The sequence below is a fragment of the Carassius gibelio genome, chromosome A7 (genome assembly GCF_023724105.1).
Source record: "Carassius gibelio isolate Cgi1373 ecotype wild population from Czech Republic chromosome A7, carGib1.2-hapl.c, whole genome shotgun sequence".
NCBI classification, from domain to species: Eukaryota; Metazoa; Chordata; class Actinopteri; order Cypriniformes; family Cyprinidae; genus Carassius; species Carassius gibelio.
Genome location: NC_068377.1, coordinates 24,925,531 through 24,985,934, shown reverse-complemented (window position 1 = coordinate 24,985,934; position 60,404 = coordinate 24,925,531). Strand labels below are relative to the sequence as shown.

Genomic DNA, 60,404 nt, shown 5'->3' with positions numbered 1-60,404 from the left:
TTTATTATAAAATAACATAAATAAATAACATTAACCTAGATTAATAAAATCCTGTAAAAATTGTGGTCACTGATACCTAGCTACTTATGTTATAATCTAGAACCATATTGTAAAGTTTTACCAAGTGAGCACTGCATATTATTGCTGATGGGATGATGACACATTTAACTTGGGCTTAATTGTTTTTTCTTTTTGGTTTTTTACAGCTTTTCTCTCACTCACTTTCAAACATTAAAATTCATGGAATCAGCTCTGGATGCCAAAGAACCAATCAGGTTTGTGTGGCCTGCTTCTTTCTTGTTCCCCGCTGCCATCATCTTGTTCGGTGTTGGGCGTGCACAAAGAAATTCTTGTATGCACACCAGATTTGAATGGCAAGGACAATATTAGAATGCTTAATGAATTAATTTCTGGTCTGATTTTCAAACAAAGTAAGCATATGACTTTTATCATACAACTTATATAAACTAAAGTTCAATATTTACAATAATCATCTCTCATCTTTTGTGTTTCATGGATAAAAGGGTTACAGATATGTTTCACGGATTAAAAGAAAAGGCATGGAACGTGATGATTACAGAATTTCTGTTTTGGACATTTTTTATGTTTCCTGCAAAGCAGCATTACTTATATAATATATACTAATATATATATATATTATATATATATATATATATATATATATATATATATATATATATATATATATATATATATATATATATATATATATATATATATATATATATATAGGATGGGACATATATATGTATATTTATATATATACAGGTATATACTGGAGAATGAGACTGAACAGTCCATGTTGAAATATTTGTGGAACAAACACTGATCACTAATACATTTTTTACTCTTTTGCATGCACTAAGCACTAAACATGCAGGAATCCTGCATTCAGCATTATTGCTGTACTTCTAAAAAAAATGTTGCAGTGTTTTTAAACTGCTATTGTATTCTATTTTTTTGGTTTCGCCACCATCCAAGCTGTCCAAACCACAGAGCGTACTGTAGGCCTGCTGCGACACACAGCTGCCTGTACAGCCGGCCTAAACTGATTACTTTCACAGTTTTCTTTATATATTAATACACACTGCGCATGTGTCACAGTCTATTTTCTCCAACGTTATTTTAAGAGGTGCACACAAATGTTTAAATGCATATATGAACTTTTCTTTTCTTTTTTTAATGAAAGCAATGCAATCTTTTCCAATTTTATATTCACAGCACCACACATGTTTTCTTCTGAAGTGATTTGTACAAATTTCGGTATGACCAGGCTTTGGTTTTTCCACAAATATTTCAACATGGACTGATCTGTCTCATTCTCCAATTTGCTGCTGGCTCTTCATTAGTGCTTGAGGTATATGACTGCTTAGTTCTAGTGGAACATTCCACCCACACTGTGTGTCCTCATCCACTCAGTGTCAGCTCCTTTAGCTCTTGCTTCATTCTCCTTACCAGTCTTTAGCATGGCGCAACTGTGGGATAGCTGTGAATGTGCAATGAGACCAGGCTGGAATGTGTTTCTTAAAGCTGTACATCCTTCCCAGCATAGTGTAACCGACTATTTAAAAGATTGTTGCTGGTTTAAAAATGCCAGCAAAGGCTAACATGACCAGTGTGTTTGTGTGTAATAGTATTTGGGTTTACCCAGAAATGAAAATTCACCTTCACATTGTTCAAAACCTGCATGACTTTCTTTCTTCTGATGACCTTTTTTTTTTTAGCCAGTGTTGTTTTGGACCTCATTTATTTCATTTGTATAAGCAAAACCATTGAAAAGGTTTCAAAATATCTTATTTTGTGTTCCACAGAAGAAAGCAAGCCATACAGGTTTGTAATAATGTGAAGGTGAGAAAATAATGAAAGATAATTCAGGTTTGTGGGAACTGTTCATATCTCATGGAGTGCATTTGCAGCCTATTATTTTGGCTGGAAACATGCTTATGTAAGGCCCTATTATATTCTTGATTGAAAAAAGCAGGTAGAAAGTGAGACAAATTTCACTTCTCAATTTCAGTGATCTGAATTTTTTTTATCCTTCTCAGTCATGGATGTAGACTATGACCTATAAAACAATAAAATTAATTTGTGTTTATACCACTAGACATCATGTGTGAAGCTGTTACAGAAATATCCAGGCAAGTCCCTTCAGTTAACCTCAGATATGATAGAATGGAGAACTGCAGACAGTTTCAGAGACAGCAAAAGGAGCACAGAGTTATCAGAGGTCGATTATCAGTCCATTCTTATGAGTGATAACCTCACCGTTTGTTCAAGTTTCTTGTTGGTCTGTAAAGGTCTTGCATGTCTTGACTTCCAGCAAACCTGTTGTTTTAAAACAACACCCTCACACAGAGCCACACAAATAAAGCAACCCACTCTGGGTATCAGAGAGAAAAGCAGAAGTAGGAGGCTTCTGTCAGATTCAGTTCCTGTAAAATGCAAGTGAATGGCTTGATGAAATCTTTAGAGGCCTTAACAAAGTCAATGAGTTAAGCGGATGTCTACACTGAAAATATAACCACCTCACAAAGTTACGGTATTTGCATATGCAAAATGTACAATGTAGTCTTAAGAGGGGAATGAACTCTTGATCTCAGAAGTTTTCAATTCTATGGAAATCGTTCTGCACCGTTCTAAACGTAGGCCTGCCAAAAATCACATGCTTGTCAGCAGTATTCAGAAAATGCTGAAATCATTCTTAAGTTCATAAGCATATTAAACACCCACACACACACACACATATATATATATATATATCCTCAATGTCAAACAAGGAGGTAGACCAGTCTTGTTGTGGGGGTTCTTTGCTGTTGTAGGAAGTGGACATCATGAATTCTTCAAAGTATCAGGCTATTTTGGCAAATACTGGTATGATTACCCTGCTGGAGAATCCAATGATCATCAAGCTTCTGTCAGGGGCCTGTTCGGTCTTTAGATTCAAATCTCATTAAAATATTTGTTGTTGAAATTCGTGTGTGTGTGTGTGTGTGTGTGTGTGTTTGTGTAAGGCATGATAATAAAGACAGACACAGTAGTGCAGGAAATACTGCGCAGTCATTTCTTGTGTGCAGCACACATACTGCACCATGGGGTGTTAATAACACATTATTCACACATCTGTCTGCCATACATTTACACTTGTGTCATATTTTTGTACATTTCAGCAGCTAACCACATGAACATTTAGTAAGCTCAAAGAGGTTTAGTTTGACACTATACCAATTTTCTAACCAGTGTTTTGGTTGATTGACTAACACTGCAAGTTAAAACTCTGCTGCAGCAGACAGGCCATTGTGATTGTACACAAAACAAATCAATTACAATATCTTACTTAATATTGAGTCTTCTAGGGCAATACACAGGATAAAGGTGTTGGCCTAAGACTCATCTGTAAAATGAGGTTCCTGGATAAGGTTTTCCCTAGCTGTGCATGTGTTGAGACAGCTGTGCTACAGAATATGGTGTCCATCCAGTGAATCACTCATAGCACAATGAAATGAGACTTTAAAATGTGTAGATTGTAGTAAATCATTCTGTCCTGAAACACAAGCAATGATGCATTTTTATGATGTAATACATCCAAGCCTTATGTTTTGTTTTATAACACAATTTATATCACAATTTTGACTAGGTGACAAAATGCTTCAACATAAAATATGTTCAATAGGACAGACCAGTTCAGCTTGGTCTGTTCTTATGGCCACACCGTATATTAAGAAAAACAGGAAGCCGTGTGGGAGATTGCAAAAGTGCATGTTGTCAAATAATGACCTGCCTTAGCTGAAGTTTCACCAGATTGATGTCCACACGCTCATGTTGACATCAAGAAGCTGTATCAAAATCCGTTGTGAGATCGCCACCTTAACCATACAGTACACTTCACAACTTGTTAATTTTAGTTCAGTAATAATATGATGAGGTGTTATAATGTCCAACACCTTGTTTTTTTTTTTGGTTTTTTTTTTTTTGTTGTTGTTTTACTGCCTACATAAATGATGAGCAGCATTTAAGAAATTATATAAAAAATTCATGAGAGTGAAATGTTACTTTCAAATAAACTTACTGAAACTTCAGTTTCGAATTAAGGTCATATGGTGTGTTGTGTTATTGATGAATCAAAATCTGAACAATGACAAGAATCAACAATATATGATATTAATATCATAAATAAAGATGATTTATTGAACAAAAAGTTAAAACCATGAAAAATATTAACAGAAACAAAGCCTCAGAGTAACAGAGAGTAGGCAATACTGGTAAAGTGTATACAACTATAGCACTTCAGATAACAGCTTCTGACAAAATATTTTTCACTTAGTGTATTATTGTGCCCTGGTGGTAATAAGGGAAAACACTTCCTCTATTCTCCTCCTTTCAATGTAAAATGTAAAAGACATTATTAGTACAGTGTTGTGGGCAATAGGTAAGGACTTTCAAATGTCCAAATACTAAGGGTCATGACATTTATTTTTGGCTATTTTATTATTTATTTAGGCATGATTGCATAGAAATTTAAAGGAAAGTCTATTAAATCACTGAATTCTTTGGGGAACTTGAAACTTCTCTAATTCATCATACAGTCTAGCACTTTGAGGTTCATCTCCAGATTTTTCTCAGCCATTTTCTTTTCTATTTCATTAAATGAGCTTTCAATTTCTAAGGGTGTTTGTTTTTTGGGCCCAGCCTCACTGAAATCACAGAACTGAAAGCAGGCATATCAAAATGCTTGTGTCATACAGGGTCAAATTGATTTATGTGTTGTGGGTATGGATGCCTAGGAACACAAATTCTCAGATCTCTAAAAACATTCTCGTAAAGGGAGCACCTGTTGGGAATGTAAAAGTTTTCTAACACCATGCATTGGACCTGCCACAGAGTAGCCTTCATTTCCTGTCTGCAAGTAAGAGGAGGTTTTGGTGGCCTCCTCGTCTTTCACAATGACACAAACCAGGCCTTGGACCAAGCCAGCAGGGGAACATCCAACCCTCTCACTTCTTATTCCCAATTCCTCATTTTCCTCTTAACTCTGACTGCAGAACGAACAATCCACCAGAAGATTACGGTTAAATAACTATTTATAGATACATATAGACTCACATTTATAGTAAACCATTATTGTACAGTTCTGCTCTATAGTGCATGAATTAAGACTGATACGAATCGAATCACAGGACTAAATAAATGTTCAAATGCTATCTATAAAAAAACAATCTATATGCTTTAAAGAGGAGAATCTGAATACCATTTAGTTCAACCTTTTAAGCAAGTATTATCTTAATGGTGACTATGCTCAATCAAAAAATAGTTCAACTAACAATAAATATGACTAAACGGGAACTTTTATTGTACATTTGGGATACACTATATGGCCAAAAGTAATGGGGCACACCCCTTAATTACTGAATAGAGGGGATTCTAATTAGACCCATTCCCACTAGGTGCGTCCCAAATCGTGTACTTATGCACTTTTTCTATAATGTTTTTTAGTATGAATAGTACGAGAAGTGCGTTCACACTGGAAATTTCAAAATGAAAAAGTCCACTTTAAACACCTGGATGATGATGCACTTAAATAACCAGGAAAAACAAAGTGTGGAATGCTCCGATTATTCAGACTCCGATTAATGACAAAATAACCTTATATAATTCATACACTACATAATAGTTTATAAATACATAGTGTATGAGTGAATTTGGGACGCAGCGACTAAAATCAAGCACCTAGCCATGCAGTCTAAAAGTCATGCAATAAAATCTACTAGCAGCAGAGGGGTTCGAACACAGTGGATATACAAAATTCTCTGTGGTTTTGTTGTGAAATATTAACCACATCAAACAGTAAGGTGTGTTTGAATTTGTGTCCATGTACTTGTTGTGGAGGAGCAGTTGACCTGAGAGTGGCTTCATGTTTTTATCTTAACAAAACAGACTTCCTGTAAGGTTCAATTCTTCCTCCCAGGGTCCAGCTCAAGTGGTCACACCTGCACTAACAGACACATAGACCAACACACTAGCTATTGGCCACAGAAGCATATGAAAAAAAATCTTTAGAATACACTGTAGAAATTGAGAGTACTGTACAAACCAGGAATAACGTTGTTAATTACCACATAAGCACCATAAGACTATATGGCATTGATACATGTAGAGTGAAATGGGAAAGGTGCATGGAAACTAGAAAAGCGGCTGACTTGGTTTTAATTAAGTGATGGTAGAAGAGTTTTTTTGAAAACTGCTTTGCACAAATACAAAACATTCTGACGGGAAATGAAAAGCTTTGCTCCATCTTGAAAAAGGCAAGTCATGCCCTGCTAGCAACAGCAAATGTAAAGTTTGTGGGAATACCAGATATTGCATGACAGTGAATAAAGTAAATGTGTCAGAGATGACAAGACTGTTTCTTCTTTAAAAAATTATATACTTTTAGAGGTCTTTAACAGTCCAGTCTGAGCTTTTTGGGCTAGGCATCCACTCCTAGATGTACACCTAGTGGTTGCAGCTAGCCTTTTAAAAGGAAACAATCATACAGACAACCTACAGACAGCCAAATGATCTACAAGGTCTTCCTTTTTTGAGGAAAGCCACTTGGTAACCGAGATGAATCCCACACCACCTCTGTGACACACGGAGAGCAATTTAGGATCATAGACTTTGTAAGACTTCATGTCATTAAAACTGACCCCATTTACTGTCCTTTTTGGCTGATGTCACCCATCCCCCATTCCATTCTTCTTTCTGAACACCATCATTAAAAGTTATGAAAGATATGAATGTGATGTCATTTTGACATCCAACTAACCACACTGATCTGAGAGCACTGGAAAGATTCGTTAAAACCATAACTCTACAACTCCAGTTACACTGTTGGATGTAGTTCACAGAAAACAAACATGCATGAAGCTACACTTTCAAGATTTATCAGTGTCATTTTATATGAGATCTTCGTATGATAAAGGAGAGCTCAAATTCACTCAGGCAAAAGCTATACTGAAAAAGACGAGCCCAAATACTTACTTGTCTAATGAGGAAAGCCATTATGCTTGATGTCTTGCTGCATTGTTTGAGCTGACCTTATAAACTGATGCTAACATGGTATCAGGATGTAAGTGGTCAGTATTCATTTACATTTAGATTTATGCATTTAGCAGATGCTTTTATCCAAAGCGACTTACGTAGTATATTGTCATCATATGGATCATTTTACTCAGTTCCTCTGATTAGTCTCTTAAGGGATTAAATATTTAACACAATATCATAAAGCACTTTGAGTTGGCTAACACAAAACTAACTGACCTATGTTTATTTACTGACATTAAGTCATATGTCTTGTCATATGATACAATATTATGATGGTGTCTCATGCTAGATATCTGGGTTTCCCATCCACATGTTCATCATGTGATACATCCTCACATTAGATTTGCTGACTTTTATTTGGGGTGAACATATACAGTCTGCCTGTCTGCATGAATAATGATCAGGATTACTACACCCGAAGCTTAGATATGTTGACCTGTGGATGACTAAGATTCTCATGCACTTACGGCTGAATTCTTACAGTTTCTGCAGTGTACGAGTGTATTTTTGTTCTGTATGAGTGAATGACCAATGACCAATGACAATGTAAAAACACACAATTACATTGAGGTGATTGCAAATGTTAATATGAATGGACAGAGAAACATATACACACACACTCTAAAAAACGCTGGGTTGTTTTTTCAACCCAACTGCTGGGTTGAGGCCGTTGGATAGGACTTTGGGATGTTTTAACCCAAGTTTGGGTTGAAAATAAGGTTTAAAAAAAAAATTTTTTAACCCAGCGGGTCTGGGTTGAGGACGCGGACGTGAAGGAGAGCACGCACGTCACGTCAAGATCGTACGTCTCCAGTGCGAGCAGCCGCCATTTTCTCAGCGTGATAGAAGCGAGAAGCGAGTGAAAGACTATGGTAAGTAAATATTCAAAATGTAAAGTTATATTTTATTGTTTACGCGGTTGTATGAAAGGCAGAAGGTTTTATGAAAGGCGGAAACAAAGGAGCTTAACGTTATATATATATATTAAAAAAAAAACGGACGCGGTTTTCGCCTCAGACACGGAGGTCTTAACTGCCTCATGTAACGGTACTGAACGGAGGATGTACTTTTAATATAACGTCTGTGAATGTATTTTGTCATATTTACATAAGATTTTACATTATCTGTACTTTTTGAGGCGTTAACAGACGGTTATGGTCACGGTTACGCTCATGTGAATTTGTCTTTTTTTTCGCGGTTAAACTGAATGTATGTTTGTCTCCTAAAGGAAACGGCATTGTGTAGTAAAGACTAGCATAATTATTTTGAGGCTGTTGAAGTGGTAGCTGTTAAAAGTATGTTTTACATGTAATATTTCAGACTTGTCAAGCTTGTGTCTTCATTGTCCTTGCGCTGAGAGTTAAAGACACAGAAGCTGTTTGTGTGAGGAGTCACAGACCTGTGTGAGGATGAGGAGGAGGTGTTCTTCTGAAGAGAGGGACAGACGGTTTAAGGAGAGTAAACTTCAGAATAACATCAAGTTATCTTTATTTTTACTAAGACTAAAATAATGTTGTTGTTTTTTTAGATGTTGCAATCCAGAGACAAGATAACTTCATTCTTTTGAGACTGATGTAAGTTAAGTTATTATTACTTTTTTTTTTTTTGAAAATTAATGTTTATGTTGTGTCCTGCCTGTTAACTTCACATTTTGATGCAAAAACAGTGTGATTTTATATATATATATATATATATATATATATATATATATATATATATATATATATATATATATGTCTGTATGTGTGTATATATATGTATGTCTGTATGTATGTATATATATGTATGTATATGTTAATATTTTATTGAAACCATTGATGTCCCTCTTTGCAGAACTCAAACTAACTGGAGTTAAGGACACACAAGTCTGCTTGTGTGAGGAGGAGGTTTTCTCAGCTTCTTTGGAAGAGAGGGAAAGATCGTTTAAGGCAAGTAAACTTCATAATTTCATGTTATCAGTTGTTGTTGTGTTTTACTAAGAGTAAAATAATATTTGTTTTTGTAGATGTTAAAAGCAAGAGACATGGGAGAGCATCATTCCTTTGAGATTTTATGTAAGTTATTTTTAGAAAATAAATTTTTCTGTTGTCTCCTGCCGGTTTACTTCACATTTTGATGCAACAACAGTGTGATTACGTGCTCATTTCATTAAGACCATTGATGTCTGTGTTTTTTATTGCAGAAATCAAACCAAGTTTGGAGTTGCTGATTTGGAGAGTCATTATTCTTGGTCTTCGCTCTTAGAGGTAAAGTTCACACAAAAAATAATTTACTTGCCCTCAAGTCATTCCAAACCTATAAGACTTTTGTCTGTATTTACAACATAAATTAATATATTTTTAGTTTTCTCATAATATTTGTTAATCCATTTATAGTTTAGATAATCAGTATTTTCAAGCTTCATAAATATAGAGTTATTGTAGAATTAAATTCTGATATTTATATATGAATACATCTTAAATTATATGATAGCAAACATGTATGTTCAAAATAAAATAGTGGTCTCCCAGACCAGCAATGGAGGACACAAAAAGAGAATATTAAATATATTGGTATGCTTTCCAAAAAATGAGCAGAGTTTGTATGAGTCTGGAAAAACATGGGGAGAGTAAATTATGAACATTTTAATTATTTGGTGAACTAACGGTTTGAAGAGCAGCCCTCCACGTACATGAACATTTGTGAGGTATGTGAATGTCATGTCTGTTTTAATGTTTCAGTAAAGAAGCTTTCTGAAAGCAATATTTATTCAAACAATATCGCATGTCCTCACACTAGTGCTGCCATTATAGACTTCATGAGAGCTGTGATAGACAGACATTAAACAACCGCACAAAGTGTTGATACTTTAACACCGATTATTTACCTATCCTTACGGATGTGAATACACCTCTACCTGAAAATGGATAGTTTAATTAAATGTTTAATTTTTTCTAATGTGTTTCTCTTAGGCCACTGATGAAGAACAGGCGGTGACTGGGATGAATGCTGGTCAGAGAGGAGAATCTTCTTTCCCCTAAACAGCAGTGGTTTTAAAGGAGGACGCTGCCCTGGATGATGTAGAAGATGTCACATGCTGTGCAGATGGGGCTTCTTCATGACTACATCAGTTATGCTAAAGAGATCATGAAAATTGACCGTGATGCATGATCTGTATTCATGGACTATGAAACAAACTGTAAGTGTATAATTTGTAAAAAAAAAAAAAAAAGTTAAATGCTTTTTCTGTGTTGTTTAGTAGAAGAGTTTACACTCTGTCATTCATACACCTGCTCACATTCTTTCACACACACACACACACACACACACATGCGTCTGTTAAATGTTATAATATCAAAGTTAATGTTGTGATTTATTTGTGTACTGTCATGCCAGAATAGTTGGAAAAAAACCTAACTAATTGCAAATTTATTGTATGTGTTTTCGTATATTTTTATACAATATATACAATTGAACAAAGTCCAATTTGATCTTAAGTTATATTCATCAAATGTTCAATGCTTTGTTTATGAACTCTGTAGCTGTTAATGCCATCCTTTTCTGCATTTCTTCTAACATGTTACTTTTTGACTTTTCTCTTGTTTTTAATAAATATTTTCCTTTTGATAATTATTATTTGTGTGTAAAAGGGATATTTAAAATGAACAACATTTGTAGGTTTAATGTCTAGCTCAATTTGGGTTAATTTTAACGTAGAAATGCATTGTTTCACCACATGGCTGCACTCTGCGAGTTTATTTTCTGCCAGCAGGAGGCGCTAAGAGCGGGAGAGGTAGGTTTCCGCAGAGCGGTGCTGAGCTCACAAACGCTGCCTTATCAAGCACATGCGAAATGATATCGAACATTTTCTAAATACAGTAGTTTTCCTAATGAAATACAGTGATAAAAAAACACCCGCTCTGGTTTTTGAAACCCTGCAATATAGTCATTTTAAACCATAAAAAAGGCAACCCAGCAGGCTGGGTTAAATATGATAACCCAACTGGTTGGGTTAAAATAACCCAGCGCTGGGTTCGTCCCTTTTTGACCCAGCGCTGGGTTGTCAAAATAACCCAAATTGGGTTGTTTTCAACCCAGCAGTTTTTAGAGTGCAGGTACAGACAAGTGTCCCCATAATTTTAGTTCTGTGGGCCCCAATGCTCCAAAACTGTTCCTCTTTCTAAATGTATTGCTCAAGTCAAGCCAGGATGACTCAGACACCGCATATCAACTGGAGCATGGCGTCTTAACCCCCTCTTAGCCATAACAAAATCATAATACTATGACACTCATGGAAAAAAGGACTTATATAGCAATGTTTTAATGAAGGATATACTCTGAATGATTAACTGCAGTGAGTTCTGGCATGAGTCAGTGTAGATATTCCCTATCTCTGCGTATGCTGTTTCACTGAGTCAAAGAGATGGTGATATTGTTGATGCTTTTTGAATGTTATGTGATTTAGCAATGACTGATTATTTGACAACTTCAGTGGGTGTTAAATTTGCTTGTCTGAAATTGAATTATTAGATTTTTCCTACAACTGAACTTTCATCATCTAAAGCCCCATTCCTCAAATCTTGCCCTGGAGGTCCAATGCGCTGCAGAGTTTAGCTCCAACCCTGGTCAAAGTCACCTGCCTGTGATTTTCTAATGATCCCAAAGACATTCATTGGCATTGATTAGCATGCTCAGGTGTGTTTGATTAGAGTTAGATCTAAACTCTGCAGGAAAGTGGATCTCGAGGTCCAGATTTGAGGAACCCAGATCTAAAGCAATGGTTCTCAATCCTGTCCTGGAGTAATCCCTGCCCTGTACATTTCTATCTCCCTCATCAATCAGACCTGATTCAACTCATCAGCTCATTAGTGAAGACTGCAAGGCCTGAAGTGAGTGTGTCAGATATACTGTAGGGAGACATACAAAATGTGCAGTGCCGGGGGTACTATATGGAGAGGTTTCAGAACCACATATTTAATGTACTACAGGTGTAGTTAAGCTTACATGTTTTTAGAAAAAGCATGGGGATACGGTCTTGTAATTGTTCTGCATTCCAGAGTTTACACATCAATCAACCGCGCCATCTTGTGGTCAGGAGCGGCATAAATGACCAAATATCATAGGGATATTCACAAAAATGAAAGTTCTGTCATTTATTCAGGCTTTTCTTCCTGTTCATTACAGATGCTAAAAACTATAAACACCGTATAACTTGGGGTTAAATTTTGCTTCCCTGTTACAAACTACCGTAGGCTAATTACTTAGTAGTCCATAGTAAGACAGACATCTGGAAAGACAATACCCCCAGATGACCTAGAAAAGACACTTTGGAAAGGCCTTGTCTTAAGGTTTAAAATAAAATAAAAAGTAGGTTGGAGGTTATTATTGAGTTTCAATACTAACCATTTGAACAGAGACATGATTAAACTGAACACTTGAAAGACTGAAAAAAAAAGGTGTTAAGTTTTGTTGATAATGAATGCATGGCGGTTGCTTATATTCCATGTGACTGCAAGGGGTTGATGATAGATAGATAGATCTTCCATCACCAGATCATCTTCTTCCAGCACGTTCTCAACTTATTTGGCTCCTAGCGCTCGCTCGGCTGAGTTCGTCCCTCTCTGCGCAGTCTGGAAATGCACTTCCGGTCGGTGAGACGTGGCTGACCGTGGAAAATCTTTCTTGAGGGAAAACGTGAGAGTGTTTGCTGTTGGCTACTCCTGCTCGCAGACAGCAGTGCCTGGATGGCAGGGTCAAGACGGAGTAAAAACTGTAGGAATTTCAGCCGGGTAAGACAAAACGTTTATGTATCTCTGCTAATTTTTTTTTTCCCAAGGCATGCAACTTTGTATCGAGGTAGTTTGCGTACACCGTTGCTTTTATTAGAAACATTGCAGCAAAATTGTGTTTTGCGAATTACCAGGCTACTCAACGTCCTTCAGTAAAACATACAACAGCTGTTTTTGCCTTTGGGCCTGCTTGCTGTTTTAATTAGTTAGTTTAGCAGCCAAACGCTGAAAGCTGGCAAACTTTGGAGTGTTTTAAAGCCCAGCGGGCTGGAATTCTTCTGGAATCTCGCCGCTCCTCCTTAATCTCCTGCACGTTCACAGACCGTCCAAGCATGCTGCTCCTGTGTCCACTCGTACCGAGCATTATTAGTGACAATCACAACTATTAAAACAAAATTATTTTTTACATGTATATTCTTTACATATTTGTGCAATAAAGACCATTTAAACTCATATGCCATGTTTCAATATCGTAAAAAAAAGATCAGTTGCTGAAGACTGCTGAACTCATTTATTCTCATTATTATGGATGAGTCTAATGCTTTATATGATATCATGTTTTCATCTCTATATACATTATTTTCCTGTGTTGACTAACTATCTAGGTGTGGTGTTTTGTTTAGATTGTGACTCACATTGCCTTGGTCTTTTTGGGGGGGAGTGGAGTGGAAGCGCTTAGTCAGTCACCACATCTAAACCTTTCAATTTGTAGGCCAAGCCAGATGGCTAATTCATCATGGAGTTTCAAATATGTTTTTAAAATCTATATATTTCTTGATTTATAAATAAATCTTTGGGTATCATTAATTTTGAAGGTGTTATTAACAAGTTGCTATATAAGAACTAGAACAGCTATTCAATTTGGAAAGCAAAATAACTCGTATCCTTGTGGTAGTTGCTGTGAAAACAAATATTTCAAATAATGGTTGAAAAAAAAATAGTGTGATCAGAATTTCTGTGCATCCAATAATACAGTTTCACAGATGTAACTGTAAAGAAAAAAAACAAAAACACAACTGGTTAAAAGTTTGGGCAATGCAAGGTTTTTTCTTTCTTTCTCACTCTCTCTAATATGCTGATTTTGGGGCTCAGATCATATTTAATATTATTGTCAATATTGAAAACAATGCTGCTTAATATTTCTGTGGAAATTGTAATTTAGTTTTTGTAGACTATTTATGACTTTTGATTGGTAGTCTATAAAGAATATAATTATAAATTCTGATTTGCGGAAACTCTAGTTAAGTTGCTTCTTAAAAGGGTTCAAACATTTGGTGCCGCTAACATGATGCAAACTTTTTATTTTCATCCGAGTCTAAGAAACCCTGGAGATTATTGAAACTCAACTAATCTTTCCACTTCATGAAATTTTGTTTGAAGGCTCCTCTCTGCCTTACAGTACCCTACATGTTTCTTCCAAGTGTTTTGCGGAGGTCTGGGCTGATGAGCGCAGCACCTGAGAAGCCTGTTTGGGCATTTACAATGCTGCTGCTTGGCGCCGCCCTACTGGCGTCATCCTTCGGTGGTAAGATGATGGCTCAGACTGCTGTGGCCCAAGCAAAGACGGCACCTGCAGGACCAGGACCATGGTGCATTAAGGACCTTATAGACCTGGATGAGCTGTTCTCCATAGATAACCTTGATGTTTGGTTCTACTCCCTTGTGGGATCGATTGCCATCGGACTCAGTGGCATCTTCCCACTCTTGGTGATACCCATTGAAGCTGGAACAGCTTTAAAAACTGAGGGTAAGTCAAACTTATGCTTAAGGGGGCATTTGTGATCTAGGTCTGTGTGTATAAAAAGTAGACTATGATAACTAATCTAGGATCAGGTTACACGCTAACCAGATCGGGTAGAGGTAGCTACCTGATTGTGTTACAGTCGGAGCTGGGTATTTTGTGTCTTATCTTTGTTCCTTCTATTAGAAGTGGAGTCTTTTCTGGCCCTGTGCAGAGTATCTATAGTTTCCAAGCAGAAAGGAAAAAATGAGTTGGTCACACATCAGACCTAGTGTGACAAATAGACAAGTGTTTGTTATTAATACAACTGGTTTGTAAATTGTTTTAGGTCTTCACACAGTCATGAGCTCCTTTCACTGTAAACTCATGTTCTCTGTGGGATTTTTTTCCCTTTGCTGTTTATGCCTGGTTCCACATTTAGTTTTTTTGTACCATGTTAAAGTAATTTCCCAGCCACAGAATAAGCCACAGCTATAATATTATAAGTAATTCATCATTAAAACATTTTTAAAAGGTGTCAGGTCCAATCCAAAATCCAAGCTTGCTTGGTTTTTTTGAGAATCTTCCCCAAACTGTTATAAAGTATCTTAAAGAGATGATATCCAAACACTTGGAAAAATGTGTTGTGTGAGCATGCTTGACCGAAATAATTTGTCGAGCAATCCCTTTTTCAGCTACACCTGTCACAGCTTGTCTAAATATTTCATGGTGTAGTGGACGTTCAAGAGAAGAACCAACAGAACCATAATAGGATGCAAAAAATTTTGAAGTAACAATATATGGTTGACAGGTCGCACTCTAAAGGCCTTTGCAGAGGGCAGTGTTGCTCGGTGAGGCTTTTGTCTATGATGATGATATCAGTCATGCAGAAATAGATCAGAGTCAGGCAATGGATCTCAGTCAGGAAGTAGACCGGCTTAAGATCTGTCCGCTGATGCTCTTGTACTGTTTGCAGCTGGGTGTCAGAAGCTGAAGAAGCTGCTGAGTTTTGCCATTGGTGGTCTCCTAGGCGATGTGTTTCTCCACCTCCTTCCTGAAGCGTGGGCTCACACTTCCAGTCCTGGTGAGGATTCTCACATTATATATAACACTTCCTGGTGTTCATGCATTAATCGTCATCGTAATGTGTGCTTCTGTCTCTTTGTGTTCTGTTTTTTTAGTAACCTTCTCTGTGACTCCCAGTAGTCATAAGTATGTGTGGTTTTGTTATTCATCTATACTTTGATGTGGTTGTCAAGATTTTCTTTCTTCTAATGTAAGGGAATGCCTTAAATTGTTTTGCAGGAAACTATGTTTTTTTGTGTAACATTTTAACATCAAGAGTGTGTACTAATTGACCTTTTGTTAAACCCTCTCCTCTTAGTAACTCTACCTCAGTTTTTCATTCACTGCGGTACTGAAATCGATAAGGAAGGACACTTAGTAACATTTACTTTCAAGCAAATGTTAGTCCCCTTAATGATCTTAGGTATTCATTTTTGGGATTCAAGGCTCACACGGTGTTATAAATTTTTTTTTTTATGTTATTTGGTATTACAAGACCAAAAGTATACAAGCATATAATTTAATCATATTTAAAATTATTAACTTTCATGGTTTTAATTTAATTTTACTAATTGTTGCATTTTATCATGTTATTGTTTTTTTTTATATTTATATATATATTTCATTTTAATTTAGCAATTTTAGATTGTTGTATTTCAGTTGGCTTCAAAGGCAACATTTCCTTTTATACATTTTAATTAAGCTTTTTCATTTAATTAAATGCTATTAAATAGTTTTAGTTAACAACAGTAGCACTGGACAGAGCTTAGTGAATATTTTTTATTTTAAATTTTATTTTAAATTTTATTGAAAAATTAAAATGCTGTCCCCACCCCCTTTTTTGTGTTTGCATATGCTGGACAGATGGTTCCCAAAGCCACTATCATACGCAGGGTCTGTGGGTGATAGGAGGTCTGCTGTCCTTTCTGATTTTGGAAAAGGTGTTCCCTGATTTTGACAGTGACCCAGAGAGCAAAGCTGCCGGCCAAAGAACTAAAGTAAGTTACATCAGCTTTTAGTTCATATTCCAGCATTTTAAATCTGTTCAATTGAATTGTGTTCACACTGGAACAATGCGATTCTGAACCTCATGGGGGAGCCAAAGGACAATGGTGAGTTGTGCACTCTACAGACATTCATTATTCATCCACATGAACCATCTGGTAGAATACAGTAACAGACCAATTGTTTTTCTTTTCTTTTTTTCTATTTAACTACAAAATAGTTACAAGTGTTATGAAATATTCTTTACTGGCACATTTTCCTTTCGAGTACTGGTTGATGGAATAATAGTTTGTGGTTTCACTGGAATTTTAAACAAGCGTTCTTCTTATTTTGTAAACAGTTACCCAAGTGTTGTAAATATTTGTGAAACAAAGTTATTTTGTCATTGGTGTTGAGTCTCTAGAAAAAGTTCAGCAGGCTTAAATGTTCTAAACCTCTGTCTGGCTTATTGCAGTGTCTAATGACCCCTGCCACTTATGTATATGTGTGTGTGTGTGTGTGTATATATATATATATATATATATATATATATATATATATATAATATAAATAATAATAATAATAATATAAAATGTGTTTTACATTTTATTTTATTTTTTTTATTTTTCATACGAAAGTCACATTACAATGTTTTTTTGTCATTTAAAAGTGCAGTGAAAACTAAAAAGTATGTTGACAACGTACAGTACAAGCTAATCCGTTATTACTCATGCACAAAAACTACATGGTTTGTGCATAATGCGGAGCTAACAACCGTTTAACATAAGCAGTTACCAAAAGTGTACATTGGATTTTTTTTTTTCTTTGGTCTTTAATGACTAGTCCCACAATGTTCTGTAATGATCTAGAAAGCTCTGGAATATTACAGAATGTTACAGAAATGTATAGAATGTTTCCATCCTTGCAAAAGCTAAATATCTTTTTAAAAAAACATGCAAAATTGGTACAAAAACTTCTCTGTACTAAGCCAGTGTTTCATAGAAAAACATGTTTTTCTTTTTTTTTATCCTGTCTTAAATATTTAATAAAATATTGACACTATATGAAACTAAAAAATCCTGTAATAATTAGCACCATAGAATTACAGAAGAACCACAAAAGATATAAGTGTGTTCTTGTTTAAACTTGTTGATTTAAAGGTTAAGGCACACAGAGAGAGGGAATAGTCCCGATTGAATAATTGATGCTATAGAAATGTTGTGAAGCCACGAATCACGAATGACTGTTTGTGTCGAACGGATATTTAAAACATTACAACTCATGTCCCATACAAATACCCACAGGACTGTTCCCGGCGTTCACGAAGAACCCCAAACCCCTTTTATTCTGGTCTATTTCAGTGTATTGCATCACCGAATTGCATCAGTAATTTAAACACACACGCACACCTATCACTTTTCGGGCTCCACCCTGATGGATATATCTGCTTAAAGCCTTGAAATATTTGCTAAAAAGTTTGTTCTGCCTTCCTTTCTAGTGTAGACATGACATCAGCTCTGACACATTGTTTAATTGAGTCTTGAGTGCCTTGGACACTCTAATCACAAAACACAGGGGCTTGCAGTGCCTGTGAGGTAGACGTCCAATTTCCCCTCTCCTCTTCCTTCTCTTCTAATTATAACTGTTAATTTGACTTGGTCTATCACTTGAATCTTTTTGTGAATGCTGAGTCTTCTTCCCTGCTTACGGGAGACCTGGAAGTTTGACTGATGGCCTCTGCTCTGTTTGGGTAGTTATAAATAGCATCTAGCAGGAAGCAGCTGCCACCAGCATTCCATCAGCAGACAGACGGGCCACAGAAGTCAGCCACGGTGCACAGAAACCACAGCTGAGAGGCCTTACAGACTGTGGGCTGGAACAGGGAGGAAGCGTCTAGTTCTGTTACTACAATCGAAAATGCCAGCTGCTGTAAAGAACAATTCTCTTCTCACAGTCAGCTTTTGTCAGCCATTTCTGTCTCGACAAACTATGGAAAGAATTTTGTGAATTTAGAGGCAGAAATGTTTTTTAATGACCCACAAGCTTACATTTTTGGACTTTTAGTGTGAGCTGTAGACATGGAGCTAAACTGAGTGTTATTAGTCTGCTGAAGAGTTTAAAAGTTGGGGGTCGGTAAGATTTTGATATTTGAAGTATATTATGTTCACCAAAGCTGCGTTTATTTGCTCAAAAAATACAGTAAAAACAGTAATATTGTGAAAATGTTCATGTTTAAAGTAACCGAATATGTATTGATGATATATGAATAAGTCTTCGTTTTCATGATCCTTCAGAACACTCTGATCTGATTTTGTGCTCAAGATACTTTAAAAACAGTTTTTGCTTAATATTTTCTGTGGAAAGTGTGATGCACTTTTCAGTATTATTTGAATAGAAAATAGAAAAAGCTGGTTAATTTTTCTTGGTATCTGGTTTCATCTGAAGATTTAATTATGGCTACAATTGTCTATTTGCTCTGAAATGAGACCCAGATTCGCTAGACTTATTGTGGTGTTCTCTCTCTTTCCATACTAGTCGTCTTCAACAGATCGGAGCAGCGAGGTCTCTGTGTCCCCAAAAACAAATGGCACCTGCTCGAACAACAACGCCGACTCCAAGCCAAAACCTGACATCAGCCTTTACACAAAGCCAAAGAAAATAAAGGTAAGATGCACACAAAAATCATGCCTTAAGATTATTAAAGATAAGTACATTTTAATCTTGCTGTTTCCTTGGAACAGCATTTGTAAATTGTCCCTTACCTGTAATCTTTTCTCTTAGATCTATTGTATTTGCATTTTTCCTTAATTTTTTCAGACAAGTGGTTATCTAAACCTTCTTGCTAACTGCATTGATAACTTCACTCACGGGCTGGCAGTGGCAGGAAGCTTCTTAGTAAGCCGAAAGGTAAGAGCAAACAGAGACCAATTCCATATGAACAGGATTCAGGGTTTGAACTCTGTAAAGTTATGCTAAAGTAAGACTGATTGCTGCTAAAACAGACTACTATAGAGTGCACTATTAATGTAACTTAATGCAAATAATTCTGTGTAGAGCAATGATTTAGTGTGCTTTATAAATAGATTCAGAATTCTTCTATAAATATAATATGATTTAACCACTTTAAAATCTTAAACTGATAGCTTCTGCCATAGTTCTTCTGGTCTGTGTAGATCATTGCAAACAGTGAGATAGAGATGTTTGCGATGTGTGGGAATATTTATAGTGCAGCAGTATTTATATGGCTTTGTGGAGTTGAAGTCCAGGTGGAGAAGCATAAGGCTCCCAGCATGCGTGGGGAGGGAGTTTCAGAGGAAATGGACTTGGTGCAACAGAAACCACTATACTTGCACAGAAAAACACACTTTTACACATTTGCTCACTTGACTGGACATACAAATTTGGCTGCAGAAATGCAAGGGAGAGTATTGATAGAGAACTGTGCCATGTTACTGTTTTTCCCTACCTCCCCCATAGCTTCTGTTGACATTCAGTTAAACATATGTGCCAAATAAACATTGTGTGGATTATAAAACATGGTTTTACTGCCCTACCATGATTAAATGAGAAAACAAGAGTGCACTGCAATATGTTTATAATGCCTTATTTTACCTGTTCTTACAGGTTGGTTTCTTAACAACATTCGCTATTCTGCTTCATGAGATCCCTCATGAGGTACATATCTAAATTTTTCTCTATCTTTCTCTGTTTCTTGAGTTTCTGCCTGGTAATTGTTACTCAGAAACTATGCATTTAATTTTTAGCTGATTGATAGCAGTTTATTACTACTGACTTGGAATGAGTTGTTCAAGAGTTACTTTTCGTGAAATGTCTCATATAGGGCTCAGTACTTACAGATTTCTTTTGCTGTGCACACATTTCTGTCTTTATGAAAAGGTGGGAGATTTTGCCATTTTGCTGCGAGCGGGATTTGACCGTTGGAAAGCTGCCCGCATGCAGCTCTCTACAGCGTTAGGAGGAGTCCTGGGGGCATGTTTTGCTCTTTGCTCCCAATCACAGAATGGGGCAGGTGAGACACCACAGTCATCAGACATCTCAGATTATATACTACAGTTCAAAAGTTTGGGGTCAGTAAGATTCTTTTAAGGAATTAATACTTTTATTCCATAAAAATGCATTAATCATAACTGTTGTTGTGTATCTTTGAGTTTTTTTCATGTTTTTTTTTTTTCCTGATGCACTGTTATTCTTCCTTATTTATGACTTGATGTAGGAATCCCATGCCTAACATGACTTTTAGCTGCTACTGATGCTTTATAAATAAATGAGTGTTTTGTTTTTTTATTATTTGGGTTTTCCACAAAAACATAATCTATTGCTGGACTGTATTTGAGAATCAGTGTGCTCATTTAAGCACCTTATCAAATGTATTCTTCAGTGTTGGTTCTGCTCGCATGTATTTCTAGAGAATGCCACTGCCTGGATCCTGCCCTTCACCTCAGGTGGCTTTCTCTACATAGCTTTGGTCAATGTGGTACCTGATCTGCTACAGGAGACCAACCCTAGGTAAAGTGTCCACTTCCCTGAGAATGGGGTCTTTTGGGTCTGTTTGTCTCCTACAGTGTTGCATGTAAAATCCTGCCAGATATCACAGTTTAAATAAATGACCATATCCCCTGTTCCCACAGGAACTCCTTTGTTCAAATTCTGCTGCTGTTTTGTGGGATAGCAGTCATGGCTCTTCTCTCAGTCATCATGGAATAGCCACAGGCAAGCACTTCTTTTATCAAGGGACATTTAGAGTGCTAACTAGCATGCTGAGGGACTTATGGACAATTCACTCCACTGGTTATGCTTTAATTTAGAGATTTTTGTCACCCTCAAAGACCACGTGAGGAAATACTAATGAAAGAAACAGCTTTGACAATCAGGTGTTTGAATCTGTGTGCATGTGATTTTAGCCTTATCCTACACCCCTGTGTGCGGATTAAATTGAAACTTAACTCACAAAATGCCTTATACGCACCAGCTGAAACTGACGGGGAATACAGGTTTGTGCAAATGGTGCTCTGAAATAACAGTGGTTGTTTTGGCTGAAACATGCCAAAACATTTGCTACTATTATGCATTCTTGTTCATGTTTCTGCTGGGTGTCATTATACATTTCACTTTTTGTCAAACACATTTCCAATGTCAGCTGGTTACATCAATGTGATTTGCTTTAATTGTAGCATACTGTACATGCAGGTTTCACAAGTCTTTTAAGAGAGGCACATACGCTTGCATAATCAGATTTTTGATGTTCATCATAATTGAGTTCCCTTAAAATTAATACTGCTTCACTTTCTAAGTTCATTTCACACTTCTTTTACTCAAGTTAAGACATATCCTCACTTTGAATGACTACAGTACATATTCCTAATTGCACGTTCATTAATGAACACACCTTTTTTCAAACACTTTTGTAATGCTTAACAGGCCTTATTTTCTCATGTTTCAACTGTGCTGTTTTTGTTTTACCTTACAGTATTTAGTCTTATTGATTGTGTCCTGAAAGCCACTACACTGCTGCATTTTAGCTTTAATTTTGATGGACTGGTCTTCTGTCCTGGCATTGCAATACACCGGTTTCAGTGATTTAGTCTTGAGGATTCATAAGCAGACAGTTATTTTACTTAACTGACTTGATGCCATTTCATACATTTGAATAACATTTTTAAAAAGACAAAAATATTTGATAAATGGATTGTCTGTTTGGGAGTTTTGTATATGGAATGTTACTGAAAAGAATGTTCTGAATGCATCACATGGAAGGTCAGAACGGTCTTTCCCAGATTGTAAATATTTGAAAAGAGATTATATATTTATTCTTTTAAGACCGTATGTTGTTGAAAGAAACTTAAGTCTTCCCATTGTTATAGTTGAAATAAAGAGATGTTACTGTTTGATTTAAAACTGTTGTTGCGTCTTGTTTTTAAGTGTGCAGATTTTACTTGTAGGAGTGCAACTGCTCCCAACACTGTAGGAAATTCCTTGAATAAATGTATTAATCAGTTCAGCCAACAGTTTCTCATCTGAATCATATGTTAACCTCCTAACAAAGTGTCTGTTCTCTTTACTGCTTAAAAGCTGTTTGGCTTAAAGTGAGAGTTCATCCATAAATGAAAATGCTGTCATTTACTCAACTCGTTCCTAAATATGTACATTTCTTTGGTTTTATACTATATTCTAAAGTGTCCTTGTTACAGTGTAATTATACATATAAGTACGGAGTAAAAACAATTATATGTACTTATTATATGCGTAGGGTTAAGATTTGGGTTTGGCTTCGTGGTACTTGTGTGTAATTATGCATAATTCATTGTTATTATAAGTAGGTGTAACAAAGACAAATTAAAATAAAGTGTTACTGTTTCTTCTGTCAAACACAAAAGATGATATATTGACGAATGTTGGTAGCCAACAACATGAGTGAATTATAACGCTTTTTTTTGGGGGGGGGGGGTGAAGTATCTCTAAATTTATTAAATTGCTAACGCATATTAGTGATTTTTTACTTTTCACTTTTTTTTTTTTTTTTTTTTTTTTTGCTGCATAACCATTAGCTTCAGTAGATTGCTTGTGACACTGAAGCAATGCAAAACCTCTCTTTTCTATTGAATTAGAGTTAATGGACTCAAATGACATAATTAACAGTTCTGGTTTTCATGTCAGAATGACACTGCATATACAGTAGCTTTCTGAAGTAGGAAAATGCAATTTAATAATGAGGATGCAATGTTTCCAGCATAAGCTGCACATGACCTACTAAATGACCACCTATTCCTTTGCTCTTACATGTCCCTGCTGAGGAACCGTTATGGCAAATGACTCTCATGAGATTGCTGCCTCAACCATTATGAACTCCCCATCATGTTTAACTGTTAGCAACCTAGACTGTGCTTTTGTGACATGTCCACGAGCTTTGGCTTTCCATGCTGATGCAGTTTGCTTGGTTTAACAACTGTGTGGGGTGCACATCTTAGGTCTCAGTCTGCAAGGTCTTTGCATTTTTTAATACGATGTCATACTCAAATGTATGCTTGTATTGCCTTCCGCTCAAGGCCCGTATGTGTTCAAAGTACCTTTCTGCAACGGTGTCGGCTATGCCAAGATGCGTGCCACAAGCACATTTTCACTGCACAGTCTGGGTCTGAAATGTCATATGGGAATCAGGGGGTGGTACTGATTTTGTGTTCACACTTGTCCTATTTCAACGCAGTCTGTTTGGCAAGGGACCGTTGCCATAACAACTAGCCTGTGGGTTGTCTTCCTTTGTCATCTGCCCTGACTGAGCCCACTGTGTGTGGGAAACCAGACTATGATATGCCGCTTTTTATATTTGAAAGCATTTATGTCTTGTCCTTCAAAACCACTTTTAATGGGCACCTAAAACGTGGCTGCTTGTACTAACATGATTTATTCTCCTGTATCTTGACCTGAACATCCCACGCTCCTGAAACTCTTCTCAGTGCTTCTCTCCCTCTCTGTGGGCTACATCCATGGATGGCAGGTAGCAAGTTAGTGCTGCTACAGCTCTCGCAAGTATATTAATAAAAGAGTTGAGTGAGTTGATCATGGGGAAATGGTGAGAAAGATATAGAGAGGAGCAGTGAAGGAAGATAATGCTGAAATAACAAGAATGTGTGGAAATAAAAGATGCCTCAGAGTTTTTGATTTCGCCCACTGGAATGGAAAATGTATATAACATTTTATTTCAGTCTAAAGGAATGTTGTATTACAGTACAGTAATAAGTACTTTCTCAACACTTATAATATGGGTTAGATTTGTTTTATTATTTCAGCTGGAATATATTGGCAGGACTGCTGTCTTCTGGGAGTTTCCTTTGAGCAATTGTCCGTTCAGTTTTAAATACTTTTCTAAAAGTGCATTGTAAAAAAATAACTGCCTGCAAAGCATCTTTTAGTTTACTCCACTTCAGTGGATGAAGTTGTGCAAAATCATATGAAAGTTCACTAAAACTATACTGGTTTAAGCTGAGTGAACAACCAGTCAAACTAAAAAAAATTCCTAAAGTTCAGTAAAATCTGCTTTGCAGCCAATTGCTTTAATATTTTAAGTTGACTCTACTTCCCCCCCCCCCCCCCAATAAAATGTATAACTATAAATCTTACATCAAGATTCTCAGCAAATTCTTGCCTGCTCCTCACATCATTTAAGTATACAAATGCATGGAGTACAAACCTGTAAATATATCACAAACAAGATTTTGTCATGATTGGAGAAAGTATTGTCATTCTGCAAACTGGCACATTTGGTATGTGATGCAGTTTTACTCCATTCAATATCAGGATTAAAAATAAAAACTCTCTACATTTACTATATTATAATGGACATGCAACATTTACAGCAGAAATGCTCTTAAGGTAGGGGTCAACAGTGGAATTACAGATGTAACTACAGAAACTCAATTCCAGCTGTAACTACGTGCAGGTATTTGTAAATGTAAGTATAATGTAAAAACATGTTTCTATACTATAAGTGAACTGTATGTAATTAAATCTAAGTACAGGGTAGTTGACACGTTATATGAAGTATAGGGCAAAAGATTTTAGGGGATTTTCCTTAATGTAATTTTTTGTATTATTTTTACAGTAAACAACTGATGGATATACGTGGGTAAAGAGTCACTTGTATACAGTAAGAAAAATAATTAGTAATATACTGCATGTTTAAACCCTTTTTTAAAAATCGACTTATATCACATTTTCTAAAAAGAAAAAGTCATCCATCTCTTGAAATGCTCACCAATTAATAATGAAAGCTGTTTAAATGTCAAGGAGAGCAAGAGAGCTAATAGGATACATTATAGTCTGGAAGAAATATTTGAACAGCCGGTTGGATCTATGATGCTGTACTGGAGTTTGTGATCAATAAATGACCCTCTCATGTTTATCACCTATTCCTCATGTTCCCGAGGCACCTAATTGGTCTCTTCTCAGTTCGCCGAGGCCCAAGAGGAAATAGAGAGCACTGCACTCTCTCGAAGCACCACTCACTCAGTCCTGATCCTCGCATCACATCGCATCGCCTCTCCTCTTCCCATCTCTCCAACTCTCCTCAACTCAAAAGCAGAACAGATGGTGGGAAAGCAGCACATCTGCCCGGGCGCCCTGCAACAATAGATCGCTTCGAGCTGGAGTCGAGCCTGGTCATGTCAGCTTCCGAGAGCTGCTAAGGATTCGGTTTATTTTCCCCTTTCACAAAGGCTGCCGAGGGAGGACCGCGCGTCTGTCTGGGCTCTCCAACGAGCGGAGAAGATGGCGGCCATTAAGATTTTAACCAGCGCGGGGCTTTTCTTGGCGTTTTGCGCAATGGTCTTGTTGGTTATGGCCATCTGCACCGATTACTGGTACGAGACGGATGCTCGGAGGCATCGCGAGCGCTGTAAGAACTACGCAAACAAGCGTAACGACCCCGGATACATTTACATCTCAAATCACAACTTGCCTCTCCAGATGCCTCCAAAGGGCTATGAGAGGAAAGCGACAGAGACGCGCGGGAAGCGGCACGCTCCGGCCTCGGCGACGGCCATGGAGTCTCACTGCAGCCGCCAGTTCAATTCAACGATCTCCGGTCTGTGGAGAAAGTGTCATCGCGAGGGTTTTGACCTGGAGACCGAGGATCTCATTTACAAAGGTGAGCTGTATTCTGTTTTGAGGTGCACTAGAGCCTCAGTCCAGGCCGTTTTGTTTGAAGGGAACGGATGTGGACGTTCATCCAGGGGTAAATTTCCCACGATCTTTTTTATTTGACTATTATCACTGCACTTGGCCAATGGGTTGGATTGGTTCTTCCTGTTTACCTACATGGCATTAAACTCCACTTGGTTTCATTTCCTTTATTAAATCATGTTGTTGAGTTTAGTTGGAAAGCGATGTCAATAGTAAATGGGAAATGTGGAAGGCCTGAATCAGATCGGTGTCGCTATCCGAGGTGCTGAATTCAGTCTACCTGTGTCATGTGTAAACAAGGAGATCGTTGCTTATACCACGAAAAGGTGCACTTACACACCATTTAATTCTGCATTGCTGTCTAAATGCATAAATTGATCAGTGACAAATATGTCTGGGATGATAAAAAATAATTTAATTTTTTTTAATAATATAGAAATAATATTTTTAAATAAAACTATTTAAAAGTAAATAAATAGGTGATTATGCCAAACTACATAACCTCCTTTTCCTTCTTCAAGACTTTAATTCTTTTTTTCTTTTTTCTTTTTTACATCGTCTAGATGTTTTTGACTTTAAGCGGCACAAAAAAATAAAAATAAATATAAACGAAAATTGAAGTAATTTTTTGTATTATTTGCATTTGAATGTATTGAACGATGGTACTGAAAAAAAGAAAGTTTGCAGACCTTTATTTGTTCTCTCTTTTAAAATCTTTTCTATTGTTAAATAGCCAGTTGAATAAAGACATTTCTTATTTACACAACAAAAGCAGCACCAAATGTTTTATGTAATGTATGCATTCTCATGTAATTGAAATGTAATCTCATGTAATTGACGGAAACAAAACAAAATGAGCAGTCTTTACAGGAGGACGGACAGTGTCACTGCAGATGTCATGATTGATGAAGTAGTGATGGTGAATTTGGCTGTAAACCAGCACCCAGGAATACAGAGATTTAAGGTCCAGTTTATCCACCAACCCTTCATTATTAACACAGTAATCTATGTGTTCACATAAAGCAGCCAGAACATTGTTCTTCATTGTCAGTAATACTCTTTGTTAACAAACATATTTGGTCCTAAATGTAAAAACAGTAAAAAATAGATGGTTACTTGTCTTAATGGTAAAAAAAAAAAAACATTACATTACCAAGCACTGTAAATCCACCAAACTAAAGTAGAAATGATCCTTACGAAACTGGAACTGTTCAGACTTAATCCAGTGATTACAGTACACAATGTGTCTTCTCATCTAAATTTAAAATGTTTTAAATAGTTGAATAAGACTAAATGTCACGTCAAGTATCTTTAAGGAGTAATTTTCAGTAGCATTTCATAATAGAAACATTAACATCAATAAAATGTGCTGTGTAAATTTTCAATTTTCTGATCTGCATGGTATTCTCTTTTTCCATCTGTTGTAACTCTTAAGTGTTGCCAGACGTACAATAATTATCGTATTTGTACGATAATTTTTACCTCTGTACGATGTACGATCAATAATGAAAAAATTCCCATAATGTACGATAATTTCAGAATTTTATGAAAATTGAAATGATGGTAGTTGCAGTCATAGGGCTTCTTTTCTCATACACAAAATCTGCTCATTACAGTCACTCTAAATGCGTTCGTGTGCACCTCAGGGTGTGTTAAGAATGCAGGAGAGTGCCCTGCTTTAAAGCCAACGAGCATTAGTTGCGGTCCATGACAGCAAGAACCCCTTCAACATCTGGCAACACGCAGGATTCTGATGACAGCGGCTCAGATGTGGAATTAACTGCACCACGCAGCAACAGCTTAATTCCTTCTTCACTGGACACGACAAAGCAAGTGTTAAAAATCATTTTAATATGTTTTAAATATGCGCCGCGACAGACAGTCACTGAAAATAAAGAGATAGTATTTTGTCTCACTGCTTCCATCCAACAATAAGCCTTAATTGTTGTCTATTGTGGTAATTTGCAGGTCCTGTCAAAATGTTGTTGGTTTAGAATAGATAAATAACTCTTTTGCCTCATGTACGAAAATTTTCTTCCAAATACAATAATTTTGAACTTCTGGTACGATACTTGGACATTTCCAATCTGGCAACACTGTAACTCTTGTCCACCAATTAATTTGAAGTCTCTTTGTAGTTTCCATCACAGATTTTCTTTTTTTTTTTTTTTTCATTGTTTACACGAATTATATATACACTTTCTTCAGCAGAGGATGTGCAAAATGTCTTTGTGACAGCTTCACGGTATTTGCCGTGTCTGTGATAATGATATAAAACAAGCTGTCACAAATATATTGCACACATAGATATGAGAAACATGACACAAGTGCTCAGCTCATGCACAAGGTCTGTACCAATCATTTCACCGCAGATCTTAAAGCAAAAAACAATGCATTTTGTGCCTTTGTCTTTCTAGAAAATACCTGAATGATTTAAACAGTCCAGTTTCTGTAAATTCAATTATTAAATGGTGGTACATCCTTTTCTTTATCCTTGACCTCTCTTCTCCTCTCTTGTTTTGTCTGATCCACAATCTCAGCAGAATCCAGTTTTACACACTCAAGTGCAGCATTTGTGCTTTATATTTTGTGGTGAATAAATCATGTTTAAACTAGGTGTTTTGATGTAGCAGGATGTGGTCATGCTCCATTGGGCTATGAGAACCAATTTGTTGTGTGCTTTAGTCATTCAGTTGACTTATTCTGCCAGTTTCTGCATCTATCATTGCTCTTAGTGAAGTGTAAGCAGGTGATTAATATCATCCTAGATTCCTAATATTCTTCTGGTTTAACATATACAGTGTTTACTGGAGTCTGGAGATCTATCAAGACCACATTCATGTGGATCCTTTTGACTTAATTGTTTAAGTGGATTTTTATTATTATGATGCCATCACTTTTTTTTTTTTTTTTTTTTTGGGGGGGTGGGGGGGGGGGGTGTTTGTTTTTACTTCTATTATTAGTATTATTATTATTATTATTATTATTATTAGTTGTGGCCTAGTGGTTAGAGAGTATGACTCCTAACCCTAGGGTTGTGGGTCTGAGTCCCGGGACGGCGATACCATGACTTAGGTGCCCTCGAGCAAGGCACTGAACCCCCAACTGCACCTGGGCTCTGAGCATGAATTCTGAGTATGGGGTCACTCTCATTATTATTATTTTATTATTCCATAGCAGAAAAGGGGTTTTCATAGGAATCTAAAAGAAAGTTTCACTCTAACCAAAGAGGTAATCACAGCTATATACTGCAAAATGGCTAAAACATCAAGAGATGTAGAGGCATACAAAAAAAAAAACACTTCATATCTTTCATCACCATCACCTAGACTAACAACTGGAAGAGTGTCAAACCATACCACGCGTGTTGCAAAACTTATGAATAGAACATGAATGCCTGCCCGGATTTATGCAAATCAATCCCAGACCAAATCATCAGCTGCATGAAAGCTAAAAATAATGTTGATGTGGAGAAAAAGAAGTACCTCGAAAAACCCTGCATAGCCTGTGGTGACTGAAATGTGTTTGTTATGCAAGTCATTGCAACATGCTATCTGATTTAAATTTGAGGTTTCTCTGATGAAGATTTGAATTTCTATCCGATTAAGCCTGTTTTATGTCCAGAAGGAGGAAACCTTATGAAAGAAAATGACTGTAGACTGTTTCCGGCTTCATGAAGTGCAAGTTAATTATTCTGAGGTTTATACGTGCCTGTTCAGGATTCATAAGGTTCTCAAGAGTGAGGAAGGCAATCGGTAATACACACACACACACACACACACAACACACTCACACTTTTGTCATATGTCAATGAGGCAAAATCTTACATTGCCAACCAAATACTTGTCTTTAATTTAAATAGTATGTAATGTTATACTGTTTAGGGATTACTATCCTAACTTTATACTGCTTGCATGTTAGTTTTTATTTACTTATGACATGGCATGTTTGGCATTTTTTAGTAACATTTTATTTATTTTTGGGTAAACATACATAACTCTAGAATCATATGCTCTATTTCAGTGACAATAGTGATTGTTTCTGCAGTTCAAGTATTCTTTAATACTGAGGCATATATAAACAGTATTAAATGTTTAAATGAAGAATGCTTCTTTTTAAACCCTGGTTCTCTCATTTTACATGAGATTAAAATCAACATGGAGGATAAGTTATGACATTTATGACCCTGTGCATTTAATCATGTGTGCCTAATTGCTCTCCAGGAAATCGTTTAATTAAATTAAATTCAAGCATGTGCTCAACAGACCTGCTGTTCCTCTTCTGTACAATGTTTGATTCATTGTTTTGTTCAAATAGGGTTGATTCAGAGATGCACCCCTGTGAAGTATCATTACACCTCTTCAATCCTGCCTCGAAATCTTCCTGTCAACATCACCAAGACCATCCGGCAAGATGAGTGGCATGCCCTGCGTGAGTCACTTTACATGTGTCAGATTGAAGAAATGTATGCCTTGGGGTTTGAGCAATTTATTATTGCAATAGTGCAATAGATTTTTGAAAGATTAATTCATCTTTTCCTAGTTGTAGGAATATTTTGGTAAACCATGACTCCCTACAGAAGATAAAGGTTTGAAGGATGGATTGATGATACTTTTGTAACCCTCCTTATACTAGACATCTTACACACACCTTCAGCCACTGCCTTATGGAGCTTCTGTACTTTTAAAAAGATTCATTAACGTCTTGCCTGGCAGCCTGAATATTTCCCTCCTCTTGTTTTGATTCGATAATTTACTTCTATCTTTTTTATTTATTTATTTATTTTTTAAGAAATTATTACTTTTATTATCAAGGATACATTAAATGATTCAATGTTTAAAGTGACAGTAAAACCATTTATAGTTACGGAAGATTTCCTTTTTTGTGTTATTGTTTAAACTTCCTGTTCATCCAGAATCCTTTAAAATGTCTCAGATTTTCCACACATTTTCCATTTAATCAGAACAAATGTTTTCAACACTGTTAACAAGAAATTGTAGTTTTGAATGGTAGTGAATAGACAAAATTATTTTCAATATAAGGTAAAATAATAATATGTACAGAAGTGATATGCACAAAAAACCCACACATTTTTGAAAATGATGTGCTTTGAAATGTGCTTTTTATAATAATAGTACAGTTGTAATAAGTTGCTTTGTTGGCAAGATTTTTGCTGTGTTTGCTTCATTACTTCATTTGTAGTATTGTGAAATAATAATAATAAAAAAAGACCTTGACGAATGAGAATGCAAAAGTAAATATTTAACATACAACAGAAGTCATCACTAGATGCTCTCAAGACCTGAATCTAACAAAAGAGGCTTAATGTTGGTGTTTTGTACTGCAGACCTCCGGAGGATGACAGCAGGTTTTGTGGGCATGGCTGTCTCTATCATCCTTTTTGGCTGGGGCATCGGAGTTCTTGGATGCTGTCAGCAACATGATCTCATGCAGTATGTAGCTGGACTACTCTTCCTCATGGGCGGTAAGAGACAGAGTGTGTAGAACTCGACTGCTCAATTCTGTCGCCATCTAGTGGCTTTTTTTCATACAAGAAGGTTCTTTGAAATTAGATCAAAAGCTTTGCATCCAATATTTGTGATCTAAAAGAAAGGGTGTTTCATAAATTTTTGATGATACATCTTAAGTATTTTCCCCTCTGACAGGAACCTGCTGTATTATCTCCCTTTGTACGTGTGTGGCGGGCATTAACTTTGAGTTGTCGCGTTATCCACGTTACCTGTACGGACTTCCAGAGGACATCAGTCATGGGTATGGCTGGTCCATGTTCTGTGCCTGGGGTGGACTGGGTCTCACCCTGCTGGCTGGTTTCTTATGCACGCTGGCCCCTTCTTTAAGCAGCCCCTTGGCCCGCACCACTGTCCACAAGTCCAGGCACGAAAATGGAACTGTGTGATCAGAGACTTCTGGAGCAGCATTGCAGCAACGTTTTCACAACATGTATTCAGCGTTTACGTGAGGACAAAGCATCTGGCCTCTTCCTCATCATGCAGTATCCTGACTGGATCATTCCTCATTCCATGTTCATATGACTCTTGTTGATCGCAGTTTTCAACACGACTCGTGTACACCGTCTATTTGTTTGAAAGGTGAAAGTCTGTAAATGACCTGAACACGGAGACACAAGCACAGACCACCAAGCATCTTCCACATTCTCACATGTCTCACTCTGGTCCTTTGTGGCACAAAAAAACCCATTGAAAATTTTCGGAGAGGCGGCTGTCTTCTCTCCAGGCAGATTAATAATGAAATGGTGCTCTCTTTTCAAAATCACACAACTGCACAGGAATCTTTTCAAAGACATCAAGAGGACAAAATAAATTCACGTTTTTTTCTTACAGCTGACTGACGATGTGGAGGATTTTGAGCCCAGAGTGAAGAGAGGAGCAACGAAAAGGAGAGATAAAATGATTTTGGTCGTTCAAGCTTTGAGAAGCACATTTCCCATGGCCTCAGAGAGTCTGTATGCGTAAAAAATGGTTTTGTCTAGATTCCAGGTCTACATTTGTATGAAATTATGCTTGGGATACAAATGGAGGCTTTTCAGTCACGATTGGTGACGTGGCTTGGTCGGTGGTAGCTGTTTTGAGGAATCTGACCAAATGTATTACTAAATGGCATGTGGATTACCAACTTAATGAACTTGTTTGTTGGGAAGGCTCATGAAGACTTATTGCTGTTATGAATATATATGAGAGTTACATGAGAGCTCAGCACCACTACTGAATGTTGCTGAATAGTCAAAATACATATAAAGCTCTGGCTGCACATGCAAGTTGAAGATTTTGAAGAAAACTCAATGTTGTTTTGCGGCAAAAAGTGAAGTGAGGTCTAAATACAGAACGCATAATGTACATAATTTAAATCAGGACGACGGATTGCAGGTAGAGTGTTGAATATGGCACAATACATGACACGCAGCAAGTTATAATGTTTACATTATGTAATGTTTGTTTTTAGATAACGCCAACCAAACAATATAAAAAAAAAAACAAATAGCCTGGAGGCTTTAATCTAGTAATAATCTTGTTTTTTTTTTTTAAAGGGAGATTTTCCACATTATTATGAATAATTATTTGATTTATCTCTCACCAATGGGTATTATTAATTGAGAATGCTACTGTGAAAAGCAGTTACTATAAATCCTTTACCAATGCCTCACATGTATTTGCAAAATGTGCATCCATGGTCTCATAGACCTCCACAGAATCCAAATCAATTCTTGAGCACAATATACTAGTGTTGATATTCACAGTGGGGATGGGGAAATGCAATAGTTAATGTAAGACTTTAAGGATGGAAAATACTATGGATGTATTGTGAGTGCATATTTTGTTTGTAAATTGTCATTTGAAGGAAGCTGGGGTGTCCAGTCAATTTAGGGTAAAGCTTTCAGCTGATTGGCACAAACATATGTTTCAAACATAAAATGAACAAAGCCAAAAGAACAAACCCCTTTAGTTAGATATAGGAAAGTGATGTACTGAGTGTGAACTTTCTGATGAACTGAAGAACAGGTACTGACTGAAAATATAGTGGCAAAGAAGTAATAAACATAATTTAAAAAAGATGTGAATGTATTGGACGGGATATATATATTAAAAAAAAGAGCACAAGACAATGTGTAAAAAGCTTTTTGAATAAAAGCAGCTTCAGGTGTTTTGCCACTTTTAGGGAGATATGAGAGACATTTGTACAAAAGCTGCCATTTTCTTTGGCACAAGTAGCACCACCTTTTTTATTTATTTTTGGGTATGAACCGTTTTTACTAGTTCATGTCATAGTTACAGCTGGAGAAATCATGTATCATTGTCTCGCATGCAGTCATATTGATTAATTTCAGTGTATTTAGATTGTGTCAATTTTTTTAAATGACTTTTATTTTATGAAATAAAATGTTGGTAGCATTTCAACATGAGGTACTTTTCATTTATATTTCATTCAGCGTTTTGTTTTATTTTTATTAAAGGTGCAGTATGTAGGATTGACACCGAGTGGTTGAATTAGGTATTGCAGTCCAAATTAAAATGACGAACACAGATTGTCAGATTGACGACACCAACAGGAACAAGCGCACTTGACGATCAATTAAATGAAATATGCAGTTTTATCCAACAACTGACAACCCAGGAGGCAGCAATTCCATAGTTGCCAAGTCCGCTTATAATACGCGACTTTGGGCTCTTTCTTTTTTTTTGTAAGTCGCGTTAAAAAAGCACTGGTTGCGCGTTACGTTTTTTTTTGGGGGGGGGGGGGGGGGTTATTAAAAAATATATGGTTGCTTGTTAGGAAAAGCGGACAAGCAACTTCGTTTTCTTTACATCTATGGTGGTTGCCGTTTTCTCAGTCTCCAATAGCTACATTGATTGACAGTGTCTGCTCACAGATATAGCCAATCGGTGCAATCATATAAGTGCTGTGGCATAACATTCGTCAAAACATTCCGCTGAATCCGCCCCCTTATCCCCATCATTGGAGAAGATGACCTTCTTTTGTAAGGTCAATTTGTAATTTTTACAATGTTTTTGTAATATATTAATTATCACAGGCTTTAATAAAAAACAAGTAGGCCCTATACTATACTAACAGAAGATACATATGGTTCAATTTTATTTTATTAAGCTAAATATATGTTACAGCTCCCCTTAATGCTCTTGTCTTTCCCTTCTTGTCTTTTTGTCCTTTTCCTTCTCTCCAATCCTAATACATGTGGAATTATATACATTAAATAAAAAAGTGTGAAAATATGTCATATTGTAGGTTCTTCAAAGTAGCCACCTTTTGCTTTGATTACTGCTTTGCACACTCTTGGCATTCTCTTGATGAGCTTCAAGAGGTAGTCACCTGAAATGGTCTTCCAACAGTCTTGAAGGAGTTCCCCGAGACATGCTTAGCTCTTGTTGGTCTGCGGTCCAGCTCACCCCTAAACCATCTGGATTGGGTTCAGGTCCGGTGACTGTGGAGGACAAGTCATCTGGCGCAGCACCCCATCACTCTTCTTCTTGGTCAAATAGCTCTTGATGCCTTCAGTGTGACTTGACAATTTTCATAGTCATGAAAATAAAGAAAACTCTTTCAATGAGAAGGTGTGTCCAAACTTTTGGTCTGTACTGTATGTGTGTGTGTGTGTGTGTGTGTGTGTGTGTGTGTGTGTGTGTGTGTGTGTGTGTGTGTGTGTGTGTGTGTGTGTGTGTGTGTGTGTGTGTGTGTGTGTGTGTGTGTGTGTGTATATATATATATATATATATATATATATATATATAATGGAAGCATATCAGACAGATGGGTCCTGTTTAATATTCTTCCTATACTGCATAGCTATGGGGTTCACAGTACTCTAAACTAATTTTCATAGAAAGATAATGTTACAGTAACACCACGTGCAGTACGAAATAAAGTTAATAATTTGATATAGAGCACCACCTATAGGATCTTTGCGGAACATGTTCACTTTATTCCCTCATTCAGAAAACATTACAGAAATGTCTTTGTAAAGTCAAACAGTCAGGATACAACACCCATAAATCAGAATTAAACATTACAGTAAAATAAAAATAAAGTAAATCAATATTGGGTTCCCAGTCATTGATTCAACAGAGATCATGCCCTTTATGCTTCTAAAATTTAAAGAAAGAAAAAAACGTATATCAGCAAACAAACCCAGGAGATATACCCTATATAAAACATAAGGGTCAATAATCTTTTGTGTTAGGCCAGTTTGTACATCAAATGGTGACCTAACCCAGCACATTACCAACATTTTGTACCATACAAAAGTGAACAAAATGTTCTTTAAAAATAAATGTAAACATTGAAATGTATTAATATAATCATGTACTGTAGTCATTTTTTTTTTTTTCAAAAGTATTTTCGTCCTCTTTATAAGTTAATAAACAGGGGTGCACAAAAGTTTTTTTCAGCCTGGTTCTCATATGAGAAGCTGGAGATTTGGTTTGGTCCTCACACAGTGGTACATGGTGTGACCCATCAGATATTAATATACAAAATAAATGAATAAATGTGATTATTGCACTTTATTTCGTTTTTTTATTTTATTTTTTATGAAATGATAAACTAAATATTAAAATGTGATAATACTATTCTATTGTAAAATATAAAGGTTGTATTAAATACAAATACAATTATTTTATAGTAAACTTAAAAATAAAATGCTAATATTTTTATTATTATTTATTTAATGTCATTTCAAACTTAAAACCAGCAAGCTGTTATTCTGACAATTTCAAAGGGGGACTCGATTTCTCATGACACCGGCAACCTGCCAGAATAAAAGCTTGCTTCATATTATAGGAAGGTTACATTCTATGACCTATCATGCAGTCATCATGGTGAGATTAGGTTTCTTCAATCTAAAAAAAACAAGAATTGGAAAAGAATCAAAAACAACAGTGAATCGATTCCCATCAATTCCAGGATCAGGAATTGAAATTGGCATAGATTCCAAAAATTGTGGAATCAAACAGCCCTAGTAATAAAACTTTGTTTTAGAAGGCAGGGCAGCTTTGTTTACAGAGGTTACCGTGGAAACAGTTCTGTTCTGCTGTTCATAAGCGCCCTCTGCTCTCAAACTGTTGATGTACAAATTCATTCAGTCTGCCATATTTTTGTTCAGACCAATACAAAATAGACAGAACCGGTAGATGGAAAATATCCTACCTTGTTATCAGAAGTGTTGAGAATGCACATTAGCTTATGTAGAACTGTTTATGGAGCAGATACAATTTAATTTATCATTCTAACTCATCCCTTTATATATAAAAAAGTTCAAAACTTTATTTGAACATGTAATACATGTCAGTAGATAATGTTATGAATATTACATTTTTTGTTAGTTTAAAATCTAGCCATGATTTGTAAAATATTTTTAATTTCACGGTTTAGGCAAATAAAAAGTGCATTGTGCTGCTTAATTTTATTTTATGACTTTTGTCATAAAACTTGACTCTGTAAAATTATTTCAGTGTGTGTATCAGTATTTATTTTTTTGTTGTTGTGTATAACAGTTTGGATTGATAAATTATTTAAGAGATTTAAGTACTGTATAACATTGGTAGCTCTCAGTTGCTTTTATTTTTAGAACTGGATTTACATTTAGTTCTTTAGATAAAGATCATAAAGATTTATGCTTTCAGTTTGACATAGAGATCTTATACAGTACAGTTTGTCGATCTAAAATGTTAAATGTCTATTAACAGCTGTCAACCATGTCGGTACGCAAACGCACGCACTGAACTAATTTACACAGCCCATTTCTTATTTTGGTCGCACATGCTGACCTGCGGACCACTTATGTGAAACCCTGTTAATAAGCTGTCTGTGCAACAACTAGAACAGACCTGTGACACATTTTTGAGTCAAGACCCAAAAGGTTGAGGACCAAAAAACAAAAAAGCCAACTGGGTTGCTTCACTCCTTGACAAAAATAAAAAATCAGCCTGCAGTTGATTTAACAGAAATAGCAGTTACTGAGTCACATTACTTCTTGAAGTGGGAATGAGTACCTACGACCAGATAACTGTCCCGGGACAGCTCTCTCTTGACTGGGGACCTGCCGTTAGGCTTGCAGGTTTTGGTTCCAGGCCGAGCGACCTCAGTCATCTTACACGGGTCATGCTTTAACAAGTAAGTACCAAAGGTCTCCCATCCACCACCAACACGCACCATGGCATGTTTATCATTCAGCATCTGTAAATGTGAGAAAGCAAAAGAGAGAAGGTTCTCTGTTATTATTACATTTCTTCAAAACTGTTATGTCCTCCACTTCTCAAATCATGTATTGTGTCTAATATAATTCCAGTTGCACTTTATTTTACAGTACGTGTACTAACATGTACTTATAGTGTACTTACAGTGTATTTATCTAAGAAAGTTCTGGTAATACAAGGTAACTACATGGGGTACGGATAGGTTTAGGAGTAGGTTCAGGGTTAGTACCTAGTTATTACATAGTTATTGTAATTACTATAATAAGTACATATTATGTACATGAGGAACAGGACTGTAAAATAAAGTGCTACCATAATTCCTATGGCCACATTTAAATTGAAGTAAATTTCTTAAAAAATAAATAAAGTGTCAGACTTTAATAACATAAAATAAATGTGCACACAGAGCTGGGTAGTAACAGATTCCATGTAATCTGGATTACGTAATCAGATTCTAAAACTCAAGTACTTGTAATTAAAGTAAACTACTTTTTCAAATACTCTTAATCAGACTACAGTTACTTTTTTTATGGACTACATGATTACATATTATTTGCACAATGGTAATAAATTGTTCACAATTACCGTATTTTTCGGACTATAAGTCGTACCTGAGTATAAATCGCATCAGTCCAAAAATACGTCATGATGAGGAAAAAAACATATATAAGTCGCACTGGACTATAAGTCGCATTTATTTAGAAGCAAGAACCAAGAGAAAAAATTACCGTCTACAGCCGCGAGAGGCGCTCTATGTCTTCAGTGTAGACTACAGGAGCACTGAGCAGCATAGAGCGCCCTCTCGCGGCTGGAGACGGTAATTTTTTCTCTTGGTTCATTTCTCTTGGTTCATTTCTCTCGGTTCATGTCAAATTAATGTCGATAAATAAGTCGCACCTGACTATAAGTCACAGGACCAGCCAAACTATGAAAAAAAGTGTGACTTATAGTCCGAAAAATACCTTAATTGATTCTCCAAAATTTCCTTTTTTAACATTTATAAACTTTTTTACGTTGCCTGCTTAAAATGTTTTGAGATGGATAGAAATGTTATTGCTGTGTGAGTTTAGACTTTTTCAAAATTCATGTTTGTAATGTAGCTATTGTTTTATGTTTTTCATTGATACAGTCGTATACACTTCTAGTGTTTTTTAGATTAAATATTCGCTCTAACAGTGATATTGCTGTGTATTTCATGTTTTTCAGTATTGATTTTTGTAATATAGCTGTGTTCTAAATGTACTTAATTATAAGTAAATATGCTTGAAAATCATAAAATGTGATTTTGTTTTATTCAGTGTTACTAGCAAACACTAAGAGCAAGGTACATTAGTGTTAGTATTTAGTAATCCAAAAGTAATCAGATTATGTTACCAAAAATGTGTAATCTAAGATATTATATTACTGACTACAAATTGTCATGTAATCTGTAATCAGTAACTGATTACAATTCATAAGTAATCCACCCAGCTCTGGGTGCTCACATGTGATATTTACCTTGATTTATTTTCTATTGATTTCCTCACACATTATGTCTCCTATATATTACATGTGAAGCATCTGATGCTCCTCACTGTTGTTTCCTTGGTAAATACAGTAACTATGCTAATTATCAGGGCAAATTTTTTTTGTCGTGGTGACAATGCCACAGCTGTGGGACGGTGATGTAAATAATTTCCACAGAACAAATACTGAAATGGTTTCTCATGTTTAGAGTATATTTCTAAACAGGTCTATGAAAATCCAACATAAAATTTGAAATATACAAAATGTATATATCTCAACATTAATATTCATAGTTTAAAAGCAGGAAAAGGATAAAACAATATATACATAAAAGACATCTGAAAGGTAGCAATGCAAACTTCATATTACAATATTTGAGGTCTAAATCTGATAATTTAATTAAAAACCAACCCATTTAGAGAAAATTAAGGAACACCCCCCTCCTCCCTCATAAAATTTTCAAAGTGTAGGCCTACATTTAATATGCAGCAGATTCGATGAAAGGCAAATGATCCCAGAGAGAGAGAGAGAGAGAGAGAGAGAGAGAGAGAGAGTGAGAGAGAGTCTCATTAAGCCTAATGAAACACCACCTCACGACACCAGCTGAGCACCAGCGCAGGACAAATCCAAACACAAACACACACACACACACACACATAGACACCCACGGCGCGTGGCGTGAAGCTCGCTCGCTGCCACGGCAACCGTTCCCGAGCAAGAACAAGAAGCACGAAATAGAAATGCATTGAAACTGGGAACGAGAGCGCAGGAAGGGTCAAGTCACGTCTCCTGAGAAATGTGTCTCTGTCCCCTGAGGCACCGGCAGTCATCTATTCCCTCCTCCCCACCACCTTATCAGTCTTGACCCTCTCATTACAAAGCTGTTAAGCTGCTGGTAATACAACCAGATTTATATGTTTTGCACCTCCCACCCCTCCAAATCCTTTTCGCTTGATGCATCCTAATAGATGGATATATACAAGCGCGCGCACGAGTTTGCCAAGCAGTATTCTAATTACCACGCAGTCTGATCAGGCTCAGCTGTTCCAAAGCAGATTAAAATGTCAGGGCTGACAGAGGAGGTGAGCGAGACTTAACAAATACACGAGAGGAGGGGGAGTCTGTTTAAGAAAACCCCGCGTCAGTCAAACCTTTATCGACTCTGACACGTACGTAAATTTAGCAGTCAACACCGGCAGTGCGGAATGAAAGTATACGTTGTGTAACGCGCGACTTAAGTGTGAAGTCAATAATGCACTAAATATCATGGTATGGGCAGTATGCTACATTACGTGTTGTTTAAACGCTTTTTCTGAGAACCCCGCGTGGTCAAATTCCAATCTCATTACGTATTATTCGCATTTATAGCCTCTCTATTATATATGAAGAGAGCGAAACTGATTTTAGTCTTTTTCCTCCCCTGAAAAATGAATGTGACTGAGACTAGAGCGGCCGTGCTGTGGTGAACACACTGGCCGCTAGATGGCAGACTTGTAGCTTTCATATCTTTATTTGAGTAGACTACATCTTCTGGGTAGGATAGAGCTATTCAAACAAGCTATTTGTTCTAATATATATATATATATATATATATATATATATATATATATATATATATATATAATATGCACACCTTTATATTAGTGAAGTGCAAAAGTGCAAAAATACATTTGGAGATGCATCAGAGATGGCAAATACAGTAGCATTCCCACCTTAAAAAGATTACCTGTATTCTGAACACCCATGTAAATCTAAAGCACATCAGACCGCTTTAGCCACAAAAACAAGACCACCAGGGCCTCGTGGGTCTGTTTCTCTGCCTGCTTCCCTCCTCGATCCACCAGGATGATATCCATATCTTACCCTTAATCTGCCTTTTTTGTAGCAACAATGAATGGTGAATAATGTGCTTAATTACTGAACAGATCCGATGCAAGATAGACTTGGTGGAACATGTATAGCAAAAATGCATAAATGCATTAAAAAAAAGCTATAAAAGGGCGTGACGCTTGTATTAGCTATATTCATTTACTGTAAATGTGGTGTCTGCGAAAGAAGAGTTTTGTCAGATAAAGGCAAACAGCTTTTAACATGCGATGTTGAAATGGCATTATGCGTTCAAATCAGAGCTAAAGGTAAAGTATTCATGATGCCATTAATATTCCTGTTAATGTCAGACATGGCATGAAACGTAAATCTTAATGATTCACCAATTCTTCACCCCTTCTACTACACAGCTCAGCTATCGTCATGATCTAATGGATCTTCCTTCTCTTTCATTTTAGCACAGGGTGTCACAACAGAAGTAGAAAAAAAAACATGAGAAATGATATTAAAAGCTCCCATCCTCTTTCTCTTTGAGTGCTACAGTAAGCCTCTCTCTCTCTCTAATTGGATCTCTGACAGAAAGTGAATGCTTTTCTTCATCAGCCTCACATATTGTTGCCCTAAAGGATTTGTCTGATTGAAAAATCATAAAAGGGAGGGGTGGAGCCAACAGAAGCGAGGCTGTAAGTCTCAAAATACATTCACACAGCTAATGACTTGTGGTGTGTTTTTAATTCTATGTCGTTCCTTAATGTTGATCAGTAACCAACCTATAGATGAATTCTGCTTGTATGGCCACCTTTTATGATCATGAAAGTTTCTTCAATTGACCCCCTAGTGTCATTCATTTGTTGCTGAATAGATTCATCAGATTTTTAATTATTGACTTAGCTTTGATCTATAAAAGTAGATTAAAAAGTTTGGTTAGTGTTTCTAAGCAGAAAGTAATTAAAAGACAAAAGTCAAATGACAAAAGCAAGGTAAGTTCTTATTAATGTTCACAAACAGCTTGATGCGTTGATGGCTATTAATGTGACAATAAACACAAATAATGTGTTACATAAAGTAAGTGTATTTTGATATGATTAATTAAGCATGTAATGAGATTGCACATGTGCCAAATGAGACAAACTTGCAAATCTGTTAACAATTCAACTATTCCATGTAGGGTTTAGATGCACAAAATATCAAAATATCATGTATGAGCTTCTATAGGTAATTTGAGTTTTAATATAAACAAAATTCTATGTGTATTTTCAGTATGACTGGGCATTTATGATTGTTTATTCTTCTGCATTATTTCTGTTCTGTTCCAGTGTACAGACCTTCCAGCCCTGATCCTAGACATTTGTTAGTCTGAACCTCCTTTTTTCCCTATTCAAAGGTGTGAACCTTTTCTCCATGTTGCCAGGCAACACCAGCTCCCATGAGGCTTTGCCTTGACTGAATACTGTGTTCTCTCAGGTTCAAAACTAATATTTGTTCTTCCAAAGAAACAGTGAAAGCACAGCAGAGCTTGTTGACACATTGATCGCTTATAATAAACATTGAAACATGATTTTACATATATCGTTTCATATCTTTCTATAGAAGTCAATGGAAATACAAATGAAAGCGGGAAATAATAAATATTGAATTAGACTTTCCCTCAACTAAACCTAAGTAAAGAAGACTGGGGTGGAAAGAGTAATACATACCCTGACATAGAGGACTTTGTCTCCAACACGATAATGGCCTTTTGGCTGCTTTTCGATGCAGAATTTGACTGGACATTTGCACGGTGGATCCTCTGATATCTGCTTCACCTGGAACAAAGCAACAAAGAAAACACGCTTTTGATGATTATCCTGAAGTCATGCACTAGTATGCTAAGGCCTGGTAAACCACACACAGTCTATGACTTTGAATACTCACAATGGCATCCAGCAAGTTACCGCTGCTCTTTTTCCCTCTAGTCTTCACAAGGCCATTTGACGGTGAGGGCGGCGTTGATTTGATGGGTGTCTGAATGGGTGATGGTGAAGTTGGTGAAGTTTGTTGAGGTTCTGACTGGGTGTTTGAGTCAGAGAAGATGGACGTGGACTCAGGGGGAGGGGGAGGGGGAGGGGGAGGGGCCAGAGAAGGCGAGGGAAAAGGGTCTGGTGGAGGGGAGATGGATGAGGGGGTTGTGGTTGGAGGGGGCTCTGGATCAGGAAGGAAAAAAACAGGTGGGGTGGAGGGAGATGGCAGAGGTGAGGCGAAATACATGGATGGTGACAAAGACTCATCTTCGGCTTTTTCAATCTCTCTCTCGAGCTTGACCAGCACAGGCGGTTCAATGCCATACCTGAGGAGGAACATTTATTCAGCTCTGACTGAGAGATGATTATATGGTGATGGTGTGATATAAACAACTTTAAAGATCAAAGGAACTCACCTTGAAGCAATTCTCCCAAGTTGCATGAGACACAAGCACACATCCCTGGGCTGCTTCTGAAGAACTGGTGAAACACATACACTGTCATTCACACAACAAAGTCCTCAGAGGTCTATGACGTCAGCTCAAACATATACTGTAACCTGGGCATAAGAATGGACAGAAGACACAAGCTTTGATGGACACATGCAAAGATTCCTAAAGCAAAAAGACATTTGATATATCTATTCAGCTAAATGACATTAAACTTCCTCAAATATCAGTATCATAACACTGCAAAGTGAATAAGGATGACTGCTCGGGGAAAATAGGGAAAGTTGGTTATGCAGAATCTCACGGAGGAAAATCTTTTTTTTTAAATATCTAAACACCCTTAAAACAAGATCAATTTACATTTTTTTTCTTTATGATGACAAATAATAATAGTTTTATGTTTAAACATTTTTAATTATTTTAATTAATTTAAATTCTTATTTTATTATAAATTTATTCTTTATTATTGATATGTCTAATCCCATTAGCAAAGAATTTTCACCTCACTAAATTTGGTTTCAATTTCTTAAAAACCAACCCATGAGCCTTTGCAGTGCAGACACAAAACAAACGTTGTAGTCAAACTTTGCACTGATAAAAATTATGTCTTTGTTGTGCAGTGGAAAAGTGGAAAACACAAAGATGCTAAGTCTTGTTAAAACTTTTATCATCAAGAACGAAAACAGAAATATGTCTCTCTGTCTCTGACGAGGTTTAAATGTGTGAATCCTTATGAAAACAAAGAAACAATGGATAAATCCAAAATAGCCTCATTTTGAAAGTTATGATTAATGTTGGCTAGATTACCAGTAAGAAGGTATCACTGTAGACTGGTTTGAAGTTTAAAATAAACAGTTCGTTTATGTCAGACAGTTCATGAAATCCATTTCAACATCAGGTATGTGCATACAGTATATAAAAGTCAACTCTGGGACTCTTTGAAAAGCACAGACACAAAGTTAAATCAACACACTGCTTCAGTCTCTGCAAATGTCCCTCAGATGCTAAGACCACAGTATTTCAGTCCCTTTTTAATTAAATATGACCTATAAATCTGTGAAACTACTGAAACTAAAAGACTCATAAAAGGGTTTTGTTGCTTTATAACAATTACTGAACACTCTTGAACGCTACATTATTTTACCTATCCTCTCAAAACCTCTCAATGTGCACTACTTTACATTTTATCTTTTATTGTATTATATTCTTTATCTTTGACCCTATTTTCCATTCCCCATTTTCCCCCTGACCTACTGTCCTTTCATTTCTATATCCTTCTCTTTCTCTCCATTATTCTTCACACAGTGATGGACAGCGGGGGCCAAGGGTGTGACGCAGTGAACAGTGGAGTGACACAGATATTGATACTGCCTGTCTATTCAGCAGTTCTTTAGGACAACAGCCTGCATAGACCGAAAAGTAAGGCTTATTGTAACTGGACATCTCACTTAATGATCTCATAATTATAAAAATGAACAAGGAAAACACTGAACATTCTGTGCTTAAAAGGAGTCCACTGTCAGATTTTTTAGGATTGATGGTGAACCAGCTCACAGACTTACAAGCTCATGCCACTTGTATTGACTGTATGCCGTGTATGCTGATTTTAATACTTACCAAGATCTTCAGATTCAAACAGGTGTGATTGCTCCACTCCAATTTTACGGCACCAGTACAGAAAATTCGCAGTATTGTCTCGAGCGAAGAATGATCCAGAGGCTGCATCAGACCGCCAGCGAATCACACGCCGAATAAAAGGCTATGGGAAACAAAAGAAACCAACTGAAATATATCTCTGATCAGCTTAGTATGTGTTCATCTGAATATTTTGCAGTATAAATAGTACAACAGATAATTGTCCCTCTGTTATTATTATTTTTTTTTTCAAAAAACATATATTTTTCAAAAATAAGCCTTGCACAAGCCAGTGCTCCTGCCAGTGCTACTAATTCTAATAAGTCTTCAAAAAAGATACTGATGCACCCCCATAACACCAGCACACAGGTCACAGTCAGGGGCTGAAAGATTGTCAGGAAAGTAGTTATATATGTTGTGTCTCATTTCGAAGACTGTGCCCTCTGAATGTCACATTATCAGCCACATATGTCACTGAGGCTGCCTCTTTTTATAAAAGTGACCATTACATTCCAAAGCATGAAAGAAATTTCAGCAATTCACTCCTCATGAGGAATAACAGTCTATTTTGTAATGGCTACTTTTATGAAAAGAGGCATGTATGACAAATGAGACCTCTGGAAGGCACAGCCTTTAGAATGAGACAGGAATAGATCATGACTTCATACAAGGGATGAATGATCTTATGTTCGCCGATGCTACATTTATCTGATCAAAAATACTGTCAAAACAGTAATATAAAATAACTGTTTTCTGGTTTAGTATGAACTGAATATGAATTGAACTGCATTTTCATCAGCCATTACTCCAGTCTTCAGTGTCACAGTTGTAAAATTTAAAAGTATTTACTGTCACTTTCAATGTATGCATCCTTGCTGAAATTTGTATATTATATTCATTTATTCTTGCAACTCTATCTACTGTTTATGTGCTTGTGCAATAGAGTTACTTGGTTTCAAAACTTGCATGCACATATTATTTATTTATTATTTATACACATAACATGGTTTACATTTTTATGGCTCATCTTAAGTTCTAGATTAGGACCAAACTACCCATAAATGTAATGTGTCACGCTGTGAGCACCTTTCCATTGCTGGCCAGAATCATCTTCTCTTGCAGCACCTCTGCAAGCTGACACAGGACGACACCAGTGTCTAGTCTGTCCATGAAGTCATCCACGGTTATATCCAAACCTGTGCAGAAAGCATTCAGAGAAATAAATGAGCATTAAGAGCTAAAGAATGATAAAGAAACTAAAGAGGAAGGTTATAAAGGTAGTGAATGAATAATAGTGCATGAACTGGTAGCTCTAAAATACATATTGTCACTTGGGCTTACATGCAGTTCTGTAAAATTTTCATGGCTGTTGTTTTACCTTCCTTACAAATCCTCTTGTCCATCTTTTTTTTCTTGCTCTTTCACTACCTTAGGCAACTTGAAGATGCCCCAAAAAATCCTCTAAACACACTTGCTCTGAGATTCTCACGGCTGTACAGGCACATTCCTGAGGCCTGGGTGTTAAGTACATACAGATTCAAACACAGCAGTGGTACCGGAGCTTACCATCACGGTAATGGGGGAGTAGAGGGCCTGGGGATGGGGACGGCAGAGGGAAACCACAACAAAAACAGAAAGCCTGATGTGCAGAATGACTGGGCACTGTCATTAGCTCAGAGCAGGAGAGAAGTGTGTAAGAAAACAAAGAGATCTCCCGCTGTCTGCCAACCACAGAGTCATAATGCTGCCCTGAGATCAGGAGGAACAGGAAGAGAAGCGTGTTAATGAGAGAAATCCCTCATCAGCTTTTTACAACAACTCTGATGTTGTATATCGTCTCATCTGATTTCTCAGGTTGTTGTGTCTCTGCTGTGTATTTAGGCTTTATTTGGCTTAGGGATTCTGTGGTCTTTTGACCTCTTTATGTGTTGTGTGAGGGCTCTTCAGCCCTCAGTTGTATTAAGAGGTTCTGACAACAAATAGCAGAGGTAAAGACATACAAGGACATGTATTCCTGATCAGGGGTGCGTTTCCCCAAAGCATAGTTGCCAACCTGTTAGCAACTTAGTTGGTAGACATGAGTTGTTCGAATGAAGATTTAACAAAAAACTATCTTAAATGGTGAAAGCGCAAGGCACCATCTTCTCCTAGAACTGTGATAATAAAATAAGTGGGCTGGTGATTTCCAATTCACATTTCCTTGACATACTTGAGCTGTAGTTAGACGTTTCCATGTGTTAAACTGCCAGAGGCAATTTATAGTTGCTGTAAAAGACTCAGTGTTGCCCTAAAGATTAAGTTTTTAGTGTCCACAGCCCAGATACTACAATCAACCACTTCTGGTTAACTACACTCCTACATAAAGGCTTGTCCATATCCAGATACTTCTCCACCATTGTTTCACTTGGTGGTGATGTTTGTTGGTGTGTGTGTGTGGTTTGGTTAAATGATGACAGAAATATTATTTTTAGATTAACTTCCCTTTTACGGTCACCAGTTTACAAATCACAATTAGAATGGAAACATGAACATGCTTTTATTTTCTTACCAAGGATTCTGTTAAGCCAGATGGCCAGATCTTCTTTCATGGGCAGTAGACTGGACTCATGCCTGCACGCCAGCCACTCGTTGTACTGGTGCAGACAGGAGAGGTCAGGTCCTGGTTCCCGCCTGGGACTGAAGGGACCATTCATACTGACTCAAGTACTGGACTGCTGGATAGAGAAGGAAAGAGGGGAACTTTACTGATTTAAAGAGACTGTTGTTTCCAAAATGATAACATATCTATAAAACTTCCAAAATGAACTGGCAGATATCCTTGATCATCTTTGTTGTTTTTCAGCCTCTCTAATGTCACTTTTAATCAATTTAATGCATCCTTGATGAACTAAAGTATTCATTTCCTTTGAACAAAAAAAAAAATCTTACTTACCCTAAACTTTTGAACAGCTGTGTATGTTTTAAAAGAAACCAGAATATCAACTACAGTTGGATCAAATCCAGCACCTCAAATCTAGCACACATACCCTCGGCAGCAATGGTCAGGCTAAATAGACCTGAATGGACTATTAAATGTGGTGCACATATGAATGATAGCAGCACATCTGTTCTCTCATTGCTTCTGTGTATAGGCCACTGTCTGATTTTACCCCCAACATTGCTGGATTTACACTATACCTAATGATGCACATCTACCACATTCCTAGTGTTCTTCAAAACTGCAAGCAGTGAGAGACAAATATTAACTTTGCTGACAGGCAAACTGACTAAGAATGAGATAGGGATAATTGTGGTTTAAGTTAATGTTATTACTATTTTAATGTTAACCGTTTCCATGTCTAACTGATGCCAGGTATTGCACAATATATCATAAGGATGATAAAATCTTCTCTAGAATACAATTACAATGAGGGAACGCTGTGTAAATAAAAGATTTCAAAATAATTTGGAGGTGTGCACTCAATTACTGTGAAGTAAAAACCATTAAGACTCGTCATGCAAGACTGGGTGGAAAAAAGCACCAACACAAACAAACAAATACCGGCTCGGTAAGATTTCGTGTACAATACAAGTCTTACTTCAAACCCTAGCAACTGAAGAAGGCCCTGTCCTGTAATTTCCCACCAACTCAGGCAACCATTCATCAGAAGGGCCTTTCACATGTAGAAACATGCCCCTGCTTTCCATAACTACCACGCCATTGTAAGGCAGAGGAAGGAGAGCAGACACCTGCAGGGCAGATGTGTGCGACTGAAACAGGCGCAGAGAGAAATAGTGGTAAATGATGTAAGTCCAACCCTATTTATTTTATTAAAGCTGGACGACCAGAAGCTCTCAAGTGAGCAGTGGGGCCAGATGTTTGAGAGCTTGCCAGGAGAAGGCTGTTGAGGAAGAGGAGAGTAAGACACATAAGTTCTGGAACAATTAGTTGTTGTCCTCCACAGCACAGAGTGAAGGGTGATGAGATCTTAGGTATATTAAGAGTGTGAGCAGGGAGAAATCGCAATGAAAGCTTTCATAGGAGGTCTACCTCCCAGAAGAGCTCATGATCAAAAAAGAAAAAAAGGAACCTTTGTATCCATGGTTTTTATTGATAAAATAGAAGATAGAGTAACAGTGAAACAGCACACAGGAAAAAAAAAGGATACACAGATGGCTGGAACTATAAAAGACTTTAAAGGGGTCATATGATGCAATTTCAATGACCTTTAGTTGCAAAGACTAAAGTCTCAAATCCAAAGAGATATTCTTTATAAAAGTTAAGACTGCCACGGCCCCCTAAAACATCTCGTTTAAACATGCCCCCACATATCTATGTCACTATGTGGAAATATTTGCGTGATGCCACCCAAATGTTCACACAAAGAAAGAAGGTGTGATTTCAGTAACCACAGTTAGTGTTTAAGCAGCCATGTCAGGGAGATGCTGTATCTAGGTGAAAACAAAAGCACTTTATTTGGCCTTCCTAAAGTAAATGCATTTAGGAATCTTTAAGATTACTTACAACAGCAACGCATTTTATGGACGACAGTTTCGTCATGCTGACTTTGCTACGACAATCTGGCGCTTCAGAATTGGCTACTGTAAGTATGTTTTGTTATTAGTTTAATTACCTGCTACTAAATGTTCATATGCAGAGTTTTGCTCATCGAGTGTGTGTGTGTGTGTGTGTGTGTGAGTGAGAGAGAGAGAGAGAGAGAGAGAGAGAGAGATACGGTCACGCAGTGGAGTGAGCGATCTTAACCATCCGTGGCTTGTGTACTGCAAACACATACGAGCTTCACCACTGTGTCTGTCAGGTGACTCTGTTTCCCCATCAAGCTTGAAACCATGGTAAAACTGAGGACATTATTAACGGTCTTTACATTGATTTAGAAAGGTGAAGCTCGCAATTGTGGAAAGGCGTGTTACATTTCCGATGAGTGCTTGTGGTGTTCAGCTAATCATAATGCACTGGGTCAGTTGGCCAATCAGAGCAGACTGTTATTGTCAGAAGGAGGGACTTTGTAGAAATATACGTGTTTCAGAGAGGCGGGGCATAGAGGACCTACAAATAATGTATTTATTCGTTATTTATTTATTTTTAGGGGGCGGGGGGGGGGGGGGCATACTCCATCCACCTTTTCAAAATACAGAGCATGTCAAATAGACAGAATAGATCTTAAATAAGTTAACACTCAGTCTGGTGTTAATTTTAATTATTAGAAGGCCTATTTTGATTCGGACATCACTCCAGTTGGAGTATTTACTGAGTTGTTGACTGCTGCAAACAAATCAGATTCAGTAATTAATCATTGGCTGTGTCCCAAATTGCATGCTCTCTGAGTAGGAACTTAAAGTATTCAAAAAGTAAGTTTTTATTTAGCTTGAATGTGTGTAGTACAAATGAAATCTGTAGAAAATCCACAATCCACATAATCCACAAATCCTACAGATACTTGAACTATGTATTTAAGTATACTGTGTACAGTAAAAATACATCAATACTGTCCGCAGTTGTATCTAGACTAGAGCACCATAATGCCTTTGAAGCAAACCACAATTACACAATTATTGTTCAGTCATATTCCTGAAAAAGAAAAAAACAGGTATGGCAAATAAACTTAAACATGATCTATTATTTCATCTAGACAGAGATCTGCCAATCAGTGTTACTGTCGAGCAAACAGAGCGTGACTGACAACGATGATGCAGAAATGTGCAGAAGTAATAGACAGAATTGGCAGAATGAATGATTAAAGACCAGCAAAACATGAACATACCATGAACTCCATGCAGGCCCTTGTGTGTGTGTGTGTCAGTGATGAAGGCTGAGCCTCCTTGACCGATGGAGCATGGGAAGCCCACACAACAGGATTGCAGCACACAGGTGCCACATTCACACTTACACTGCAGCCTGACCATACTCAGACAGGAGGAGAGGAAGAGGTCTTCATCCAAACTCACAGTCAAAGAGGAGCTTTATATTCCCACACACACACACCAAGATACATGTAACACTAAAACACACACAGATTTACGCTCCAGTTCACCTCTTACAGATAGGTGTGAACACTCATTGATACACACTGACACAAGGCAACACATGAGATTCTGAGGATCAACTGTACCCATCCAATTATATTTTTGGTGCAAGCTCCTCATCAAACAGTCCAATTTTACAGGCTATAATTGTATAATCTACTCATGTTCTGGTTAATAACATACTTAATGCTGAAAGCTCATGGATATACAAGATAAAACATACACAAACTACAATTTTTAACTGGCATACCAATCTAAGTGTCAGGTTCGGGTATACGTCCAGCATTTCTGCTGACCTGGTAGTCTTGCTTCTCTCACCTCTGTTAAATTACAGCCATGAGTTACTGTTGAGAAAGGGCTTGACATTTATCATACCTAATACTGGGATGACAGCCCAAATGTAGAGTACTTGTTCTATCAAGGAATTTGCGTGTAAAGAAAAGATCTCTGCTTCCAAGCAATCAGAAGAAACACCCAAGGCAACTAATTTACTTGGAATAAATCCATGCATAAAAACAACACAGAGTGTTTATTTTAATGGCATGTTTGACACTCATCTTCAGCTGCACGATATCAATGAGAATGTTAGCACACTCAACATATTTTTCTACAAAGGTCTACATTTCAATGAAATGAGAAACCACTGTAATGAAATGAGAAACCACTGTAAGGAAAAGTGTGACACTGCTTAGAGTGAGTGGATCACAACCACAAACAGTGTGAGTAAAACTTGCAATTCATTGGAGCCATTAAGACTGTGTACCCTCTGTATCTGGCAAACTGTGTACAATTTTTGTTAGGTTATCAAGTATTTTGGAAGTCATTCATATGGACATGTTAATAATTAATAGTTTATTGTTTTGTTATTTTTTTATCTGCCAAAATATTCAAACATATTAGGTTAATATTAAACCATTCCCTCGAATATTTAAAGATATTATTGAGAAAATATGTTGTAAATTGTATAAGAAATGTATTTATTATAAGAGGATAATTTATTACTTATTTTTTATTATTATTTTTCATATTTTTTATAGTAATATCTGATTTAGAATGATTTGTCTAACCCCATGGCATTAATCAACATTGCCAAACTGAAGTAACAAGTTTGTTTAGAGGAAGAGTTCACAAATGTGTGATCATTATACCTACCCTCATGTCTTTCGAAATCTGTATGGCTTTCTTTCCTCCATGGAACAATGAGCAATGGCCCAAACTGATCTTTTTAATGTAATGAAGGTAAATGGGGAACATTTAGACTAATTGACTAATGACAGCCTAAATTGTATCCTGTTCCTCACAAAAATGTATCAGATGACTTCAAATGACTTAGAATATAATACAAAATGATAATATAATATGTGCAACCTTAAAATATAATGCAGCATTGAATACTTTTAAGTTAAACATGTTTGGAATGTCACGAGGGTGACTAAATTATTAAATACTTTTTCCATTTTTGGTGAACTATTTGCAAATACTGTTTCATCCTCCAGTCCTGGCAGTACCACAAGTAAGAAGTTGACTGGAGCCAGGTGAAAAAGCTTAAACAATAACAGTCTCATACTCTCACGAAACGTAACGTTCACGATGAAGACATTTTCAGCAACAGCTCCTTTATACATTATTTACACTATTTACAGATATGTGCGTATTGGTAAAGCAACTCAAAATATATCTGTCCTCAGATCGAGGACCAGCAAACATTTCACTGACCGCTAGTGATGGGTTATCAAACTTTTTTTGAAACAGACTTTGAAATATAGCCTGTAAGTAGACTACTGATTAATTTGTTGCCCTTATCAAATAAACAAATAACTTCAGTCTATCATTTTAAATTCAAATTTGATCTAGTTACTGTGCTGACAATAAAAAAGGTCTACAGTGCCTACCTCTCTCTGTGTGTGTCCTCAGCAGATCCGCCAACAATGTCGAAGTGGGTGTCAAAACTTTCCCTCTCTCCTCCAAACTAGCTCTCGGTGTCAAATTGCATTAACACACTACCTGCTCAGACTATCAGTGTTGTATACATAACTCAGCTTTTATGGCCTATATATAAAGAGTTGTTCTTCACTATTCAGCTTCACTATCAGCACCCTATTTGAAAGTCATCTACAACATATTTTCGTGATTTACAGAATTATCAGGAAAAAAAATACTTTTTTTTTTCCTTTGGTATGAATTTGAATATGGGCTACGATATTTCTGGAAGATGAAAAGATAAACTTCATCTATTGTTTGTTTACCCACGTAGGATTTGCATATCCGTGTGTAAGCTGCAAGTGCAGGGACCGTGCAGACTATTTTAACAGAAGGCTATGGATCAAGTCTTTGAAATTATTTGTTGGTTGGTTTTGTCTTTTATCCATATAAAATTCCAACGTTTCGTTGGGAGATACACGCTCATCTCCTGATTGTTTTCGAAACCTGGAACAATCAATCAGCAGATGATGTTATAGCCTATCACTCATCTATCGACATCTTTCAAGTGTCTTTGCTGTAAAATATGTTAATTAGATGTTTTGTGGAATGAGTTTGCATCTTGCACTAGAAATACTGTTAACTTGATCGGAGAGGGGGTTCAGCGAAAAATCGGCAGCTGTCAGCAGGAAGTGGCTGTCACTGGCAGCAGGAAGTGGCTGCCAATAAAACCGGATGGCAGCTGTCGCTAATACCCGGAAATTGGAGGAGGCTGCCGGCGGCAACAAGACAAATAAATAATTATATACACTTATGATTATGTTTAATACTTTTTTAAATAAGTATAAAGGTCAGTATTGTATATTATTTGATTTAAAATATTGATCAAATATAAACAAAGAAATAAGATCATTTTGCTAAACGTTAATTTCCAGCTGAATGTTTATGCATGTATCATTGTTTGTGTGAAATAAAACAATTTATATTTATATACGAGAGTGGCACTTACTGGGTGTATGTTGTATATTTATTATAGGCTATATACACAAATGACTGAAAAGAGAGAAGTCTCTCAGAGACCTTTATTTAAAATCATAATTTGCGGTTATATTTGTAGTATTTCAAGAAACAACTATATATATATATATATATATATATAGTATAAAGTAGCTGTTAAATTTGTAACTGGGTTAGTAAGTTGTCAAAGTCAGTGCTTTACAATGTAAACCGTATAAAATATATCCAGTAAGCAAGCAGACTAAAATATCAATCAGAATCACTAACAACAATCCGGAGGTATTTTCAAGACTCTTAGATCAGAACTGATGAGGTATACAGTGTTACTTCTCCAGCATCTTGCACCAATCACTGTAAAACCCAAGGAGGATGTGCATCGCCCCTCATTTTCCTCTTGCAACATGGTCAAGTCAAGCATTGTTTATTTATATAGTGCTTTTAATAATACAGCTCAAAGCAAAGCAACTTTACAGTATTAAATAGGAAAATAGTGTGTCAGTCAAAAATGCAGAAGGACATTAGTAAACTCAGTTTGTAGTCAGTTTAAAAGGCAGTTTATCATTCAGTTCAGTGATGTCATCCTTGAGCTCGGTTCAGTTTAAATAGTATCTGTGGAATCATGTCAATGATATCACTGTAAATGAAGTGACCACAACGGAGCAAGCCAGAGGCGACAAGGAACCAAAACTCCACCGGTGACAAAATGGAGAAAAAACAAGGTCTTTACAGGGGATCTGTATCTGGGGCTCTAGTTGTCCTGGTCTCCGCTGTCTTTCAGGGCTGTAGAGGTCCTTTCTAGGTGCGATCCACCATCTGGTCTGGATACGTACTGGATCCGGGTGACTGCAGTGACCTTCGAATAAGAAAGAAACAGATTAATATAATTGAAGATGTTAATATCTATACGATGTTTGATAGGGAGCCAGTACAGGGTTTACAGAACTGGGCTAATCCGGTCATACTTCCTGATTCTAGGAAGAACTCTAGCTGCTGCATTTTACTATTCATAAGAAATTGGTGACATTAATACCTAAATTGCTTTATTAACAGTAGACATGCATGCACAGCCATATTAATGATTATTCCCATTGCATCTTGTCATCATGTACAGAGCAGTGATTACATTTTCATGCATAATTTGCACACCTGGTAAGCAGTTGTTGTAAACCTCGTCGCAGTGTCTGCAGGGTGTACATTTTGTTGAATTCCTAACATGGCTTAGACTTGTTCTCCATTTTGTTCCACCTGTATATTGAGATGAGGAGCATGAAAACAGCATTATTACAAAGATAAACATTCAGACATGGCAACTGAGAAATGTAATGTTATGGCACCTTTTTAAACCTCTAATCAAATATGTAAAAGAAAATACTCAGTCAAGCCAGCTGGATTGTGCCCTCTTTCGAAAGGAGTCTGTATACAGTACAGCAGACTTCTGAATTTGGAACAAACCAAAGACGGACTTAGTAATGTAGCATCACCCCTCCTCCAGGATCACGTAAAGAAGAATTTCCAACAGGACAGCATCTGGCAACTATTGGGTATTACAAAAAAAATAAAAAAAAGGTGTCAGTGCCATGGTTTTGTCTCAAGATGCACATCAGTGCAAAAAAAAAAAAACTTATTTTAAGAACTCTTAAGTTAATGTATATCACACAATCTCCTGAAATACTTAACATGCAAAAATATATGGTTAGTGTTGCAAATGTATCTTCTATCATTCCAGTCAAACAACATTCTTTTATATTATTCAATAGACTGTTAACACGCTAACAAACGTTAATATTTAATGGTACGTCAAACGTAATTTGAAGTTAATGGTAGGCCCCTAACAAGGTACACAAACAACGTTGCTACCACTAATTAGATTTCATTGAACAATTAAACCAAAGTAGACACCAAGTCTACCAAGTCGTTCACCAAGATACCAATTAAAATCAAACTTACAACGCAAAAAACATTAATTACTCCGATGACCAATTTCTGAACTTACCGTTTGATCAATCGCAACCATTACTGAAGCGTTTGGGTGCAGTTATATCTGATTGGTTGCGCCCACGTTGGTCGATACTGATTGGCTCCCACCGAATGGCAGGTCCCGCCTACCATCCGGCTGACAGTTACTGCCTTCCGGCTGTCAGTTACTGCCTTCCGGCTGTCAATGGCAACCACTTCCTGCTGCCAGCTGCCGATTTTTTATCTGAACCCCTGCTGCTTGATCGTTGACTAAAGGGAACGCTTTTTGCAGATCTAAGCTTATTTTTTTAAGGACCATACATTACGAGTTAATTTATGTTTCCGCGTTGATGTTTTGAAATTAAAACATTAATTTATCATCCAGTAGATACTGCAGTCTATGCCGTATTGTAGGGCTCAGAAAAGGCGTGTCGAAAATGTCTGGTTTTCCCGCCCACTCGGATGTTTATGGCGGGTAATGGATAAATGTGTTCTCTCTCTAGTTAGAGAGCCAGCTACACGACAGGGATCACTGCGCAGGAACGTGACAGAAGGCGGAATTGTGCGTTTCCTGGACAACCAAGGAACGCGTCTGGTGTTCGGATAGACACGCGGGAACACCAGGCACGTGTCTGTCCAAATTGGTCCCTGGGGTCTAGGGGGCCGGTTCAGCATCAGATGGGACCATCACTAATTACAGTTCTTTGTCCCACAGCATTAGTCTTTATGCTCGATATACATTCATGGCATGCACTCAGCTCAACTCTATATCTAAATATTAATAATTAAATAATTCCAGATGAAGAAACAAAATCCACCTTAAAAAGCAAGTGTGAAAAAAACATTAATGGAGCAAAATAATCACGTCAGTCGCGCATATCCTAAGTTAATTTAACCTACATGTCATATGCGCCATGCCTTAATTTACTCGAAAAGGAACAGATTTAATTATAGTATTGCTTCCTTGCAGACAGAGTGAGTAAGAAGGTCACTGTTCATAAAGTGGCAACTCAACATCCGGGTCAATGGCTTCAGGGTGCGACTGCAAATTACTGTACTGCAGCTGTCAGATTGTACACCGCTGCAGATGAAGTGACGTTAATAGTGTTACTGTTGCAAATGTGCCATTAGCTGACGTATTTGGTACACATTATACCTTGAAACCATTTAGTTTACCGTTTGTTCCACATATTAAGCCTCTTGTTTTGTGGGTCATCATTTCAAGCGTAGGTACCCATAGTTGTTCCGAGTTGGTAATTATAAGAAAACATATATACTGTAAGATTTATTTTAAATAATTTTTGTTTGATTCTTCTTAGGACATGCTTTGCAATAAATATAAAGTACAGGTAGGCCTATGTCATACCGTTGTAGAGCCCCCACGCGATTTATTCATGAAATCGTCACTAGGTGGGGCTGGAGTATTCCTATGGGTTTCAAGATGCTTTGCAGACTTGAGGGAGGCAAACTCATATCACTATAATCAGATTTATATTTTCAGTTCCGTGAATAAGTGGGCTACTGATGATGAGATATTTTAGTTTGTGCTAGAAAGATTTGCACAGGAGACAACAAAGCTGAAAACAGGAAGCCATTGTTAGGATCCCTGTGGTACTGATGCAACATCCTCCACTTCCTCTCTTTTGCTCTCACTGTGTGTGCACAGTAATATGATTACTTGTGAGTGGTGATGGGATCAAGTCTAGCCGTAATGTAATTATCACGTGATGGAGAACAAGCTATCAGTGCATTATCAGCTTTCACTCATCCACATCATCAGGTCTGTTACAATGTCCAAACGCTGGAGCGGTTCAAGTTTTTAATATAACAACTACTCAGGTTAAACAAAACAGATGAATGCACTTTGTAATTATTGTTGATTTGATCAGAATCATCTCTGTCCCTTCTCTCTTTTTCCACCACACACACATAGTCAGCTCACATTAGTGTTCTTCATAGCACACTCTCAATAATTCATTGATTTTCTCCTAGTTTACAAAATATCCCATGACAACCACATTCCTTCTTTACTACTATAAGCATCTCTGTCTCTATGGCAACCTTCTTTGCTCTCTAAAGATTCAGAGAGAAAAGCCACAGGACAAAGAGACCGAAAAAGAGAATGAGATGGAGAGAGCCACGGCCGGGCGGATGTTCTGTTTAGAAAGAACATCTCATACAGAATACAGGATGACAAATGAAAAATCTTTCTTTGTCCCTCTTGCAGATACACATTTTCTAGACTATTTCTCTATCCATCTATCTATCTATCTATCTATCTATCTATCTATCTATCTATCTATCTATCTATCTATCTATCTATCTATCTATCTATCTATCTATCTATCTATCTAGCCTGTTGGTCTGAGTCTCAATAGTATACAATGTATTGGTAGCCATTCATTGGTTCAGGAAGGGTTGGTGGGTGGGGCTAGAATGCCCCAGTAATGACTGCGTCAGAATGTGCGTCAAATTCTCATGTTTCAGAATAGTAACCTTGAGGGAATGAATGGTGGAACTACTACTCTGGTGGATGAATTTGATATCGCACTACTCAAGAGTCTCTCTCTCTCTCTCTCTCTCTCTCTCTCTCTCTCTCTCTCTCTCTCTCTCTCTCTCTCTCACACACACACACAGACACACACACACACACACACACACAAACACCTTCTCATACATATCAATACTCAAACTTGTACTGGTACACTTCTCTTGCAGTTTACAAACCATGCAAGCAAGTGTGTTTGAGCTCCACCACAGCTCTCTGCCTGACCTTGATTTGTTCATTTAATCAGGGGACGAACACATCTCTTGGGTGCTGTAGCTCTGGAAACAGGTGTAAGTGTCTCCAAGTTCAGGATGACTCATCACATAGACATACAGCCACATTTATTTATTTATTTTTTTTAATCACTCAAGTACATAATCTTGTTCATTCAAACCTTTGTGTCTGTCTGTCAACAGGATCAATAGGACGCACACAAAAATAAACTATCTATCTATCTATCTATCTATCTATCTATCTATCTATCTATCTATCTATCTATCTATCTATCTATCTATCTATCTATCTATCTATCTATCTATCTGTTGGTTTGATTCTCCATATTATACAATGTAACAGCCTCTATCCATGCTTATGTGTTGTGTTAGATATGAATCACTATTGTGTTTTTTTTTCTTTCTCTCTCTAGAAAGGCGCATGACAGCTACTTTGATCAGTTAAGCATCTTTTCTGAGTATCTGTCTTCCATATTTTCTCTCTCATTATCTTTCTTTCTGTTTATCACTCAGTCTGTTTCACTGCCTTACCTCTTTTGTTTTGCTCACTTGAGTGACAGTTAGCTGGTTCATCCAGACTGCTGTATACTGAAATAATTGGCCAGAAAGTGCTTCTTAGTCCAGTCTATCTGTGGAGGAATGAGTGACAGTACAGCAAAGTGCTGTGAACATTTCTACACATGATACTGGAATGGAAGGATGATTACCCAATGATCAAAACAAAAGAAGGTAGAAACAGGAATGCAGGTGTAGCAGTAAACTGTACGGGGGTCAGAAAAACAGAGCTTACACAGTGAGAGCAAGTGCGTGCTAATGAGTCACCAACCACATCACCTCTGCGCTGCATGAGTCACCTATAGGTACAATGATGAATGGATAGAGGCAGAGAAGAGCAGACAGATGAAATAGATAACAGAGAGAACAGATGAATAAAATTTGATAACAAGTTAAAGCTTATGTCAAACAAAGACACATCAGATTTATTCAGATTTCAGTTGTCAGGACTCATTTAGGATGGAGCCTATATGGAAAAATAAAACACCTTATGATCAACAAAAAGGTATGAAATTCTTATAGCTTCCAATGCAAATTAACAAAACCTTTATAGCAGAATGCATACAGTACATAAAATGCATATAAATATCAGTTGTCACTCTATAGCACAAAGAAACATGACGTATTGAGATGATATTTAAATGCTTAGATTT

The 60,404-nt window shown here is 36.9% G+C and overlaps 3 protein-coding genes and 3 long non-coding RNA genes across 13 annotated transcripts; 4 read left to right on the top strand and 2 right to left on the bottom strand.

Moving 5' to 3' along the window:
* The first annotated feature begins 7,622 nt into the window (after positions 1 to 7,622).
* LOC128016930 (uncharacterized) lies at positions 7,623 to 9,029 on the top strand. The gene is made up of 3 exons (XR_008184318.1): positions 7,623 to 7,973; positions 8,422 to 8,675; positions 8,935 to 9,029. It is a non-coding gene; the product is annotated as an uncharacterized LOC128016930 (long non-coding RNA).
* Positions 9,030 to 9,104: 75 nt separating this feature from the next.
* LOC128016932 (uncharacterized) lies at positions 9,105 to 10,713 on the top strand. Its single transcript, XR_008184319.1, has 3 exons — positions 9,105 to 9,155; positions 9,284 to 9,347; positions 10,053 to 10,713. It is a non-coding gene; the product is annotated as an uncharacterized LOC128016932 (long non-coding RNA).
* A 1,125-nt stretch (positions 10,714 to 11,838) lies between these two features.
* Positions 11,839 to 22,554, top strand: LOC128016929 (zinc transporter ZIP13). Of its 5 annotated transcripts, none has more exons than XM_052601887.1 (11): positions 11,839 to 11,969; positions 12,710 to 12,869; positions 14,250 to 14,616; positions 15,566 to 15,673; positions 16,519 to 16,652; positions 19,174 to 19,302; positions 19,456 to 19,545; positions 20,263 to 20,313; positions 20,536 to 20,668; positions 21,066 to 21,165; positions 21,288 to 22,554. In XM_052601887.1, exons 2-11 carry the CDS (start codon positions 12,825 to 12,827, stop codon positions 21,361 to 21,363), a joined length of 1,233 nt encoding a protein of 410 aa, XP_052457847.1. In that variant the 5' UTR covers positions 11,839 to 11,969; positions 12,710 to 12,824; the 3' UTR covers positions 21,364 to 22,554. The 5 variants fall into 5 exon arrangements, with proteins under 5 accessions (XP_052457847.1, XP_052457846.1, XP_052457845.1 ...); XM_052601886.1 differs by having other exon boundaries at positions 11,955 to 11,969; positions 12,675 to 12,869; XM_052601885.1 differs by lacking the exon at positions 11,839 to 11,969 and having other exon boundaries at positions 12,238 to 12,869.
* A 2,999-nt stretch (positions 22,555 to 25,553) lies between these two features.
* On the top strand, positions 25,554 to 34,268 carry LOC128016928 (transmembrane protein 178B-like). The gene is made up of 4 exons (XM_052601884.1): positions 25,554 to 26,299; positions 30,652 to 30,765; positions 31,682 to 31,819; positions 32,001 to 34,268. Exons 1-4 carry the CDS (start codon positions 25,921 to 25,923, stop codon positions 32,249 to 32,251), a joined length of 882 nt encoding a protein of 293 aa, XP_052457844.1. The 5' UTR covers positions 25,554 to 25,920; the 3' UTR covers positions 32,252 to 34,268.
* A 1,513-nt stretch (positions 34,269 to 35,781) lies between these two features.
* Positions 35,782 to 53,446, bottom strand: LOC128016927 (growth arrest-specific protein 2-like). Its single transcript, XM_052601883.1, has 8 exons — positions 53,415 to 53,446; positions 48,047 to 48,212; positions 46,585 to 46,694; positions 45,481 to 45,622; positions 43,831 to 43,894; positions 43,329 to 43,740; positions 43,112 to 43,219; positions 35,782 to 38,061 (listed from the first exon to the last, which is right to left on the bottom strand). The coding sequence occupies exons 2-8, from the start codon at positions 48,189 to 48,191 to the stop codon at positions 37,852 to 37,854; spliced, it is 1,191 nt and encodes a 396-aa protein (XP_052457843.1). The 5' UTR covers positions 48,192 to 48,212; positions 53,415 to 53,446; the 3' UTR covers positions 35,782 to 37,851.
* Positions 53,447 to 54,093: 647 nt separating this feature from the next.
* On the bottom strand, positions 54,094 to 56,654 carry LOC128016925 (uncharacterized). 4 transcript variants are annotated; one of them, XR_008184316.1, is made up of 4 exons: positions 56,453 to 56,654; positions 55,606 to 55,993; positions 55,187 to 55,312; positions 54,094 to 54,214 (listed from the first exon to the last, which is right to left on the bottom strand). It is a non-coding gene; the product is annotated as an uncharacterized LOC128016925 (long non-coding RNA). The 4 variants fall into 4 exon arrangements; XR_008184314.1 differs by lacking the exon at positions 54,094 to 54,214 and having other exon boundaries at positions 54,943 to 55,312; positions 55,606 to 55,704; positions 55,794 to 55,993; XR_008184315.1 differs by lacking the exon at positions 54,094 to 54,214 and having other exon boundaries at positions 54,943 to 55,312; positions 55,606 to 55,704; positions 55,832 to 55,993; positions 56,453 to 56,653.
* Positions 56,655 to 60,404: the final 3,750 nt, after the last annotated feature.

What these genes read in the sequence shown, in the direction of transcription:
- LOC128016927 (XM_052601883.1), bottom strand. Translation starts at nt 48,191, where the DNA reads ATGAATGGTCCCTTCAGTCCCAGGCGGGAACCAGGACCTGACCTCTCC. An exon ending in TTCTGGCCAGCAATGGAAAG is followed by an intron (nt 45,623 to 46,584) that starts GTGCTCACAGCG and finishes TGTTTCCCATAG; the next exon opens with CCTTTTATTCGGCGTGTGAT. An exon ending in CTTGGGAGAATTGCTTCAAG is followed by an intron (nt 43,741 to 43,830) that starts GTGAGTTCCTTT and finishes GTTCCTCCTCAG; the next exon opens with GTATGGCATTGAACCGCCTG.
- LOC128016929 (XM_052601887.1), top strand. Translation starts at nt 12,825, where the DNA reads ATGGCAGGGTCAAGACGGAGTAAAAACTGTAGGAATTTCAGCCGG. An exon ending in AACAGCTTTAAAAACTGAGG is followed by an intron (nt 14,617 to 15,565) that starts GTAAGTCAAACT and finishes TACTGTTTGCAG; the next exon opens with CTGGGTGTCAGAAGCTGAAG. An exon ending in CTGCCGGCCAAAGAACTAAA is followed by an intron (nt 16,653 to 19,173) that starts GTAAGTTACATC and finishes TTTCCATACTAG; the next exon opens with TCGTCTTCAACAGATCGGAG.
- LOC128016928 (XM_052601884.1), top strand. Translation starts at nt 25,921, where the DNA reads ATGGCGGCCATTAAGATTTTAACCAGCGCGGGGCTTTTCTTGGCGTTT. An exon ending in CGAGGATCTCATTTACAAAG is followed by an intron (nt 26,300 to 30,651) that starts GTGAGCTGTATT and finishes TTGTTCAAATAG; the next exon opens with GGTTGATTCAGAGATGCACC. An exon ending in AGATGAGTGGCATGCCCTGC is followed by an intron (nt 30,766 to 31,681) that starts GTGAGTCACTTT and finishes TTTGTACTGCAG; the next exon opens with ACCTCCGGAGGATGACAGCA.